The sequence below is a fragment of the Oryctolagus cuniculus genome, chromosome 9 (genome assembly GCF_051225735.1).
Source record: "Oryctolagus cuniculus isolate XC-2025 breed Fujian yellow rabbit chromosome 9, ASM5122573v1, whole genome shotgun sequence".
NCBI classification, from domain to species: Eukaryota; Metazoa; Chordata; class Mammalia; order Lagomorpha; family Leporidae; genus Oryctolagus; species Oryctolagus cuniculus.
In genome coordinates this window covers 63583929-63655770 of record NC_142875.1, presented here as the reverse complement: position 1 = coordinate 63655770, position 71842 = coordinate 63583929, and the positions used below count along the sequence as shown (strand labels likewise).

Here is a 71842-nt window from a genome sequence, read left to right as displayed (position 1 = left end):
CAGGAGCTTCTTCTGGATCGCCTACATGGGTGCAGGGGCCCAAGGACTTGGGCCATCTTCTACTGCTTTTCCAGGCCATAGCTGAAAGCTGGGTTGGAAGTGGAGCAGCCGGGACTAGAATCAGTGCCCATGTGAAATACTGGCACTGCAGGCTGCGGCTTTACCCACTATGCCACAGTGCTGGCCCCAAGGATTCTCTTGAGATGATTAGTCATGAATTTAAACTGAGGCAGATGAGCCTGGAAGAGCCTTTAGCCACAGCTGGATGCCTGCGTACATATACAGAGAGGGGTGTGTGTGTGTGTGTGTGTGTGTGTGCGTTCTCCAGAGTTTGACTTTTTAACGTCAGTAAAAGACATATAGGTGGCTGGTGCCGCGGCTCAGTAGGCTAATCCTCCGCCTTGTGGCGCCGGCACACCAGGTTCTAGTCCAGGTCAGGGCGCCGGATTCTGTCCCGGTTGCCCCTCTTCCAGGCCAGCTCTCTGCTGTGGTCCAGGAAGGCAGTGGAGGATGGCCCAAGTACTTGGGCCCTGCACCCCATGGGAGACCAGGATAAGTACCTGGCTCCTGCCATCGGATCAGCGCGGTGCGCTGGCTGCAGTGCGCCGGCCACGGCGGCCATTGGAGGGTGAACCAACGGCAAAAGGAAGACCTTTCTCTCTGTCTCTCTCTCTCACTGTCCACTCTGCCTGTCAAAAAAAAAAAAAAAAAAAAAGAGTTATGCTTATGGCTATTGGGACAAATGACCATGGATGTAGTGATTTGAATGACACGAATGCACGGTCTGACCTTTCTTTAGGACAGAAGAGCCGCACCGGTGTCACTGGGCTGAAATCAAGGTATCCACCAGGCTGTGCTTCTGGCCAGAGGCTCAGACCCTGCTTGCTGACCCTGTCCAGCTTGTCAAGGCCGCCTACCTTTTTGTGGCTGAATCCCTCCCTCCACGTTCAGAGCCTGTGAGAGCTGTTGAGTCCTTCTCTCACCCTATCACCTGTAAATCATCCTACCATCCTCCCCACCTCTTTCCCTCTTCTGAGGACCTCCGTGATTACAAGGGGTCCCCTGGGATAATCCAGGACATTCTCCCTATTTTAAAGCCAGTTCACTTACTTGCAACTTTAATTCTGTCTGCAACCTAAATTCTTTTTGTGTATGGGCTCGAGTCAGAGGGGATTAATGCCTAATTTTTTAAATTTAATCAATCGTTTAAAGGCCCCATCTCCAGACATAGTCACAGTCTGAGATACTAGGGTTTAGAGGCTTCAACATAGGAATTTGAGGCTATACAAATTACCCCATAACACCATATAACATATTCACAGTTCCCAGACATTTGGATGTGGACATCTTTGGGGATGATATTTCTATCACAGGTACAATTTCTTTTTAAAAGATTTATTTATTTAGAGAGGGAATCTTCCATGGCTGGTTCACTCTTCAAATGGCCACGATGGCCAGAGTTGGGCTGATCTGAAGCCAGGAGCCAGGAGTTTCTTCTAGGTCTTCCACATGGGTGCAGGGACCCAAGCATCTGGGCCATCTTCCACTGCTTTCCCAGGCCATAGCAGGGAGCTGGATTGGAAATGGAGCAGCCAGGACTCAAAGGGGTACTCATTCAGGATGGTGGCACCCCAGGCAGCACCTTTACCTGCTATGCCATGGCACCAGCCCCCACAGGTATAATATTGAAGAGTGTAACAATTATCCCAGTGTCAAAATCTTCAAGGAAAAGGGATGGCTTTATGTGTGTGCGTGACTACATGCACTAGAGTTGCTGAAGGTGTGGAAGGAGAGGCTCTGTGGGTAAAAGGACCACTGCTTAGGTGGATTGAAGATAAACAGGCTCCTTCGGGAGAGCTAAGTATCCTTAAGGCAAGTAGGTGACAAGGACTTGCAGATATGAGGTTTACAAGACTTCGGTTTCAGATATGAGATCAGAGGACAAAAGGAAGGGATTGGGAGATTAGAAAAATGGTGAGATTGGGTCGGTGTCAGGGTTAGAGCTTCAAAGGGGAGGGAGGTATGGCCTGGGAGGCTTGGGTTTCTCAGGGCAACCAATGTAAGCAGAGAAGTGAGGCATCTTACCACGCAAAGCCCTTCCGCAACTTCAACCTTCAACAAACTCTTCTCAAAGTCACATTCACCTCATTTCGCTCGTTCTTTCTCCACTGGAGCTCTTATTTGGTTTTGTCCTTAATGTCTCTTTGTGTATACAGTTTGACACTCGTGTGGTTTGTTGATAACTGTTAGATTGAGCCTCTTTAGGGGAGGGATCGTACTGATACCCCCAGTAGTGCCAAGGACAGTCCGAGCGTGTGGTTCAGATGGTCGGTGAATAATTCATTCTGCTCCCAAGGCATTCTTGGTAAGAGAGAGAGGTGGAGGCACGATAACTCTACCACCTCCCAATTTCTGTTTTATCATTGCCAACTTCCCAACGACTCGAGGTGTGGCGTGGTCTTGTTTCCCAACGGAACCAAGCTGATGGCTGATGCTCACCGAGCACATTCTTTGGCTTCTGTGCCACAAGCATCAGCTCACTGAAATTAATCCTGCCAGGAACCTGATGAGGAAGATACTTTTACTCTCCTCATTTTACAGATGAGGAAACTAAGTTCTGGACAGGTGGTGTAACCCCTCCTGGCTGGACAATGGCAGATCCAGTTTTTAAGCTTAGTTCTGTGTGAGCCCACAGTCCATTGCTTCTCCCTTTTGATCACTGGCCTCTCATCTGCCCACCTTTCTTCCTTTGCTGGTGTGAAATCACAAGAGATAATGTTTAAGGACGTGTTACTCGTGTGCAGTCATCACTTTTAGACTTCACTGTGAAGCTTTCTCTTCTTGTGTGCAGAAGTTCTACTACAAGAGTTTGGGTTCTGGCTTCGACTTCAGGATGGATTATTGGTCAACAAGCCTCTGGATGTGTGGACAGGATTTTCTCTGGACAGAATTGCTCGAAACCACAGCATTTCCTACAGAATTCTGTTTCCTGTGACTTGTGAAGATATCAATGAAGCCAAGAGATGCTTCTGCCTGAGGCAGTGAGCTTTGGAGCAAATGTCTGCTCCATGCATCTTTAACTGAAGGAAGAATGAGCAAGCTTTTCTTAGCGCTTTATTTAAAACAATAGTTTGGTACCTCCCTCCAACCTTGTATAGCAAAACCTCTTCTGTTTCTTGTCAGTGGAGAGAGTAAGATAGGAGCAGAAATTGTGTCAAGATCCAGGGTATCCTCAGCCTCCACAGCTTTTCTCTACATTTTCTACTTCTTTATGTGTGTATCTAAAGAAGTTGCACCTTACTTTATTGGTCTTAGTTGACCCAGGTCTATAGGATGGAAGAACAGTCTAAACCTTTCCAGGAAACGGTCAAATTCTCTCTGACAGATACAGAATTTTGAGTCAATATGTGCAGCCAGATCCCTTCTCTCAGAAGCAGGGCTTCCTGAACTCCTAAAATCTCCAGAGAAGGAAACGCCATAACAACTTTCATGACATGAACTTCAGCCTCTCACAGCCCTGGCATTGCAGTTAGTTTTTGTGGCTAAATGAAATCCCAGCGTGGGGGAAAGTGAGTTTGCACATCTTGTTTTCCCTTTGGAGTGGCTTGGATTGTTCTCCACTCTTCATCTTCTTGTAGGATGTGTCTCCAGGGAGCTACAACCCAAATATTATCTCCTGAGACCTCTGTGAACACGCCACACAGATAAATGAGCTGCTTGTGGGCTCTTGGGGAGCCTGTTTGTAGCTGGATCCATGGGGGCAGGGAACATTTGGATAATCCCCGTCACACTACTTGCAAAAAAAGGCATTGGTCTGAATTTGATTGGCATCAGCAAATGAACTCCTGAGAACTCTTAGAGTATGTTTACTCTGTAGCAACCAACTGAAGCTCTAGAAGTGGTCCTCCAACACTGGTGCATTGTAAAATACAAACACAGCCTCTCAGGTTCTTTGAATCAGGAGTCTGGCCTTTCTTCTTTTGTGAAATTCTGTTGTATCCCAGAGAATCATTGCTCCAAGCCCAACACTAATAGCTATACATCTTGTCACCTTACTGGCCCAAAGTTGTACTTAAAAATGAAGCTACACTTCTTGAAGGGAATCTTTTCCAAAATCATTTCCAGTTACTCCTGGAAGGGAAGTGATAGAAGGTACCAAAGATACTAGCTTCTGAGAAGACAACCAGAAGAAAACTTGAATTGATGGGAATGCGGGAACTAAGATGACCATGTGCTGACTGGCATGATAAACGTGCAGCAAGTTTAAACTCATTTGCCCTGGAGACTGAAGATTTTAGGCTCCACTTAAAAGTTTGATTTTTTTGCTTTATTTTTCTTCTATTATTCTTGGTAAATATGTCTTAAGACAGCATCTTCAAATACTTAAGGAAATCCTAAGTTGTATTTCAAATGAAAGTTAAGTGATTTATGCAGAAGGTGAAAATGGACTTGAGTCAATAGTTCTTGATGAAGAATCATTGAGCAAATCAGTTTGCACCTGTGCATAATATTTTCCTAACTGGCTATTTTCTCAAAGAAGTGGGTACCGCTATGGCTCCTTCAGGCAAGATAACTGAATTTTGCAAAGTGAATGTCTGTAGTCAAAAGAATGCCCAAGCAGCAAATCTTTCCAGTTCTTCTTACCCAAGCTGTGGGGGCGGACGTACAGTCAGCCCTGCTGGGATTTGAACATTTGAACCTCAGTTTTGCAGAGCAGAGAGAGGCTTCCATGCTGTTACTTGGTTCCTGAAACACCCTCGCTGCCTCTTCCTTATTCCTGTGACATGGCCCAGCAGGCTGCATACGAGTACTTAAAAAAAAAAAAAAAACACCTCAAAACCAAGAGAAAAACGGCCACGAAAGTCTGCAAAAGACTTACTCCTCTGTTGGAAACATTTTTTTTTTACAAAGTCAAGTAACTACTGACATCCCCATAAACAGAGTGTGCGTTCTTTGAAAAGTCGTAGGCCCAGAGCTCTGCCAAGAAAGCCATACTCTCCAAAGTGAGCGGTTAAAGCTGGCTTCCCGTGAGCGCCTGCCAGGCAGATGCATTGTGAGTCCCCACAAAGGTCTTTTTCAAGCCCAAGGATTCGATCCAAGACTGATGGGGACTCCAACCCTAATGGACCTATGTTTACCAAGCTGCGTGTTCTAAATTCAAATTTATAACCGGAGCAAATACTGGTACTTGTTTGTGTGGTGCACCTGCACAGAATATCTGAAACTAGGCTTGTTGGGAAAAACCACAGAAGTATAAATATTTCACTTAACTTTAGTGCTGGGGTTTGACTACCACAGTTCCAAATATGAAGCGAGTAGAGATGATACTGGGCAGTTTGTTCTCCAGACGTGTTCCACCTGGGAGGGACTTATTTGAACTTGTATTTGCTTGTGCTCCCTCCAACTTTCATCCTGTAAAGAACACGGTAAAAGGAATCACCTCTTTAGCAGCTCCTATTTCTTTCCTTTGGGAGGAGAATAAATTTTCTAAATGAATAAATGTAGGCATGTTGTGTTTGTTCTAAATGGTTATCAACACTAGGGGAAAAAAATCACCCATCCCTCCTTCTTTATTTTAAAAATTTGTCTCCATAAGGTCGATGTCAAATGAACTTGGATTAGAGTGCCCTCTGTCAGGGCTGCTGGGGTGGGCAGGGGTAGCAGGGCATATGCAGACCTGGACAATGTGCGTGCCAGACTGCCATGTCGTCTACCTGAGTACTATTTGGGTTCAAATCTAACATTCCAGCTCTCTCTTGCTGCCGAAATGCTGGTATAGGCTCAGTTTGCCTTCTTCCTTTCCACAAAGCTACTCCTGCCATCCTGGACACCCCAAGTTCACCATGCCCCAAGCCGGAGCTGAGGGGCCAGTGGTCACTCAGAGATCTAGAATGGCTGAAAGAGACATGAACTCATCAAATTCCTGCCCTGGATCAGCCTTGGACTTTGTTATTTCCTTAAGACCACTTTGGGAGATCCGATATTTCCCCCCATTTAATGGATGAAGAAACTGAGGCCCTGGCTGGTTATTTGCCGAAGGTCAAGCAGCTGATCCAGGACTTGAACTCAGGTCTGTCTGGTTCAAAGTCTAGGCCGCCTCCCCGGCCTTCCAGGGGAATGGGGAGGTTTAAATCCATCTGACCTGGTAGGAGCAAAGCACTCTTTCCATGAAACCTCTCCTGTCAATCACTGCTCAGGCACAGGCCTTGCCATTTGTAGAGGACATTTGTCACCAAGGGGGTGCCTGGCACACAAGAAGCTGCCACCTTTGGGGGCAATCTCCCCTGTACCAACCATGTATGGTTGGAGGCAGCAGGAGGGAAGGTGTATTTGGAGGCTTGAGAGCTGCCTATGACCACCAAGTTAGGCTCCTAAGTTGATAGTCCAGTAGCAGGATCTTGGCTGTCAACTTAGCTTGCTAGATGGACACTTCTCCAGTCTTCTTCCCAGTAGCCCCCCAGTCACCCCTTCTCTGCTTCGCTGGGCTGAGGGGGCTTTCTGTTGCTTGCAAAGCAAGCATCCTGACTGGCTCAGTCTCCTGGAGCTACCTGCAGACCCATGGCAAAAAAGGACGCAACCCAGCCAATGGGAGCCGCCTGGCTCCTCTTTCCTCTCCATGCTCCCGCCCCCGCCCCCACCGTCCAGTTCCCTTTCTATAGAGAGCTTGTGAGCTGCAGACTGCTCACCCTCCCATCAAAACCACCAGCGGCTCACTAGGCTAATCCTCCACCGGATTCTGTCCTCGTTGCCCCTCTTCCAGGCCAGCTCTCTGCTGTGGCATGGGAGTGCAGTGGAGGATGGCCCAAGTGCTTGGGCCCTGCACCCTGTGGGAGACCAGGAGAAGCACCTGGCTCCTGGCTTCGGATCAGCGAGATGCACCGGCTGCAGCGTGCCAGCCGCGGCGGCCATTGGAGGGTGAACCAATGGCAAAGGAAGACCTTTCTCTCTGTCTCTCTCTCTCTCTCACTGTCCACTCTGCCTGTAAAAAAAAAAAAAAAAAAAAAAAAAGCAAAGCACCTTAAAGTGAAAGGGCTCATAAGGGCGTTAAACAGGCGCTGCTCCCAGGTGAGCTTCCTGGTGAACAGGACAATGAAGAAATCCTAAAGGCAGGGAGCACGAACCGCACTTGAGGTAACAATGGCACCAGGAAGACTGAGGAGGGGTCTTCCTCCCAGAGCCCTGGGATAGGAAGACGCAGGCCCCCTATTGCACCCCCATCCACACCTCTGCAGAACAAATTTCAGCCGAGACATTTGCTCTAAGGGCTTACTTAGCTTCTGACAAAGGAAGTAGAAAGAAGAGCTTTGCCTGCTACGAAGGTTCTCAGTCCCCCCTGTCAGTGGGGTGTTCCCGAGGGGTGGGAATTGAGAGAGCCCCTCTTTTACCTCCAGCAAGCCTGACCTGCAGCAGTCTTTCTGTCTATCAGGGACTGCCACATATGTCCCAATTGCAAATCCTGTTTGCAAACTGCAAGAGAGTTCCTGAAATACACAGAAGGAACGCCCAGGTCAACTCTAGGTGAAGCTGGCTTTGCATAGCAAGTACTCCATTTGGCTTTCATTGGGTACCCATCTGTTTCTTTAGCAAGGTCACGGATGCAACCCCAGCCTGTGCAGGGAGCCAGCTGAGAGCACAGAGGGAGAGTTCTCTTGGGGGCGTAACCTATCCCCAGAGAATTTCCAGATCGCTAGGTTCCAATGGCCTCTACAGGCTGGCCCTGGAAAAGTGACTCAGCTGAACTCCAATCTCCTCTTCTGCAAAACAAAAAAAAGTATGACATCTACCCCAAAGAGCTGCTCCGAGGGCTCCAGGAAATAAGAGCACCAGAAAGGCATTTCGAGGATAATAAAGGATTATTCACGTACACTATTCTCTTGTCATATTTTAACAGGAGACAATCTTCATGATAAGGGAGCTGGTTCCACCACGTCTTTGCGTCTGTGTTTGCTTTGTTGCTTTGGTTTTGTTTGGGCTTTTTTTGTTTCTTCAGTTCTCCAGAGTGAAAATAGAACGTCTCATGTTATCCTACTTGGTGGTCTCCCTTTGATCTCGTTGGCCACCTGGTGGGAAGAAAGGGGCTGGGCTGCCCCGGGAATAAACAATTAGAGGAGAGTGCACAAGAGATACACCCATGGAACCCAGGGGGCTTCGCCGAGGGTGGAGAGGGCTGAGAGGAAGGACGCTACTTTCAGAGCTCATTTTTTTTTTTCAAACCTGGATTTTTTTAAAAGCAGTTTTTAAAAATTTATTTGTAAAGCAGAGAGAGAAAGAGAGATCTCCCATCTGCTGGTGCACTCCCCAAACGCCCTCAACAACCAGGACTGGACCACGCTGAGCCAAGAGATCAGAACTCAGTCTGGTCTCCCAGGTGGCTGGCAGGGGCCCAAGTACGTGAGCCATCATCTGTTGCCCCACCCCCACCCCCAGGGCATGCATTAGCAGGAAGCTGGGTGGGAAAGTGAAACCAGGACTTGAACCCAGGCACTTTGATATGGGATTCAGGTGTCCCAAGTGGCATCTTAACCACTGTACCCACCCCTTACCCCTACAACCTGCAGTTTCAATGAAAAAGATGATGATGGCACAGCTGAATCTACAGGCCTGGAGCAGAAGCCAAGGAGAGTCTCTATAGGGGCCTGAGATTTGAGTTTTCTGTTCTAGGGGTCAGGCACTGCCTTCAGTCTTCCAAAAGATCTACACTCCTGGCGCTCCCTCGGGGGGGGGGGGGTCTAGGGGATGAAGGGTAACTCAGATCCAATGGACCGGAAGATCCCGACACTGGATCCTTAACAGGGAAGGCTGTTTCGGTGGCTGCAAGCCCAGTATGTGCACGTCACAGAGCAGTGATTAAGCGGCTGGATCCTGGATTTCAATCATAACTGACACTCCCAAGTTGTGTGGACTTGGATTAGTTACATAACCTCCACCACCATCACTTTTCTCATCTGTTAAATAGTGACGATAATGGTCACTACCTAGCAGGTGGTGAGAATCTGTGATGATGAGCATAAAGGGCCTGGAACTGTGGACAATGTGTGTAAGAAGGGTGACCTGCTGTCCCAGTTTGCCCGAGACAGAAGAGCTCCAGCGATGTGGGATATGTAATTATAAAACTAGGACAAGTCGGTTGCCCTATGTGTGCAGTTGCTAACTATGTGGCAGGGATAGTCAGAGACCATAGAATGGCTTGTTTCTGACAGTAGTAGCAAGCCTTGACCCAGTGAACCAGTTGGGGACAACCCCCTCCCCCACAGTAGTTCATAGCCTGCAGGGGCGGGGGAGGTCGGCTGGAGCTGCTCTCTCTTTGGGCTGCCTGGAGGCAATTGGGCCGGCTGCTCCAGGACTCTCAGCACGGGGCTGCCCAGATCGCCCATCACTCTCCGGCGAGTAGAGCAAACAGGCTGCGGGCCACGGCAGGAGCAGGGCTGCCCTGTGGGAGGCCCTGGGAGCAGAGGCTGGCGTACGGGAAGTCAGCACGGGAGGAAGCCCTCCCCAAGAACATTCACAATCACTGGAGGACCAGCGCCTTAAAACCACCCAACGCACCCCACAAACTGACAGAGTGGAGTTGCATTATCTCGAAGTGTCTTCCAGCCTTAGCAGTCCCTTGCTCTGTAGGAGCCCAACTCTTACAGAGGGGGGCGGGGCCTGTTTTCTTTCACTCGTCACCATTGTGAAATATTCAAGTTCTGCCTTTAAAAAATATACGTTCTCAATGGGGGAGGAGAGGTACTGTGTAGCAAAGATTCCAGCCCCTTTTATCATAGACTCGCTCACCCCCAAATAACTCATGACTTCCATCTGTCTGTCAAAGGGCCCACAAGGGCCGGTCATCTGGTCATCTCCTTCCTTGCTGCTTAGCAGGGCTTTCATGTCTCCTGTTGGCTGGGGTCCTGCTCAGCACCACCACATTCCTCTGCTTATCTAATCTGGAATAGCAACAAAGCTAACAATAGGAGCTCTCCACAGCTTCTCCTTATCAGGAAGACTGAGCCTTCTCCCCCAGGTCCCCAGGCCATCTCCCTCCCCTGAGCCTTTGCTCAGGGCACTCAGATTCTCTATCCCAGCTCTGTCCCTGTGTCCTCTTTGAAGGTTCAGCACCTTGCCCCTGTTTCTAATTCTGCTCAGCAACTTCCTGGTTCCTCCTTCAGCCTCTGGGGGAAACAGTGTCTCAGGCACCGGCCAGATCTACTACAGCAGAGTCCACATCCTAACGAGATCCAGGTGCTTCCTAAGCACGTTAATGTTCAAAGTATTACCTTAGGCCAAGTTTCACTTTTCTGCCCTGGCTTCTTTGGAGCGTCCTCAAGGGCTTAATGTTTCTCCAGAGCACTTAACACAATGTCTTAGGGATAGAGCTGAGTCCATCCCGCTTTATCAGTGGGCAGTAGACACTTGCGAACTGGAGTGGCGCAGACTTCCAAGCATGTGAAAGAGAAATATTTGAGAAAATGGATTCCTTTTTGGCATTCCTTCCCTCCTGCCCCCCAAATATAGGCTCATAGTACCTGTAGCTACATCTCTGCAGGAACCCTACTGCCTATACGGCACGCAGAACCGGCCAGCAGACATCCACAAAGGTGCTGTGGATCATCACCCCGGGACTTAATAACCATTTTGGCATTACAAGGTGCCAAGGGCACTGTCTGAGCACATTTCACATTCTAACTCATCTCCCTCCCTCTCTCTTAAAGAAACGCATCCAGGGCTGGTGTTGTGGTGCAGTGACACCCCAAATTGGAGTACCTTCCTGCTAATGTGCCTGGAAAAGCAATGGATGATGGCGTAAGTATCTGGGTCCCTGCTACATATGTGGGAGATCTGGTTGGAGTTCCAGGTTCCTGGGTTCAGCCTGGCCCAGCCCAAGCTGTATTGTTGTCCTGTGTTAAGTAAATATCGGAAAGGCAGAATTACAGACTTTTTAAGAAGATTTATTTATTTATTGGAAAGCCAGAGAGAGAGAGAGAGAGAGAGAGAGAGAGAGAGAGAGAGATCTTCCATGGTGTTTCATTCCCCAGATGGCCACAATGGCCAGAACTGGGTCAGGCCAAAGCCAGGAGCCAGGAGCTTCTTCCAGGTCTCCCACATGGATGGCAGGGGCCCAAGCACTTGAACCATCTTCCACTGCTTTCCCAGGCCATAGCAGGGAGCTGGATGGGAAGTGGAGCAGCAGGGACTGGAACCAGTGCCCATATAGGGATGCTGTTGTTGCAGGTGGTAGCTTTACCCACTATGCCACAATGCCTGCCCCGATAAATAAATCTTAAAAAAAAGTAACTTATGCACCCTTTGTTTAAATTCTAAAAAGATCATCTTGGCAGGACTCTATAAATCCAACTTTAAGGAGGAGGATGGGGTAGGTAAATTCCTTTGTTTCAAGGTTGCAAATGCTTTACAGATGTGACATTAATTATCATGCCTTCTTGCAAAGTATGGAGCAGAGAGGACTCTGACAACACCTTTTACATGCAGATCCCAAATAAATGCCATGGATGGAGAACAGCCTGTGTAATTCCTATGCATTTAGCCACTAAATGTAAACTTGTGGAGGATCTCTTATCTTCTCTATTTGTCAGATGTTTGTCATTACAACAAAATACCTCAGGCAGCTAACTTTACAAAGATAAAGGGTTTATTTAAATTACAGTTTTGGTACCCCCCCCCCCATTTGTGGTATGGTAAGAGTAGCAAATGACGATGGCAGAGTATGTACAAGAGATCATATGGTGAGTTGGGAAGCAGAGAGAGAGAGATTGGGTCCAAACCTAGGCTTTTATGATACTCCTCCTATGAGAACTACCTTCCTTGGACACATCGCCAGTGACCTAAGGACCTCAGACTAGGCCCAACTGCTTAAAAGCTCAAGCATGTCTTAATAGCACCATCCTGGGAACTAAGCCTTTAACACATGGACCTTTGGGTGACATTTAGCATCCAAACTAATACCCAAACCATCATACCATCAGTTCTCAGGGAGGAAAAATCGCAACCTTGGTTTACAGGTGCATCAATTTGGGATGTGGATGCCAACTGGAAATGGATGGCACTGGGACTTCAGTCTCACTTGGAAATGACATTTGGTAACTAAAGAAATGGGTAGACCTTCAGAAGATGCACCTAGTCACCCACAACATGTGGAAAGAGAAATGGGTGACAGCTATGGCTGTCAACTGGACATTTTGGTCACCTTGTATCTAAGGATTAGCAGAAGATAAGTCATCTTCTTGGCAGGGGTAATTGATCTTGACCAATCAGAAATGGTAGTGATTTTACTACACATTGTAAGCAAAGAGGGATATGCGTGATCCTTGGGTGTTATGTTTTGGGTGCCTCTTGGTATTCCTCTGCTCAGTTTGACAGTAAAATGAAAAAAAAAAAAAAAGGTACAATCCTGGCTTGTGACAATCATGGTGGCCAGGGACTGAAACTGCCCAGGAAAGAGAGTCTGGATTATGGTAGCAGGTGAGCCACTGGACCCCTGAAGACATGGTGACTGAAGATTTGAGGAATTGAGAAGGGATGGCACACGAGGGAGATGCAGTGTATAGGCTGTGTCCTTGATGCAGTGTTAGGGGCCATAATTCTTCTCATTAAGCCTCCTAGGAAGAGCTGTCCTGTAGAATCCTACAGGGATTGTTCCCCAAGTGGACATGAAGAAGCGGCTATGAGCAATGCAAGAGTAGATTTAAAGATGGACCTCCCAGATAGCCCATGCTATGATTGGAATGTGACCCCCCACAGTTCATGTGCTGGAAACTTAATTCCCAAGGCAACAGTGTTGAGGATGGGCTTTAAAAGGTCATTAAGGCATGAGGCTTCTACCTCTGAGAATGGAGGTGGAGACTTATAAAAGTGAATTTGGCTCTCTGTCTCTCTCTCTTTCTCGGGCTCTCTCACCATAGGATGCCTTCTGCCATTCTACAGTGCAGCGGGAAACCTGTTACCAAATGCAGCTCCTGGATCTTGGACATCCTAGCCTCCTGAACCTGAACTCCTATACTTATGACTTACCCAGTCCGTGGTATTATGTTACAGCTGTGCAAAACAGACCAAGGCATCCCCTCAAGAAACAACTTGTTGCTACAGTTGTCAGCATATAGAGGAGTATTTTTAAAATCCATGGAAAAATTGAATTAAAAAATTTAAATTTGAATCTATCAGTTTTTTTTTTCATATGGGCATTTTCAAGACCTGTTGTATAGATGATTTCAACTTTTTTTTGTACTAAAGTTATCTATTTTAATTTTATGTTCCACCAATGTTTTGAAGTGCCCTCCTATCTTTAGGCTATCAGCTACTCCAGGATTTGCCTCTTTGTTGATAGCTGTCTGGGTAGACAGGCCTCAGGCATGCACCCTGCTGAGGTCTCTGTGGGGAGCTGCAGTTTTGTTTGACTTCTCCCTCAGTTCTCCCCTCCCCCACAGTATTGGTCCCTGACACAAACGCTGTATGAAAAAGTCCACTTCAAAAGCAGCTTCTGGAGAATTCAGAACCACCGCTAACCTGGAAGACCGGCAGCAGCAAGCTGGGCCGGGACACAGGATCGCCGGCCACCCCGTGGGTAAGGAGTAAGAGGCAGAGATGCCTTCTTTGGTTGTCTAGTTGCCTAAACCCTCACCAGAGGTGAACTAGGAGGATGTGGTGACTGGAGAGGGTGAACTAACTAGGACCATTTAGCACACAATTGTGAAGAACAAGGAAATAAATAGCAATGAGAAGGACTGACTTTGCTCAGTGAGTTTTCAGCGAAGTCCTTAGCATGATGGTTCAGAGGGTATCTGTTTCAAATTAAACATCATAACTCAGCCTTGTGAAATTCGGAAAAAATTCTTGGTGGCTTTAAGAACTTTTATCAGCCAGGAAAATTTCACTGTCATTGACACAGGCAACTGAAAGTCAAGGGCTTCAGCTCTCACCATATTCTGAATATCCAAGAAACACGAATATTGAATATTAAATTATTTTGAATAATGAATTGCAAAACGGGTGTAGAAATCAAATCTAAAATGTCTGCAATTTCTAGGCAATGCTTAGCTTATCCTAATTTTACTTTAATTTGTGGCGGTGACCCGCTTTCTCTTTAGTGAAGACCAGTGGCTGGGTATTAAGGAGCAGCTTCATGCAGAAATTCTGAGTCCCCAGCAGTGTCCCCCACCCTTTGCGTCTGCAGCAGCCTCTCTGAGTTCTGGGCTCTGGTGCTTTATGAAATGCACACCGTTTGGACTCCTTGATGTTAAAGAACTGCTCTAGAAAATCTTGCCCACCTTGCCTTTGTCTAAAACCTCTGCAGCCTAGGTTTCAAGGTGTGTTCTGTCATCGGCTGCTTGCAAACAGTTCTGGGAAGCTTCAACTTTATGCGTTGGTAGCTGCATTTACCATGGGCTGGGCTTGTTCCAAATAGCCCAGAGGAGTCCTAAGTAAACTTTGAGTGTTTATGTATTCAGTAGAGTCAGTGATGCAATGAGGCAGGTTGAATTCTGCTGTGTGGCTAGGAATCCCCAAGGAACACAGGTAGGTTGTGAGTCACTCTTTACCTGCCAAGTACAGTTCTGCCCAGAGCCCTGAGCATGTAGGCTGAGAGGTAGACATTGGGAAGCTGTTTTGTTTTACTTGTGACTGGTTTATGATAAATAGTGTTTTACCTCCGTGACTTTATGTAATATTTTATGTTTTCCAGACCGGTTTCAGCTGTTATCTCATTTCATCCTCTTAATAGCCCTGTGAAATAAACAATTATCATCTCCACTTGATAAATGAGGAAATAAACTTCAAGTGCATTTAATGAGATGTTTGGAAAACTTGAATAATGAATACCTTAAAATTTTTTACAGATGCAACGTATTGCTTTAATTTTTTTTATTATGGTCTTATATAAAATTCATAAATGTGAATGTAGCCATATACCCAATTGCTTATATTCATTTTACAACCATGAAAAAGTTTACTGATTAAACACAAATCAGAACAATATCAAGAACATTCGATTTGGCAGCATTCATCTCATAGGTGATGTTTTGATGAAACTAAATTGCCAACATTAGGCTCAGTGGTAGGCTGATGTATCTAATTTAATATTTTACATGTCAATGTGATTTCTTTGATTAGTTTGTAACATGGTGCTTATTATAGTCAGTATTCTCCCATTTTAACCTGACCTCACTTTAAGTCGTGAATTCATGATGGGCCCAGTCAGTTGAAAGGTATAAGCCAAATGTCATGCTGAAAGTTAAAAAGTTAAAAAAAAGGTATTCAATGAAAAAAGCCCTTGTACATTTGCTTTCATACTTACTAGGGATGAATCACTGGAGATTGGTACAAACAAAAACAGGGTCCCATCAAAACACCCACTCACAAGGTAGTATTACCCTCAACTGTGACTATGGGTTGATAATTAATTTTAGGTGTCAACTTGACTGGGCTGAGGAATGGCCAATAGCTGGTGAAACATTTTTCTGGGTGTGTACATGAGTTTCCGGAAGAGATTAGCAATTGAATTGGTGAATGGATTAAAGCAGCTGGCCCTCCCCATGGTAGAGAGGCCTCTTCTCATCCACTGAGGGCCAGAATACAACAAAAGGGCAAAAGAAGGGCCAATTTGCTCTCTTAGCTTGCGCGGAGACATCCATCCTTCAGACTCAGGAACTTACACTGTCACCCCCCGCCCTTATGCCCTCACCCCATTTCTCAGGCCTTCTTACTGAATTACATCACCGGCTTTCCTGGTTCTTCAGCTGGGCATGGAGATGATGAGACTTGACCTCCACAACTGTGTAAGCTGACTCCCATAATTAATCTCCTCCTGTATTTATACATATTGCATTGATTCTGTATTTTTCTAGGAACTCTAATACCCCCTTTATATTTTTCTGTAGGGACTACCCTCTGTTAGCAAAGTCTTCTAACAACCCCACCCTCCTATGTGTATGAAAATCCGTCCCTGGGGCCCAATTCAAATGCTTCCTCTTCTAGCCAGGCTTCCTCCCTCCTCTCCCCACACACCCACAGCACATTGCTTTTCCTTCTGTTCTTCTTCCTTGGGTGGATTGCAGTTAGCAGTTGCACACTGAATTCTCGTACTGGATGGAAAGCTTTGAAGCGAGGAATTTTTTCATAATTAACTATGATTATTCCTCTTATTCATTTTTAAATAATTATTTATTTGAAGGGAGGAGTTACGGGGTTGTGGAGAGGGAGCTAGGGTGGGAGGGAGAGAGAGAGAGGAGAGAGAGAGAGAGAGAGAGATCTTCCATCCATCCACCGATTCACTCCTCAAATGGCCCAACAGCCAGTTCTGTGCCAAGCAGAAGCCAGGAGCCAGGAACTCCATCCTGGTCTCCCCCATGGGTGGCAGGGGCTTAATTACTTGGGCCACCTTCCACTGCCTTACCAGGCAATTCTCAGGGAGCTGTATCAGAAGGGGAGTAGCTTGCACTCAAACTGGACCTCTGATACAAGAGGCTGGCATTGCAAGTGACAGCTTAATGTGTTGTGCCACTACACTGACCCCAATCACTGTGGTTCCTAAGATGAATGAAATACCATAGTTTTAGAGAAAACCAGAGTGAGAGACCTTCCTATGACAGACATTTGAGCCCCATCAGAGACTGGACTCTCTAAATCACTTGCTTTCTGACATGATAGAAGGCTTTCAGCACAGATTGCTTGACAACATTTTGAAGCTTCAAACTTTAGAAGATTTAGGATTCTCGTTCAAGTCCCTTACTTTACAGAAAGGGAAACTGAGTCCCAGAGAAATTAAGCAACTTGCTTAAAGAAAGGCCCCTCAGCTAAGCACTGCGACTCCCATAATGAGCTCTGGGTCTAGCACGTTCACTGCTCTGTCAGACAGCTCCCTACCTTCTGCTCTTCACTGATCCCTGGAGAAGCCACTCAAAGCCCAGGGGGCTCAGCTCTCCAGAAAGAGGCAGATGCAGTGGCTCATTAGACATTCCTGAAAATTGATTTGTAGTGCCTGCTTCTGTAAAATTTTTAATAGTCTTAACCTATTTCATCTACAACACCAAAAAAAAAAAAAATTCGTTCACCGAGACGGGGCTAATTAAGAACAGAACAGTAGACATCAAAATGTCTCAGAGACTTATTGAGTGACTTCAGTGTTTGGATGACTGATTGAACATCCATATCCTGAATCCCATGGCAGATAGAGACAGGCATCAATGGTTGGTACACAAACTTGCAAGCACCAACTGCAGATCGGAGGAACACAGAGAGGATAGTTAGGAGGCCTTCCCATTTTATGACTTGCACAGTGGTGGTGGTGGTGTAGGGAGTGTGGAGAGAGTCCCCTGCTAGACTTAGTACTAAATTCTTGCCTCCACACATGGAAGAATTCAAGAAAGAGACATCAGAGGGGCAGGAATGTAGGATGTATTTGAAGACAAAGGGGAAGTGTTCATGTAGACAGGAGTGGGCAACCACAGAAGAAAATGAGTAGCATTTACAAGTTTTGGGGTCACCTTTTTATAAGCTGGGGGTGGTGTCCTGCTTTGTGCATAGTTGAGTAGTCAGGTAGGGTGCATGTGGTGATCTCTAGGAATTTCGTGGCATCCTGTGACACATGGCTGCAGAGCATACATTGGGATCTGGGAAGCATCATGGAATCTGGAGCAGGATGGGAAGTGAGGTTCAGGTGCATGATGGGGAGTGGGTGTATTGAGCCTGCTGCCATGATGGATGCCCACAGAACAGGGTAGGGTTTGGACAATGCAGTCCTCAGCTCCTCCTTGCTATCTCTCTGCCTACCTTAGTAGAGCAGAGGGTGGCTAACTATGGCCCTTGGGCCAAAGCTGGTGCTTGGTTTTGCTAATAAAGTTTTTTTTTTTTTTTTTTTTTTATAGGCAGAGTGGACAGTGAGAGAGAGAGACAGAGAGAAAGGTCTTCCTTTGCCGTTGGTTCACCCTCCAATGGCCGCTGCGGCTGGTGCACCGTGCTGATCCGATGGCAGGAGCCAGGTACTTCTCCTGGTCTCCCATGGGGTGCAGGGCCCAAGTACTTGGGCCATCCTCCAATAAAGTTTTATTGGAACACGGTTCTACCAATCTGTTTACAGATATTGTACAGTGGCTTTCATGTTTGTAGAGTCAAATGGTTGAGACAAAGACCACATAGCCCATAGAGACTAGCGTATTTATTAATTGGATTTTTGCACAAAAAGGTTCTGGACCCTAAAATTTGATGTATTTGAAGTGGAGTTTGTAACTCCGTTAGGGACTTGAGATATAAACTTTGGGGAATTCTATTAAAACCTTCAAGTGTTGTTTTACAGCTATGATAATCTGGAGAAAAACATGAGCAGAAGCATGCCCATACCCTCTGAGCAACTGCCCCAGAACCGAGTCACTGTGCCCCGAGTTGTAGAACCTGCATGTAGACTTGGGCTTGTGGTTACATCAGAAACATAAGAGGGCAAAAAGAGCTCACAACGGGCCAGGCACAGTCTCTCTGGGTCTGTGTTCACTGCCTTATCTATAACTTGGGGGCATCTGTCCCTGAGTCAGGTTGATTAGCCCCAGAAAAATATCCAGGTTTTCCCTACTCCTGGGAAACTCATCTGGAATAACCGAACCCACTTTCCCTGCTCCAGGCGGAAAGGGGGGTAGTGGGAGAGCAAGGATAGGGTGCACATTAAACAGTGCTTAGGGTGTGTGTTTCCCTTAGTTACTTCACCAAGCAATGTCCATGGAATTCATGAGGTTGTCGGTGGGTTTCCACCAGAAGACACCAGGGTTCCCCGACCCGGGTAGAGCGCTGTTGCTCAGAGCGCTCCCATCCTAAGGAGGGGCCTCTCACTGAGAAGTTCAGAGCTGGGCTTGATCCTTCATTTTAAATGGTGTTCCGGAGCCATTTGCACATCCTTGGGGGGTCTAGATCAATCCTATCAGATTCATGAGGAGAGAGAGGAAGATAAAACCAGATGGGCTTTTAAAAGTTCATGGCCTATGGAAAATACGACGGATTAGTTTTAAGGGGAACTTTTACAGCAAGAAAGCAGAACTTATAAAGCTTGAAACCCACAGCAAGGCAATCAAAATACTGATTTCCCCAAAGTACAAAGGCTGGAGTGATATTTCAGACCAAGTCGCTACTGAGAGGAACTCAATTTCGGTCTTGAGTAGTAAAAATAAAGTTTACAATTGCAAACTGGGTCACTCCTTTGGGAGAGAATTACGTGGCAGGCGGCAGAAAACAGTTTCTACTCCCAGATCCAGGGATTCTGTTCACAGGAGTTCTTTCTTAAGGAAATAGTGCACAGGCCAAAGATAAACAAAAATGCTCACTTTGCTGCTGCCTCATCTTTAAAACGAAAATTAAAAAAACAACTTATGTCAAAAATATCAATCCTAGGGGAATATTTAGAAAGTTATGCTATACTGATCTTATGAAATAATAGTAATAAACTCACGGAGAAATATGGAGAGATGTACTGTAAAGCAAGTAAAAGCCATAAACGAAAGAGATTATTCTAATTGTACGTATATGATTATTACGTGTTAGAGGGAATAACAAAAAATGAGGGGAGGACATCCTGTTTGGTAGTGCCTGGGTTCAAGTCCTGACTGTGCTGTTAATGCTAGCTCCCTGATGATATGCACGCTGGGGAGGGGGAGAAGCAGGTAATGGCTCCAGTACTTAGGTCCCTGACACTCACCTGGGACACCTGGATTGAGTTCCTGGCTTCCAGTGTTAGCCAGCCCCAGTTCTGGCCATTGCACACTTTTGGAGAGCGAATCAGCAGATGAAAGTGTTTCTTTCTCTCTCTCTCTCTCTCTCTCTCTCTCTCTTTCTGTCTCTCTCTGCTTCTCAAATAAATTTTTAAAATTAAAAAAAAAAGTTTAATTAGGTAGTATGGTGCTTCGGGTGATATTTAAAATATTTTCTTAGATGATGTTTTTCGATGAAGAATGGGGCAGGCACTACTCTCAAGGCTCACATTAGGCATCGCATTTTCACTTTGGTAGAGATTGGATACATGAGGAGAAAATGGAAATCACTCTATTCAAAACAGCCTATGGATTTTGATGAAAAGAATCCACGCACCATGTGTGGGTCTCTTATTCTCAAGAGCTAATAGCTGCTGAACACCTACTTGGTGCCACTGTCCTCTGCTCTTAGAGCAGCCTTTTGTGGCAGGTGCTATTATTATCCCATTTTCCAGATGAGGTAACAGGTGCAAGGAGAGATAATGTGCCCGCAATAACGCAGCTAATTAGCAGCAGAGCTGGGATTTAGTCCAAGTCTGGCTGTCTCCAGGGCCATGTAGCTGTTGACTTGAAAACTCTTCGGGACCTTATTTCTCCCAGAGATCGCTTCTCTGACTAGAGAACCCTTGACCCCAGCTTTTTGTATCAATGGGGCTGCGTTTGATGACAAGGAAATAGAATCTGACTCGTAGGAGCACAGGCAAAGCGAAGGTGGTTATTCAGGAAACACGAAGGCCAGAGGTCCCACTGCCTGTGGCGCTGATGGGGTAGCAGCTCAGCAAAGCCATCGAGGGCCCTTGTCACCCTGCCGTCTTGCCCTTCTGCCATCTCTGTTGGGAGCGGGAGGGGTCGTACTGCTGCTGGAGGAGGAAGAGAGCGCTGTGCCTGGGATGCCGTCTCAGCAGAGACAACATCTCCCCAAGAGCCTTCCTACAGAAGCGTCCCAGGAACATCCCTGAACTAGGTTTTGGCTGGGGAGCCTGGCTGCCCGATTGCTTTACACTAGCCCGAGGTACACGGCTAGCAGGAGTCAACCAAGATGTTCGTTGCTCGCTTCTCATGGTTCCCTGATTCATTCGCATTTCTGTTTCTTCATCTGGAGTATCTGGGAAGTCAGAGGGATAAGGATTGCGCGTATCTCGTGGATCAGGATTTATGAGTTTGTCAGTTAGTGGGGGAGGTGGTGGCGTCGTCTTTTCTCCTTTGAAACCACGCCAGACCCCCACAGCAACGGAGTAACAGCTGGATGAAGAATGAGGAGCTGAAGCAGGTGTCTGGCCTAGTGAGTCAGACACCTGCAGCCCGTATCAGAGTGCCTAGGATCAATGCCTCCAGCTCCTGATTCCTGCTAGCGGAGACCCTGTGTGAAGTTCCTGCCACCCACATAGGAGACCTGGATTGGTGTATAAAAGTATTACTTATTTTGCTGTGTTGATTTTGTATCTCGCAACTTTGTTGAATTCTTTTATCAGTTCTGATAGTCTTTTGGCTTCCCTATGTACAGAATCGTGTCATCTGCAAGCAGGAATAAACTGACTTCCTTCTTTCTGATTTGTGTATCTTTTATTTCATTCTCTTGACTTATGGCTGTAGCAGAAATTCCCAGAACTATACGGAGTAAGAATGGTGAGAGCGGACATCCTTGTCTGGTTCCAGGTCTTAGTGGAAATGCTTCCAGCTTTACCCCATTCACTATGATGTTGGCTGAGGGCTTGTCAAACAGACTTTACTATGTTGAGATGTTCCTCCTATAACTAATTTAAGTTTTTTTTTTATCATGTAAGGATGTTGTATTTTATCAAGTGCTTTCTCTGAATTAATAGAGGTAATAATATGAATTTTATCTTTCATTATCTTGATGTGATGTATCGTGTTTATTGTTTTGTATATGTTGAACCACCCTGCATCCTGGGGATAAATCCCACTTGGTTAGAGTGTATGATTTTTTGAAGTGCTGTTTGATTCAATTTGCTAGTATTTTCTTGAGGGTTTTTGCATCTATGTTAATCAGGGTTATTGGCCTTTGGTTTTCTTTTTTGTTGTATCCTTGTCTGGTTTTAGAATTAAGGTATTGTTGGTTTCATAAAGTGGATTTGGAAAGGTAATCTCCCTTTGAATGCTCTGAAATATTTGAGTATTCTACTTCAGAGTTTTGTAGAATTCAGCAGTGAAGACAACTGGTCCTGGGCTTTTCTTTTTTTGGGAAATTATTTATTATTTACTCAATTTCATTCTTGGTTAATCTTAATGATTCAGTTTTGCTAAGTTATATTTCCAGAAATGTATTCATTTTCTTCCAGGTTTCTAAATTGTTGTCATATAGTTGTTCCTATTAGTTCCTAATGATACTTTATATTTCTGGGGTATCAGTTGTAATATCTCCTTTTTACCTTTGAGTTTATGGATTTGAATCTCCTCTCTTTTAGTCCTGGTGAGTCTGCTGGTTCACTTCCCAAATGGCCACAAGGCCAGGTCTGAGCCAAACTGAAGCCAGGATCCAGGAGCCAGGAGGTTCACCTCAGTCTCCCATGCGGGTGCAGGGGCCCAAGGACTTGGGCCATCTTTTGCTGCTTTCCCAGGCCACAGCAGAGAGCCGGATCAGAAGAGGAACAGCTGGGACTCAAACCAGTTGCCCATATGGGATGCTGGTGCTACAGGCTGGGGTTTTAACCCACTACACCACAGTGCTGGCACCCCTTTTTTCATTAGTTTTAAGAAATTTTCAAATTTCCCTTGTTTCTTTAGTGACCCAACGTTCAGTCAAGAGCATGCTGTTCAATCTCCATGTAGTTGTATAATTTCTTGAGTTTCTTTTGTTGCTAATTTCCAGAGATATAATTTAATTTTGTCTGAATTTGTTGAGAGGTATTTCATGGTCTATTACATAGTCTATCTAGAGAATACTCCATGTGTTTATGAAAAGACTGTGTATTCTACAACCATGAGATGGGATGTCCGGCAAATGCCTAGTAGGTCCATTTGCTCTGTAGTGTAGATTGACTCTGATGATTCTTTGTTCAATTTTTTCTCTGGTTTATTGGTCAGCCTATGGAAGCGGTGTGTTGAAATACTCTGATATTACCCTATTGGAGATTATGTCTCCCTTTAGATCTATTAACTTTTATTCACAGACATGATTTTTATTTAAGTGAATGAGCAACAGTCCCACATTGAAGACAAAGTGCTGGTATATTTTACTATTGTGTTTGGATATATACACACTACTGTTTTTTGGCATCTTTGGTTAAAAACATAGAAAGTACAATGTGACTAAGTTCTGTAGGCAGTTCTTGTTTAATCCTCTGGCTGTTACCCAGTTATTACAAACCCAAAACCCAAAGCTATAAAATATCTATGGGTTAAATGAATTCAACCTACAGGAATGTTGCTAGAGTGATAAATCATTTGTGTGAAACAATATAATAAGCTGTTTTAAAATGAAATTATTACTTAAAATTCTTCCACTTACATGCATTATCTTTATTTTCTGTTTCTAAGAGGCTTTGGTCATATGTCGACATTTTCAAAGAGTTGTATCATAATGCATATGTAGTACACTGTTGGCATTCATGAATTTGACATTCTCGATTGCAATTATTTGCCATGGGACTTTAGAGATGGTAATAATCTGTAATTTTCCAGAGGTTTGATTTTGAAATGGCCAGATTTCAGAGCTGGTATGCAGGGAAGTAAGAAATGCACAGTGAATGAACAAACCCAGGCCACGATTGCTGGGACTAGCATTTCAATAGAGCTTTTGTGCTTTCCTAGGGAGCTCGCCAGGAGCTTTCATGAGGTGATAAAGATGCTGTTTCTTTGCAGATTTGGGTGCATTTAGGTAAGTTCCCGGATGATGTAATATAATGCAATTCAGAACGTATTTTATTGGCAGAGTTTTGTTAAATTGATTTTATAAGCAAATCCTAAGTTCATAGATCGGTTAAGAGCCTTGAGGGGTTATTTAACATTTTCAGTTGCTGCCTCTAAAGGGGAGATTGTATGCTACCGTGGTTTCTGCTTATCTGGGAATTTGCAAAGGTATTGGGCCATATTCCTACAGTGTGTCAATAGTGTGCTGTATTCTACCATTTCACGTGACAATTTACCTTTCAGAACTATTTCCCCAAGGTGTTACATAATCCTTGTAAAGATCATGTTCAATAACCAGACAATATTCCATTGAGTTGTTGCATGGTCATTTGCCAAATCATTGCCCTAGTACCCTACATCTAGGCTGCTTTCAGTTTTTCACTATGAAGGATAATGTCACAGTGATAAACTTTGTGTCTTCTTTTGAAATATTTTCTTGGGCTGCACTCCTAGTGGCAGGTAAAAGACAATGTAATGTGTATTTTTATCTCTTTATATCATATATTGTTATATTGTTTTCCAAAAGATGTATGCAAATTTACAATGGGACCATCAGTACATTAATGCCATTTGAGTAAGTAGGGCAAAGTAGATGCCATGGTACATGATTTTTTTTTGTTTTTGGTGTTTCTTTCTTTCTTTATTTATTATTTAGTAAATATAAATTTCCAAAGTACAGTTAATGGATTACAATGGCTCCCCCCCATAATTTCCCTCCCACTATGTTTTGATAATATGATAACATGATAATTGATGTTTTCTTCTAGTTTAATGGACACAACACGGTTCATCATTTTTGCTTTATTTTCCAAATAGTTTGATCTGTGCCGCAGATGAACACGGTAAATTTTATTTAGAATTCAAAGCTCCCTTTGAAATAATGTATCTGTTCTTACTCTTGAATAGATTTCTTTGGCAGAGTCATCTTGGGATCTGGAGTTGAGTGTTTGAACCCCAACTCTGCTACTTATTTGCTGTGTGATCTTGAGCACGTTACTCAAGCTGCCTGGTCTTTGTAAAGTGAAGGCAGCCATGCATCCTCACGGAGTTGTCAGGAGGATTGATCAGTGCAGCACATGTGCAGAAGTGCTGAGCGCACTCTGAGAAATGATTCCATTCGACTTTCTTCACAACTCTATGGTTCTGGTTTGCTGTGGGGTTTGTAGCCCACCTGACCCTTGAGGGGCTTTCCATGGCTCTCAAGATAAGCCCTCAGCAGTGACCACCTCCTGGGTCTTTCTTTGCTCATTCCACTAATCTGACCTTCGCAGGGAGAGTCTTAAATGTGTTGTGCTGTTTCCACGTTCTATCTATGCCTTCCTACCAGCAATTCTCCCCCCAGTGCCACCACCAGCCTTCCTCATCTAGCAAAGTCCTAGTCATGCTTCCAAACATTGCTTCCAGAAGTCTCCCTGCCCCTCCAGTCTAACACTTCTCCCTTACTCCCATAGATCTCTACATGGATCTCTATTGTAGCATTTATCACACCATCCTAACACTGTCAACTTATAATTTTCCTCCCATAGCTCCAAACTCCATGTGGGGAAAAATAGTGTTTTATTTTCATTTCATTGTCACATTTGAAGCACAGTGCTTAGCCTGTGGAAAGTGTTCAATAAATATTGTTGAATGAATGAATCAATGCCTACATTACTCATGGTCCAAAGGTCTCAAAAAGAAAAAAAAATCACATCCACAGGGCACAGAGTTGTCATCACTGGGTGGGGCAGAATTGTAGAGAAAATGTCCATTCCCACAAGGACCATCAGGAAGGTGCGTGAGTTGCTCAGTTTCAGAATGTATTAGCACTTTGGCTAAGCCGCACCCAGCAGTCATGGTGCACAGTGGATTTGAGAGCTTCTCAGGACAGGGCATTGCTGTAGGGCATCCTGTTCAGTAGTGCATGATACACACTCTGAAGGCAAACCCTAAAGAGGAATCCCCAAATTACCAAGGGCAGTGGCTGTATTGGAGGAAGTGATTAATCCTTCAGGATGAGTATTTTGAAAGTGACAACGTCTATTTAGATGATGAAGCTGTGATGTAGTTGTCTGGGAAAATAAAGAGGCGTCTGTTTTGGCACATCTCTGGAGTGACGAAAAACCACATATGTAAGGACTATGGCTAGAGCGTGGTCTGGAGACCTGGGAATAAGTAAACCACTTGACTTAGACCTTCAAAGAAATAGGTGGAGAGCAAGCATTTCGAGCAGGGGAGGAATGAAAGTGAGCCCTGAGCTAGGGACCCAGGGAGGGGCGGTTGGGATGAGCAGAGGAAGTTAGGGAGCAGGGGGTGGAGCAGGTGGCTTATGGAAGGCTGGAAGGGTATCCCGAGAATGGCTATTGTTACTCCAGCTGGGCTACTGCACGACAGAAAGCCAGGGGCTGAGCCTAGAATTCTGCATAGCCCGAGAGAGGGCTTTGGATGCCTATGATTTACTGAAGGGGTTTTCTCCAAAAACAAACAAAGAGCAGAAGTGGGAGAGGGGAAGGCAAGGCATCTTGAAGGATCAGTCTCAGGTGGAGACTGGCCTGGCCTGACCCACTGCAGACATGGGGTGGTCTCTCCCTAACCACACAACAGCACCATTCTCATCTGGAGGCACAGGGGCTGGCCCTTTGTGCCAGTCATTGGCAAGTGGCTTTCCCTAGGGGCAGGATGTGGTTAACCTCCCTGGTGAGACAGTCTGCTCAGCCCAGGGCAAGCTTCCAGACCAGGGGAGAATCTGGGAGCTGGGAACCACCCATGTGCTAGCAGCGGGGCGATGAGAACCCCACATGACAAACAGGGTCTGCTCCCAACATGTCTACTACGTTTGTGGCTACAGCTGATGAGTTATCCCCTTCCCCAACTCCATGTGCCTGAATCCTTGCTCCCCACAGATGCTCCTCCTCCAAAAGCCGTCTGTGGTCTCAGACACCTGAAAATGCTCCATCCGTACCATCCATGTCTAGACAGTCCTCTGCCCAGTGTCAGGAATCACATCACATTCAGCTTTGTAGCGAATGTACTCCCGTATGGTGGCGGGTGCATGGGTGTTCATTGTAATTGTGCAGAGAACAATTGTCAACCGATGACACCGCAAACCCAGAGTGGCAAAGACTTTAGCTATAAATCCATTTTTTTTTTCTGGCTTAGCTGCTCAATGTGCTTGCTTTATTATCAGATCATAACACTGCAGAGTGTTTGTTGAGCTCTCTTTCCCCTGTGAGCAGTAACATAATCTTTTTATATCCATTTGCCTGTGTGCTATGAGAACCACTTACATAGGAGTGAAATTGCGATAACCCTGGAATTGCGATTTTGGGTGTTGTGGAGGAAGCTTTCAGAAAGACTTGCCTGGGAGTTACCCAGTGTCCAATCTCAGGTCAATGTTGGGTCTATGCGTTTAGCATTGAAGTGATGAATTTGACATGCCCACGAGTCCATGCATCTGCCACAATGTGGCCTGCAGCCAGGCTGTAATTCTGAGCTTGCCTTCTGGGCACTTTTGAGAAATCCCTGGAGAAAAGCCTGCCAATTGCTCACCAACAGTGCAGAGTAGCAGAATGCCAAGGGAGTTGTGCCAGGGAGCCCTCTTTTGTCCCTCAAAGTGCCCTGGCATTGCCTCCGCACTGCACATATAGGAGGAGGACACGGACAAGGTCACGCAGGGCTGCTAAAGGCGGCACCCGAGCCAGTCCCTGCGCAAGCTTCAGCTTGCTGAGTGTGTGGTAGAAGGGTGGGAAGCAGTGGGGGCTGGGAAGGAGTGTTTCTTTTGGCAGAGGACAGAGTTTTCTGTACATGTTCTTTTGGGAGCGCTTCCAGGATGATATGCATTTCATCACACCGTGGAATTTGATATATCCTGGGCAGGTTGGATTCGTGACTTAGCGGGCATATTTTAATCAAACCAATCTGTATAAAAATGTCATTGGCAGAGATGGGGAACAGGTACTCAACGAAGCCGCAGTTGCTAATTGTGATAGCGCTGAACTTTTCATAATCCACACCGTTGGAAAATGAAATATGTCACATACGCAATTTAGAGAAAATTTAATGATTCAGAAAAAAAAAACCCACAAGGAATTCTGATTGGCTTTCTAGACTTAAAGACCTGCATACAGTCAGGTGTTTTCCTTGAACTCGCCTGAGAGAGACAAACAAAGAAGTCATTTAACCGTAGGTGGCCAGGGTGCCCATTTGGGACCAGGTGCTGTTTGTGACGACAGGAATAATTAACTCTAGAAACGCTGAGCAGGTCATGGTTAAGGCCCATTTAAGTTATTGGCACCTGGCTCTTCCAAGACCCCTCATTCCAGCAATCGACTAACAGATGCAATCAACCCACGGCCCGAGAAGCTCAATGGGTACCGCCCTGACACGCCGGAAGCCAGCAACAATGCATCGCTCTCTTTTGCGTTGGTCTCTCTTTCTGTCTTTACCAGATGCCATCGGCCTCCGTTCCAGCCCCAGGCTGGTTAAACTAAGAACATGTTTCAAATGACTCCATGTACTGAGCATTTCAGCGTTGGCTCTATCTATGTTTCTTGATTTACATTTGTTAATTTTGTCTGACTTGGCTCACTTGGATTCCCTTGGACATATGATCCTTATGAATAAAACATTCAAGGGCCAAATGTTTGAGTGTGACAACTTGATGTGCATATTACTGGAGGGTGAGTGGCATAGAGCATACATGGGGCAGGTGCTGCTGTCACAGAGAAAGACCTGGGAACAGATGTGGAGTGGAAGGGACCTTCAAACCTGGGGTCCCAAGACTTTGTCCCACCACCAAGCCTGCTGTGAACAAGGTACTGGGTTAGCCATATTACCTCCCCTCAGGTTCACTGTAAAACCGTGTGCCTTGTGGTACCAGCACTCATGATTTTGCTGTCTCTCCCGGGGGAGGATTATGCATCCCTGCTGTACAGTGCCAGGTGTGGCCATGTGAATTTTGGCACCTTCCCTGTTGTCGAAAGCTCTCCATTCCTGCCCTATTGGCTTGGCTGGGAGAATTGCTTTGGCTGGCGAAAGGGAGTATAAGGAATTGTGCCACTATTGTGTGGACGCTTTCAGAGGCATTGTTGTTTCTGCTGTCTTTTCTCTCTGTTACTGGGAGGCGTGGGACGAACAAAACACAGAGAAAGTTGTAGCCGACTGATTGTGCGTGTGGGACAGGAATGAGAAACAGCCTTTTGTTGATGTCAACACCGAGGCGTGCAGGTTGTGTGTTACTGCAGCATCACTTGGCCTCATCTGCTGAATTCAGTTGGGATAGGGTGATCTGCCTGATGGGATTTTTTGTGAAAATTATTTAAAAGAATATGACAAGTGCATTGTATACCTATGATGTGCCAGGGAATGAGTTGTTGTTGTTTTAAGACTTATTTATTTATTTGAGAGGCAGAGTTATAGACAGAGAGAGGGAGAGACAGAGAGAAAGATCTTTCATCTGCTGGTTCACTCCCCAAATGGCCGCAACGGCTGGAGCTGGGCCGGTCAGAAACCAGGAGCCAGGAGCTTCTTCTGGGTCTCCCACAAGGGTGCAGGGGCCCAAGGACTTGGGCCATCTTCTGCTGCTTTCCCAGGCTATAGCAGAGGACCAGATCAGAAGTGGAGCAGCCAGGGCTTGAACCTGGCTCTAGTTTTTTTTTTTTTTTAATTTTTTATTTAGTAAATATAAATTTTCAAAGTACAGTTAATGGATTACAATGGCTTCCCCCCCACCATAATTTCCCTCCCACTCACACCCCTCCCATCTCCCGCTCCCTCTCCCATTCCATTCACATCAAGATTCATTTTCAATTATCTTTATATACAGAAGATCGATTCAGTATATATTAAGTAAAGATTTCATCAGTTTGCACCCACACAGAAACACAAAGTGTAAAATACTGTTTCAGTACTAGTTATAGCATTACTTCACATTGGACAACACACTAAGGACAGATCCCACATGAGAAGTAAGTACACAGTGACTCCTGTTGTTGACTTAACGATTTGACACTCTTGTTTATGGCATTAGTAATCTCCCTAGGCTCTAGTCATGAGTTGCCAAGGCTATGGAAGCCTTTTGGGTTCGCCGACTTCGATCTTATTCCGACAGGGTCATAGTCAAAGTGGAAGTTCTCTCCTCCCTTCAGAGAAAGGTACCTCCTTCTTTGATGCTGGCTCTAGGTTTGAACCAAAGCTCCAGCCTTTGCAGCCAACTGGGGAATGAACCATCGGATGGACGATCTCTCTCTCTCCTTTTATATGTAACTCTGACTTTCAAATAAATCTAAAAAAAAGTTTGCCAGAGTTTTGATAGCAAGTGTCGGGGGGGGGGGTCCAGGATGGAGAAAAGGGGGAACTCGAGGACCCTTCCTGCCCATGCAACATATGTCTCCTACACTGTGTGTTTATAATTCTGACTCACAGAGAGCAGCGGGTTAAGCCACCGCTTGCAACACCCACATCCCATATGGGAGTACCTATGGAATAGTCCAGGCTATTCCACTTCCAATCCAGCTCCCAGCTAATGCACCTGGGAAAGCAGTGGAGGAGGGCCCCAGTGCTTGCACCCCTGCACCCACGTGGGAAATCTGGATGGGGTTCCTGGCTCCTGGCTTGAGCACGGCCCAGATCTGGCTGTTGCAGCCACTTGGGGGAGTGAATCGGCAGATAGGAGATTCCTCCCTTCTCTCTCTTTCTCTCTCTCTCCCTCTTTCTCCCTTTCTCTATCCCTCCTTCTCTCCCTCTGCCTCTTTCTATCCTTCCTCCCCTACCACCTCTTCCTGCCCCTCCCCCTCCTATGCCTTTGAAATAAATAAATCTTTTTTTAAAAAAGATTTATTTTATTTTTATTTGAAAGACAGAATTACAGAGAGAGTAATTACAGAGACAGAGAGAGAGGTCTTCCATCCGCTCGTTCACTCCCCAGACGGCCGCAATGGTGGGAGCTGTGCTGACTCGAAGCCAGGAGCCAGGAGCTTCTTCCAGGTTTCCCACGTGGGTGCAGGGACCCAAGGCCTTGGGCCACCTTCTACTTCTTTCCCAGACCATAGCAGAGAGTTGGATCGGAAGTGGAGCAGCCAGGACTAAAGCCGGCGCCCATATGGGATGCCAGTGCTTCAGGCCAGGGCTTTAATTTGCTGTGCCACAGTGTCGGCCTCCAAAATAAATAAATCTTTTAAAAAAACCCAAAACACTGACGTGGATGGGGTTGTTGCATCTCCCCCGGGCTTGCTGCTGGTCCGGCCCCTCTGAGTGTGGTGTTGCAGGACAAGCTCTCCAGGAACATCCTCGGGACAACAAGCTCTGATGTGGAAACTGAGTCAGATTCTCCGCCCCGGTCGCTGCACCTGTCTTCCTAAACCCTACGTTCTTGGTTACGTATGGAGACTGTCTTCCAAAGAGCTAATTAGAGAGGAGAGGAAGATTTCCAAAGATTATGTTAATAACAATGTGTAATAGACCTATGACACTTGCAAGGGATTCTGCCTGGGCTGTCACACATTGCTACATTTGGGGAAAGACCTCTTAACCTTTGACATCCCCCCCAGAAAATGCTGAAACAACAGGGAGTAGAAAACCACAAATCCATCACGATACAGATGCTGGGCAGCCTTATAGACTGAACCATATCGTCCAAACACTCATGACGATGTTTTATTACAACTGCACGTGGTTGCTCGCAAGGAGTCAAACCCATCATCGTCAATGCTCCTAGAACAAAGGCCATCTGGCCTTTGACAGTTTACCACTTGATAAATGGCTGCTTTGACGTTAATGCAATTCAAAGAGCTGCACGGTGTTCCTCTCACTGGGGGCGGTGCAATTATGAGGAAGACAAACCGGCTCAGAGCCCTTCAGGAAGGCTGCAGGGGGATCTCTGGAGCTGGGACGGCTGCAGGGATCCCTGCCCCATCTCATCTCTATGCCTCATCCGGAAGGTTCCGCCTTCTTTTCTTGAAGCTCTCCCAGCTAGTCTGCAGCTTCCTCTCTCCGTCTTGCCTAACTGCGTGCCGCTGTACTGATGGGACCCTATCTGTGTGACCGTGCTGGTTCCTGGTGTGTGTCAGCTTGACTGGGCCAGGGGAGGCCCAGAAAGCTGCCACATTATTCTGGGTGTTCCTGTGAAGGTGTTTCTGAAGGCAATGGACATTTGAAACGGTAGACTGAGTGACGCTGGGAACTGTTCTCACCCGACCAGTTGAAACCTTACGTAGAACCAAAAGACCGAGCCTCTCCCAAATGAGACTTTGGATGCAGACATCAACTTTTTCCCTGCTTTTGACCTCAAACTAAACCATTGACTTCTCCAGATCTTCAGCTTGCTGACTTTGGATCTTGGGATTTGTCAGCCTCTGTAAACGCATGAACCAATTCTCTCTAATGTTGTCATTATCATCTATTAGCTATCACCTATCCATCATATATGTAATCTATGCATCACTCCATCTGTCCACCAGCCACCCTATTGCTCTGTTTCTCTGGTGGTATAGCTTCAGCTTCATGGGACTTCACCTGCACTTTCTAGGCCCCAGGAGCAGTCCTATGGCAGAGAGCACCTGCGTGTGTTCTCAGCCCAGTGACACTGGTCCAATCAGCTCTGCCCAGGGATCGTGTGGCTCTTGGGCCCGCCTCCCTCAGAGTAAGGCCAGAGCCAGCTCTGAGGTGCTGAGGGCGAGGAACAAAAGTAGCATTGGCACGGTTTTCCTCTGGAAGGAACACACCTAACTTCTGCTCTGTAGACTCAAAAAGAGGTTTTGATATTGTTGTGAGACCACCATGGGGTTTCCATCTCTGAGTGTTCTGGCACACCACATGGCATGACGTCACTTTCAGTGTGTTCTTGCAAGTGTACTTTGTCCCAACACTGCACCCCTGGAGCTCTGGGCAGGGTCCTTGAGAATTCAGGCTTATTACCAGCTCTGCTATTTATCAGATTTGTGGCAAGCCTCTTCGTCTTATGCAGCCTCAGTCTTCTCCTCCATAAAATGGGGTTAACATCCACTGCAGGAGACACCATGAGATGGTGTTGGGCAAACCTCCTTAAGGATTTCCTTGGATGTAAGTATTAAGATCATCCAGGACATTCTAACTAGAAGGTGTTACGGAAAATAGAGTTGCAACCCTTCATTGCACAGATAATGAAGCTGGGGTCAGAGATATCATTACTGCCATGGACATCCACGATGAGTTTCACAATCCTATGGTGTGTTCTGCTCTGACCTTCCCACCCTCCCCAAGGCGGCTTGTTTTCTTAGCTGGAAGAGTCAGGATCCCCAGGCTCCCTCACCTCCCACTCCTTTTAAGGACCTTCTTTGCTTCCCCTGGGGCCACTTGTTGGACCCCAGCTGAGGTCAGATACAGGATCTTCTTCCCTTATAAGGAAGCCAGAGCAGTCAGCTGCCCTAGGAGGGCAGACTTGCCAAGGGCAGGCACTGGAACGCCTATGGCAACCGTCAAAGGCTACAGCTCGGACAGAGGACTAACTCAGGCAGCAGGAAGAATGCCGACCGCCCAGGCGCGCTGGCTCTGTGGCCAGGTCGTGTCTTGTTTTTTCGAATGTGCAGTTGGGCAGAGGCGAGCCTGGGATGCCCAGCAAACAGCTTTTGATCTAAGGCCATGGTGGTTTCTGAACTCCGCCCGCAGCGCTTTTAATCGCTCCTGGCTCCGATTTCCCAGGTTAATTTCCTGACATCTAAGGAGCTTTGTTTAGCGCCTGTAACTTCCTGCCTTTTATGTCAGAGCCTGTGAACTGAATCATGGAAGGAGCCAAGATAACCCAGGCTAGGGGCAAGCCTTGGAGACTTCTTATTTTTATTTTCCTTACTCACACCCTCGCCCTCTGTTGCTGTTTCCCCCTGATAGGAACACAATAGCAGGCTCTTATGTCAGACGCCAGCGAGGTCCGGGAACAGGTTGAGTCTGGGTTCGTGCCTTGGCAGTGGGGAGGTCGGGGTGAGGATGAGGATGGGGGTCTAGGAGGGGGAGGGGAGCCAGGGTCTGCATCTCTCTCACCTCTCCCCACCATTCAAAGCCAGAGTGCTCCTGCTCAGAGTTGGCTCAGCTGTTTGTCCTTGATGTGGGCGAGTTCTAGGGGCTTCTAGAAGCTTCTGGACAGCTGGACTTTGGCTCTTTGACTTCGTATCCAGGATGCCCCGAGCAATCAGACACCTAAATGAGTGTTTTTGAGTGTGGCAGGTGTTGCAACACTTGCCTCTCTCCAGGGACTGTGGGGAGGCCAATTAACATTGCAGACACCCACACAGTGCAGAAGTGTGAAGCAGTGAAGTTTGGGAAGTCGAATGTAAGGGAAGCAAACAGGTCCTTTTCACACAACAGAGGCTGGATTCATTCACCACCGAGGACTTGCAGGGAAGCCCTCTACCACTTAGGAGTCGTTTAGAGAATATTACATGGGAAGGGACCTCAGAAAGCATCCGCAACAGGGGCTGGCGCTGTGGCATAGCGGGTAAAGCCACCACCTGCAGTGCCAGCATCCCATATGGACGCCAGTTCAAGTCCAGGCTGCTCCACTTCCCATCCAGCTCTCTGCTGTGGCCTGAGAAAGCAGTAGAAGATGGCCCAAGTGCTTGGGCCCCTGCACCCGCATAGGAGATCTGGAAGAAGCTCCTGGCTTCTGGTTGGGCTAGCTCCTGCCATTGCTTCATTTGGGGAGTGAACCAGCAGATTGAAGATCTCTCTCTCTCTCTCTCTCTCTAACTCTGTCTTTCAAATAAAAATAAATAAATCTTAGAAAAAATAAATAAATCTTAGAAAAAAGAAAGCACCTGAAATTGAGGCAGGAGCCCTGTCGGCTGTATCGTGCTTTGTTTTCATAGCCACAGAATCCCCCGTGCCCAGGGCAGCCAGGCCACCAATCAGGGCTCAGCCTGTGACTGGGACTCCCCACCTCCTGGTCTGTCACCCTCCTGTCCCCCCTGCCTGCCTCAAAGACACTCCAGCCGGGTGGGCTGCCCTGGAGACATGCCTCAGAACGCCCCATGAGGTGATGGGGGAGCCCAGGTGAACACCAGTAGCACCCCTGCGGCCATCCTGGGTGACTGGGAAGCCAGGCGGGGAGGGCCCTCCAGACACAGCTGGGTGGAGGCCATCTGAACACCCAGTGACCGCAGGCCAGCACCAGATGCTCTTGGCCGTGCCCCACCCCCTACCTTGTGGGGCTGCCTCCAGAGGACGCTATTAAGAGGATGAGATGGAGCCCCGGGTTAACCATCTGGAAGTTGTACCTTAAAATCTACTGACCCAGGGGTTAAAATAAACAGGGAAATCCTAGTCAGAAACAAAATTGATTTTCAGTTCAGGAGTCCCCACTGATCTCTTTCTCCCTTCTCCTTGTCCCCGTTTTTTTTTTTTTTTTTCTTTTTTTTTTTCTCAGTTTATTTCTGTTTCTGGCACACACATGCACACGCACATGTCCAGGCTGCTCCCCAATCCCCCAACTTAGATCCATCTCACTGCATTCTTTCCCATCACCAGCAGGCTCGTAGCTCCTGCCCTGCAGCGCAGGTAACTCCTGGGTAAAAGGGGAAGACACGGCCGAAGAGAGAAACTGATCTATATTGAAATGATTGACTTGAGATTGTCCAGAGCCTCAAAGGAAAGTGTAGAGGAAGTGCAAAGAGGCCATTTGGATTCCCAGGGGGACAATGCGGTAGGTGCCGAGGGGACAGTGGTGTCATTGGCCAGGAGCCCAGGAACAATCATTTGACAAAGCAGAATCGTGTGGAAACAGCTGCTATTACAGGTGCCTGCTGCTCCCACCTAGGCCCACCCCTTTTCCTGTCGAGGGCCCCTTGGTGAACTCCCTGAGGGTCCTGGAGCCAGGTGGGCGTGGACAACTCCAGCCAAGCTCAAGTTAGGTGCTGGGGTCAAAATAGCAGGCAAGGACGAAGAGAGAAGGGAGTGGGACATTTCCTCTCCCTTGAGGCCATGGTGGTGGAGACCTGCCAGTGATGAGAGTCCAATTCTAGAACCTTCTTAAGCAAGACACTTTATAGTCTTGAAGTCAGGACTTTCCGCGCTGGGAGAAAAAAAGGTTGCTGAGGTTAGGTAATGCCATGATTCCTAAATTAATGCTTATTTTTCACTACTTTCCTATTTCCTCTACCACCTAGCTACCTCCCAGGGCTTTCACAAGAATAAAGAGAACACGGGTAATTGCTGTGAGTTCCTTAAAAGGAAAGTGCTATATAAACAGAGTATTTTTATGTGTGCATATAAACTAGGTCTTCTCTGATGAGCGGTGTCTTATTCACAGAGCTAAATAAAACAGGTCTGCTTGGAATAGTAGCAATCCCGGGAGACCCGAGTAGGGCAAAACACTTGTGTTTGGGGAAATATTAGTCGAAGGGAAAACTGTTTCTAGTGGCAATGTTTTTTTTCCTCAACTGTGGAATCTGGTTTTCTACCTTATTCTACTTTAATGAGGTTCCCCAAGTGGAGTTGTCCACTGTCTACTCAGAATAGCCCATCATAGTGTGTAGGTAAATGTTTAACAACTGGCTGTTGGGGCGGCGGCAGGGTTAACTTGTAGTTTGCGCCCATTTTCATGATGCAAATACTTACCATGGCTGTTGTCAAGCTGTTGTGTCCAGTGTGACTGGTGTAGAGTTGGGAAGAGGTGCATGCTGGGCCACCATTGTGTGATTTTCTTACCAGCAGCTAAGATGGACCTGAGCAAGCTCAGGAGCACAGATGAAAAAAAAGTGCAGAAAAGTAATTAGGAAGTGATGGGTTTTGAGAACTTGTAAAAATATATTTAGTGGAAAGTTCCTATAATTTGGTTTCCTAACAATGGTTGCATTAACTGTGGGCTTGCAAAATTTCATGAGACTGAGCAGTTGGCTCTCGGGCTGGTACAAGTTGGCCCAGCCTGCCCTGGCTGAGCCGTTGACCTTGGTACTGCCTGTAGGCTCTGAAGCTTCTGGCCTACTTTGCCAAGCATCTGTTGGGCATTTTCACCTGGATGTCACACTGTGACAGCGAAATAAATGACAAAGAAAATAAATTCCTCTTGTCCCCTCTAGCATTCTTTTCTGACTTTATCCCAGTTGGAAGTCTTTTTTTTTTTTAATTTATTTATTTTTTTTGACAGGCAGAGTGGACAGTGAGAGAGAGAGACAGAGAGAAAGGTCTTCCTTTACTGTTGGTTCACCCTCCAATGGCTGCCGCGGCTGGTGCGCTGAGGCCGGCGCACCGCGCTGATCCAATGGCAGGAGCCAGGTGCTTCTCCTGGTCTCCCATGGGGTGCAGGGCCCAAGTACTTGGGCCATCCTCTACTGCACTCCCTGGCCACAGCAGAGAGCTGGCCTAGAAGAGGGGCAACCGGGACAGAATCCGGTGCCCCGACCGGGACTAGAACCCGGTGTGCTGGCGCTGCAAGGTGGAGGATTAGCCTAGTGAGCCACGGTGCCGGCCCCAGTTGGAAGTCTTCAAGTCACCTTCATCCCTCCTTCTCTCTCGATCCTCCCACTTGCTGGCCAGAGACACTCGTCTTCCTCTGCAACATCTCACAGGCGTGGTTCTCGAATTCAGCTGCGTAGGTATGGTTTCACCCCTGGGTTTCCTGTTTCAGGTGGTCGGGGGGTACTGCCTGGGCCTCAGTGCTTTGGAAGTTCCCCAATTGGATCCGCTGTGCACTGGGGCTGACAGTCATCACCTTTCCATTCTGGAGAGTCCCGTAGAGTGAAGCACCACCTAGGAGTCCAAGACCTGGGTGTGAACCCTGGCTTTGGCACCGCTAGAACTCTCTGAGCTTCTCTTTGGGAAACTTCCACATAAAGTTATGTAAAAATAACTTAGCTGGGTGCTTGACTACCTAAAAGTCAGATTCCTACTTCATCTCTCAGCAGCCTATGAATCGATCTTGTCTCTCGTTGCTCCCCAGTCTCTCTCTATCTCAGACACCACTGCTAAAATGATCATTTTCCAAAGTCAAATCTCCCCTTCAGCTGCATCAAAACCTGTCCCACTTGGCTTTTCCTTATGGCTCTCAAGGATTTCACCCAATGGACTTTCCCAGCTTCACCATCTACCAACAAGAAGGCTCCTGTCCACCAGCCTAGAGCCTCGGTGTCGCACCTGCAAATCCATCTTAGGCTTTCACTCCCTTGTCTTTCCTCCCTCTGTGACCCTGAGACATGCCCTGAGATCCTGAGCCCTCTTGGTTCCTCTCTGAGCAAAACCCCTGCCTGTCCATACTCACTCCTTTCTCAGCTGCCAGGGAGTCTCTCCTCCACCACCACCCTGAGGGATGTCTTCTTTGTCCAGGTTGCCTGCATCCTTGCTCTCTGCCCCTGGGGTTCGAGCCCCTTGTGCTTCCCTCATTGAATGTAGAAGTCTGTAGCCCTCCGGGTGACAGACAAGGACTTCTCTGTACGCACAGCCGGCTCTTCCTGGGATGCGGCCAATGAGGGTGGCTAATTACGCAGAATGACAGTCAGTCTTACAACTTGGAACTGTCATTTTCTCAAACTGCACAGATTAGAGGGAGAAGGATTTGACCAACAAACTCTGAGGTCCCACGGCCACTCTTTTAGGCTGGACAGGGCTTTCTTATGGCACCTCCTTCCCCCTTCTGCTACTCTAATCTGCCCCGGTGGGGAGTGTGCCCAGTTGGACCTCAGTTCCTCCTGGGCAATCAGACTGAAGATCCTGGCCCTGACCACCCAGTGCACCAGTTCTCACTCTTACCCTGTGTGCCCCAGGCTCTCAACAATCTGGAAATGCTGAGACAGACAAAGGTCCTTGATGGTCAGTCTGTGGTCTTTCCTGCCAGTTATTCCTGGGAGAACAGCAAAGGACAGGGCAAGGCCTAGTACTAGCATTGGTCCCACTTGTATTCCAAAGGAACCTGTAACTGATACCATCAACCATAACAGGAAGTTGTTAAACTTTATAGCAATTGATTTTAAAATTGCTTTAAAATGAAAGCAACCACCTTTACCTAGGCTATGTGATATCCTGTTTCCATACAAGAAATATTTTGGGTTGAATAGGGTCTAATTTCTCAGACTCCTGTGTTTAGGCCTCTTGCATTCCATTTCTTAGCCCAATTATTCCTCGTGTCATTGTCAGTTGCCCTCATTGGAGATCATCCAATCACTCTTGACTCCCTTCTTGCCTCACCCTCTGAATCTAAGCAGCCTCCTGTTGACTCCATTTTCTGAAGACCAAAAGCCTCCATTTCCACCACAATTAACAACTAATTCCAGGTTTTCACTATTTCATTTCACTATTTTATCCATGGTACAAGCTTTTGACCTTCCCTCGCCATTTCAAGGTTTGCTTGCTGCCAGATAAGTCTCTCTAAAATGCGGTAAGTCATAGCCATGCCTAAATTCTCTCTTATTTTCCCATCCCCCAAAGAATTAAGTCCAGACCCTTTAACGTGACTCACATCCCTTCTTAACTGACCCCAACCCACCATATCAGCTCATAGCTACCCCATTTCCTCCTGCTTACCCTGCACCCTAGACGCAGCCGACATCGAGGGCTCGCTGCCTTTGGATCTTTGCATCTGCTCTCCCCTTGCCTGACCGCCTCCCCTCTCCTTTCGCTTCTGAGCCTTCCAGCACATCTGCTGAGGTGCAGCTCCGAGGTCATTCTCTACAGACAGGGACTTCCTCCTGGGATGCCTCTGACAACATTAATGATCTTCTTTGTGTTCCCACGGCCCTTCGTGCAAACCCGCTTCAGCACTTGACAGCCTTCTTTTAATTATTTGTTTTCATTTCTGCCCTCATTCAACTGGAGTAGTCATCTTGGTATTCCCCACAGGCCCCAGAGAGAGGAAGGCATTCACAGATGTTTCTGGAGTAAACAGGTGTGTTTCCTGTCTCATGCTGTCCATCTCTTGCTTGTCCTCATGTGTGAGATATGGGCCGGCAGACTAAGCAGAACGCACCCAGATCGGACAAAAACATTCATGAGCATTTTAGAGGCCTGCTGTGTGCTCAGGAGAAAGCTCCTCTGAGATCCCACGTGACAAAGCGAACCAGAGCAAGCCGTGGCAGGCAGGTGACAAGTCCAGCCTTCACCCTCAGAGAGTCTGTGTCTGGAAAACCCTTGTTGATTTTAACTCAAATATTAGTCACCCGTAAAATGCTGCCAGGAATCTCTCTGGGGCTGGGCCAAGTCCCAGAACATGTGCAGATTGTTTTCTGAGCCGTGCTGTGTTAAAATAGCAATTCCCCGTTTGCCTCAGGTGTAGAGTTAGGTTCACGGTTCATTGGATAGTTTCGGAAAATACAAACGAGCATTCCAATCCCTCCTTTCCCCACTCACATGGGAAGTTGTTTGTCCACACGACTCAGACCGAAAGAGAACGGACTGCTGGTCATGGCCATTCTGTCTTCTCCTGGCCCTCTCCCCAAAGACTCTTGTTTAAACTCTCGTTGTGTTTGAGTGTCCATAAAGCATCACTTTTCAGGGCAAACCCACGCTAGTGTTGGGGAACTTGGGAGCCCCTGATAGGAGTACAGTCCTGGGCTCCCCTTGGAGATGAGGCCAGATGAGGCTGTTTCCCAAGAGGCCATTGGTCTAACCAGATTGTAATAATGAATAAATGAGTGAGCAAAGGAATCTCTCCTCGTAACTTAGAAAAAGAACTTGAAACCCAGCTCTAGGGTTAACACTATTCTTGCCTCTTATCAACCTCCCCCCTCCTTCCCTCCAGAGGGTCATCCACCCGCCTTTGGGCACTGACCTGTTGAGGGCTCTCTATTGTAGTCTACTTTACCAAATTAACCTTCTGTGTTGGACTATGAAAAAAGCCCCAATGACTGTGTGCAAGATTGAAGAAGACTGGATGGCTCTCTGATGGATTCAGTCCGACACAGGAGAAAGAGCATGAGAGCAGGTGAAAGTCCAGGAGGGATGACAGAGTAGAAGACGCCTTCATTCCCCACATTCAAGGACGTGGCATCCAGGCAGGGAGTCACTCGGCAGCCAGGGGGCCTTCATGCTGTAGGTGGCGTTGACAGGGTGGAAGTTGGGGGGAGACCGTGGCAGGTGCTGACAGGGAGGCGAATCTGGCGGAGTTTTGCCAGATTCTTGTAGAACTCCAGCAAGGGCGAAGCAAACAGATCCCAGTCATGGGAAGTTGCTATTCCAACTCCATGTCATCAAGTAAATGGCCAAGGGAGACTCCACACATAAAGGCAATGCTGGCCTCGTATCTGCCTGGCAGCTATTGGTAATCTTTCCTTGTCAGAAGCTTCAGGAACAAGAGTGCACGTTCATGAAAACAGTTGTGTTTGGAAACTGAAAGGCAAGTGGTTTGCATAAACCAATAACTATTCTGTGGAATGGTGAAAAGTTGTAGGTATGAGGAGTTGTGTGTGTGTGTGTGTGTGTGTGTGTGTGTTTTATTTGACAGGTAGAGTAACAGATAGTGAGAGAGAGAGAGAGAGAGAGAGAGAGAGAGAGAGAGAGAAAGGTCTTCCTTCTGTTGGTTCACCCCCAAAATGGCCACCACGGCTGGCGCTGTGCCAATCTGAAGCCAGGAGCCAGGTGCTTCCTCCTGGTCTCCCATGCGGGTGCAGGGCCCAATACTTGGGCCATCCTCCACTGCCCTCCCAGGCCACAGCAGAGAGCTGGACTGGAAGAGGAGCAACTGGGACTAGAACCCGGCGCCCAAATGGGATGTGGGCACCGCAGGTGGAGGATTAACCAAGTGAGCCACGGCACCGGCCCAAGGAGTTGTGGTTTGAAGTATGCTACACACAGAGAGGGTGCAGCCACTACCTACCAACTAAGCGGCTCAGCTGGGCCAAGCTTCCTTTGCTCGCCTCTTGAGGCACTCAGGATCTCATGGGAGGTTTGTTATCCTGATTCCTAGATAGGAAGTGCTAAGATTCTCTTTGCTGGCCGCACCCTGATATGGAGTTAGAGGTTCACGCAGGGCATAGTCTTGGCCACATAACCACATTATTGTGCCAAATCAAACACCCAAATTATAGAGTGCAGAGTCACACTGCTTGTCTCACCTGATCCTTACTGCAGCCTTCCTAGGGTAGACCAGATGCTCATTCATTCACCCATTCATTCACCCATTCAACATTTACTAAGCAACATGGGCCAAGTTTGGTGCTAGATACTAGAAACATTGCAAGATAGGCCCTGGCTTCAAGATTCTCAGAGCCCAGTAAGGAGACAAAAGAATACTGACTCTGAGGTCACAGCATGGAAACATGAGACTGGCAGTGTCCAGCGGATGCTAGAACACATCAGAGGTACTGGATCCAAACTTGAAGGAGAGGCCAGGCAGGCTCAAGTTGATCTCAAAGGACAGGTGGGGCTGAGTCAAGCTACAAGGAGGCTGGGGGTGGGTTCGGGTTCCAGATGTGGGAATAGTATTTGTAAAGATATAGGAACATGACAAAATGTGGTAACTGGGAAGCAGTACGTATCTGGGGTGACTAGTACAAAATAGGTGGGATTCTGGCGAGAACAACAGAGAGGATTTTAGCTTCAAAGACCTCGGCTAATGCACAACTTTTTTTTTTTTTTTTTTTACTTTATTCTGCAGTAATAGGAGCAGTTCGTTTGTTTAGAATATTGAGCTGTGTTTGACATACAACAAGTGCGTCCATTTTGAGTGTGCAATTTGATGAGCATTGACAGACATATTTATCTGCGTAAACATACCTCAAATAAGATGTGGATCATTTCATCTCCTCCAAAAGTTCCCTGTGCCCCTTTCCAGTCAACGCCCTCCCTAACTCCCAACCCCAAACAGGATCTGTTCCCCGTCACAACAGATTAGTTCTGCTGCACTAGGACTTCATACAACAGAATCCTGCAGGATCTTCTTTTACGTCTGCTTTCTTTTACCCAGTGTAAAGTCACTGAAGCTGACTCAGGTAGCTGGGCATATCCGAAGGCCATTCCTTTTTATTGCTGAGTAGCATTTGAGTGTACCCATTCATCTGTTGATGGATATTTTGGTTTCCAGCTTTGACTATTTTAAATAAAGTTGCTAGGACAATTTTACAAATAACTTTGTAAATTAATGTAAAATTTTTTTGACATAGTTTTTTATTTCCTTTTGGTAAATAACCATACAAAAGTCTGATAAGCACAACACCATTTGACATCAGGAAACGTGAATTCACACTACAGTACAAATACCAGTACCTTCCTATTCACACAACTAAACTCCAAAGACTGAGCATTACAGCGCTGGTGTGAGCAGGGAGGGCGCCTCCTACACGGCTGGTGGGAAGGTGAGGTGGTACCTTCCCCCCACTTTGGAAAGCACGCTGGTAGTGTCTTATGCACACATATTCTTACCATGTGACCCAACTATCTTACTCCTCAATTTTTTTAAAAGATTATTTATTTATTTATTTATTTTGACAGGCAGAGTGGACAGTGAGAGAGAGAGAGAGAACGGTTTTCCTTTGCCGTTGGTTCACCCTCCAATGGCTGTCGCAGCTGGTGTACTGCGGCCGGCGCACCGCGCTGATCCGATGGCAGGAGCCAAGTGCTTCTCCTGGTCTCCCATGGGGTGCAGGGCCCAAGCACTTGGACCATCCTCTACTGCACTCCCTGGCCACAGCAGAGAACTGGCCTGGAAGAGGGGCCACTGGGACAGAATCCGGCGCCCTGACCGGGACTAGAACCCAGTGTGCCGGCGCCACTAGGCAGAGGATTAGCCTAGTGAGCCGCGGTGCCGGCCCCTTACTCCTCAATTTTTAACCATTGAATAATTGTCAGCAGAGTGGCAATCAGAAGAGACTTGATTTTTTAAAAGATTTATTTATTTATTTATTTGAAAATCAGAGTTACACAGAGAGAGGAGAGGCAGAGAAAGAGAGAGGTCTTCCAGCCACTGGTTCACTCCCCAGTTGGCTGCAAATGGCCGGAGCCAGGAGCCAGAAGCTTCTTCCAGGTCTCCCACATGGGTGCAGGGGCCCAAGGACTTGGGCCATCTTTCACTGCTTTCCCAGGTCATAGCAGAGAGCTGGATCAGAAGTGGAGCAGCTGGGACTCCAACCAGCAACCATATGGGATGCTGGTGCTTCAGGCCAGGATGTTAACCTGCCGTGCCACAGCACTGGCCCCAAGACTTGATTTTTAAAAGAACACTCTGGCAGCATTGAGGAAGGCAGATTCTGTATGTTTGGTCTTCTTAAATATTAATTTTTATTGTTGAAAAATGATCCATTGTATATATGTATTACGCATGAGTAATTACTTCCCTATTGTGGATAGTTAAGTAATGTGAGGTATTTTGTTGTTGAATGGAATTCCAGGGTCAGCATTCAGCCTAGGAGTTAAGGCACCAATGAAGATACCTACATCGCACCTTGGAGTACTTGGGTTAGATACCTAGCTCTGGCCCCGTCTCCTGCTTCCTGCTCATGCGGATCCTAGTTGGTAGTGGTGATGGTCAACCAGTTGGGTTTTTGCCAACCACATGGAACCTGGACTGAGTTCCGAGCTCCTGGCTTTGACTCTGACTCAGGGCTCTTGTGGGCATTTGGAGGATGAACCGCGGAAGGGAGCTCTCTCTGTGTCTATCTGTCCCTCTATCTTTCTGTGTTTCAAAACAATTTTTTCTTTAGTTAACTACAGATGAACTTCATGCATGTAACCATTTTATTTCTGCTGAATTAGCTTCTTAAAATGATCTCCAAAGATCAGAATCACCAAGTCAATTTTCTTAACTATCTTTCTGGTTTTTGCTGCCAAGTGCCATTACGACCGCCTAAGGGTTGTACCAATCAACAACAGGGTGTGTATTAACTACATTTCACAGGAGAGAGCGAAGCCCTGACTAGGGTGTTAACTAACATAGGCAGGAAACATACAGCAATGCTTTGACAAGTCCAGTGCTTCCTCCTCTCTTCCCTCCTTTGTTGACCAAATTACTTCTCCTTCCATCCACATTTGTGTTTACTGGGAACATTATCTTGAGAGTCCTTTCTCTGTGCCAAACACTCTGCTGGTGTCTAAGTATACACACATGAAAATGCCTACTGGCTCTGCAAAGAGGTTATAGGCGAACCACCTTCCCTGATTCCTTCCTGTTGGTCCCACTGACAAAGGGAAGACAGAATGCTAACGCCTTATGCTGAATTCTATGTTGGAGGCTATTTCCAGGACCAAGCCGAAAGCCTGCGAGGGATTTACATCCCACGTTGCGCTGGCATTTGGCTGGGTCAGCTCTGTGGGTGGAAGGCCTGGAATTAGCAACCCATCTCAGTGGCGACTGACGACAGAGGCTCAGCGGGAGCTTAAGAAGCAGGAGGAGTGCTCAGCGGGGAGAATGGCAGGTTGCAGCAGTCCCTGGGGGAGTCTGGTGGCAGCCTGCAAAATTGAGTGCATTGAATTGTGAACGCCTCGCACTTCTTGAGTTCTTTCTGTGTCACTGGCATTGTTCTAGGTGTCGGAAGAAGGCAGAAGAAAAAGATTTTGGGGGCTGGCGATCAAAACATTCCAAGAAACGTCTGGCATTTATGGAAGCACGTGAGGGAGGAGGTAGGGGGTGGAGTGCACTCTGGTGTGTTCCAGCTCTCTCCCAGCATCCCTCACTCCCTCTCGGCACCCCTTTTCTGCACTCTCTCCCCCATCCTACCAACTGGGCTTCCAGATGCCACGCAGGTGCTGTGTTGTTAATCTCAGCGTCTGCCAGAGGCACCTTGCCCAGGCCTGCACTCCCGCTTTGGCATCACAACAAACACCTGCATGGGCCACTCAGGTCAGCCACGGGAGCTAAGGAGATGGCGTAGGCAACCGACGCTGGGGGCTGTGGGGACCTGGACCTGCAGCTTCAGCAGGGCTGTGGCTGCTGCTCCGTGGGGCTGATGCTGTAGACGTTTGAGAAACTGGGCCTTGAAAGGATGGCCCAAAGGTCCAGGAGCAGTGGGGAAGCCCATGTTGATTTGGGATCCCACTATGTTGAAATATTGGAGAACCAGAGGATTTAACCTTTCTTTTACAGTTTGTATTGACCAAATAAAGTACAATTTTGGATTGGAACCCAGTGAGGGGATGTTATCTGGGCTTCCGTCATAGCCAACACCACCTTCCTTTTTCTATCTCATTTCTTGGATCTATTTCCTAGGGACCCAGGGAGGTGCCTGGTTAGCTAATTGAGCCTCCAGGATGATAATGGCTTAATAGACAAGATTGCCTTTGCCTTCAAAGCCAACAGTACTGAGAGGTACCGGGCTGATGGGAAAATTGAGGCTCCGTGGGAGGTACAATTGCTTGTTGGGTGGGTTCACCTTTTTGGTCCCTGTCCTCATCAAGCCATATGGGCCACCTGTGGGCTTAGACCATGTCTAGGGTCAGCCCCCTCTAAATGTTCAGGAGACAGTGATTAAGGAATGGCTCCACATGGGCCAGGAGCTTGGCGTGGAGAAGACATAGTTCCAGGAGGTGGTATCTACCAAAAGACAGGGACCCAAAGCCCTCTCTGTACAGTTCAGGTTTGGTAGCCAGGCCCTATCTGTACTGTCCAATACAACAGCCACCTGTCCCACGTGGCTATTTACATTTGAATTCGGTAAAATGAATTCTTCTCGGTCCTCAGTTGCACTAGCCGCATGTCGAGTGCTCGGTTATCACGTTGTGTGGGTGGCTACGGTGTTGGACTGTGCAGACCTGCACCACTTCCACCATCATGGGGAGTTCTCCTGCACAGCGCGGCTGCACCACCAGTGTCATGGGCAGACGGGCCTGGGAGCCACGTGTACTGAGCATGGGTCCTAGTCTAGGAATGGCTCTGTGACCTCAGGAAATGACTTAGTTCCTTGGTGTCTTGTTTCTTCATTGGCAAAACAGAGATAACATTTAACACACGATTCCCTTGAGAATTAAAGGTCGCCATCGACTTTATAGTGATCAACAGTTAGGGAAGCCCGTGACTGCCAGTCCTGCAGGAGCTGGACCTCATGGTCCAAAGGAAACTTGGCATCTTTCACTGGGGCCCCAGTCTGGTTCTTAGGTGTGCTGTTTTTAACTGTTTATTAGCACAACCTCAGAAACCTTCCCCAGGTACATACAGGCAGGGAAGACAAAGCAAGAAGGAAAAACTGTGATGTGAATGGTGCTCCAGGAGCGAGGCAGTGCACAGTCTGCACAGCTGTCCAAGGCAGACTCTGAGAGGCTCAGGGTTTCTTCCCTGGGAACAGGGAAGAAGAGAGAACCTGAGAGGTCAGGCAAGTCTTGTCAGAAGTGGATGCTGGCAACTCTGGGAGGCAACAGATGCCCAGATTTGAGGTCTGGTGTGTGGTAGGAGTGCAAGAAATGCCTGCCAGATGAACAGATGAATGGAGCACACCGAGGGTAAAGGCCATGGGCAGTTTCTAGTCTCCCTGGTTGCTCTGCTGACTTCTCCACCAGCAGAAAGTCTTTTTTTTTTTTAAAGATTTATTTATTTGAAAGTCAGAGTTACACACAGAGAGAAGTAGAGGCAGAGAAAGAGGGAGAGAGAGAGAGAGAGAGAGGGAGAGAGAGAGGTCTTCCATCCACTGGTTCACTCCCCAATTGGCCACAACAGCTGGAGCTGTGCTGATTCGAAGCCAGGAGCCAGGAGATTCCTCCAGGTCTCCCACGTTATGGGTGCGCAGGCCCAAGGACTTGGGCCATCTTCTACTGCTTTCCCAGGCCACAGCAGAGAGCTGGGTCAGACGTGGAGCAGCCAGGACTCGAACCGGTGCTCAATGGGATGCTAGCTCTGCAGGCGGTGGCTTTACCTGCTACACCACAGCGCCAGCGCCATCAATAGAAAGTCTTGCATTGGTGGAAGATGGAGGGTGGAATTAGCCTGCAAACAGGATCCAGTAAGTACATGGCAGGTACATGGCTTCTGTTTTGAGAGCATCCACTCTGTTATAAGGATTCTGCCCATTTTTCGCTACTCCTTACATACACTCTGCGAGGTCAGTGTCTTCACCCCCATCTTACATGGGTTTTTTGGAAGAGTGATTTAACCTAAATCACAGAGCTTTGTGCAACCATCATTTTCGGATCCAATATTTAAACCTAAAATTCCTCTTTCTCCTGCTATACCAAACCACCCAGAAATGGACAGAGCCCTTTCTCGGAGGAGGCCAGTGTTACCCAGGTTCTCAATGCAAGAAGTTAACAATGCTCTCTCATCTGACTTGGCGGGTGCCCCTCTTGGCTTAGCTTTGTGGTTAGGCTTGCCCGTGCCTGCGCGGTATCATTTATCCAAGGATTTCACAGCACTTTATGATCAGGTGCCTTCAACATACAACAGCACAGAAGTTGTTTTTCTCCCATTTGAAAATGGAGACACTGCAGAGCAAGGGAGTTGTGTGACTTGTCAGAGTGTAAAAGTGAGTCATTGGTGGGGTGCGCATGGAGATGAGGATGTTTAAGAGGCTGTTTGGGAAACTGAAATGAATCCGCGACATATAATAGTCTGTGTCTTAGTTGGGTTTATACCGCTGTTACCGAATACCACAGACCGGGAAATTTATAACGAACAGAAGGTTATTGAGCTCATGGTTTTGGAGGGGAAGTGCAAGGCTGAGGGTCTAGGAAGGGCCTGATCGCTGTGTTATCCCACCATGGGAGGCAGAAGGGCAAGGGGCTATGTGCAGGTATACGCACGGGGTGGGGGGGGGTGGAGACTGAAAGGGAGATATCCAAAGAGACAGAACATGTATGAGGGGGCCAAAGTTACTTTCTTTTCTTTTCTTTCTTCTTCTTCTTCTTCTTTTTTTTTTTTTTTTTTTTTTTTTTTTTTTTTTTTTTTTTGACAGGCAGAGTGGACAGTGAGAGAGAGAGAGATAGAAAGGTCTTCCTTTGCCGTTGGTTCACCCTCCAATGGCCGCCACGGCCGGCGTACTGCGGCACTTGGGCCATCCTCCACTGCACTCCCAGGCCAGAGCAGAGAGCTGGCCTGGAAGAGGGGCAACCGGGACAGAATCCGGCGCCCTGACCGGGACTAGAACCCGGGGTGCCGGCACCACAGGTGGAGGACTAGCCTATTGAGCTGCGGTGCCAGCCCAAAGTTACTTCATAACAAACCTCCTCCTGTGATAATGACATTGATCCATGCCACATGACCTGATCACCTCCTAGAGGTGCTCCTTCTGTCACTCTGGGGTGTAAGGTTCCCACAAAAGAACTTTGGGCGACCCATTCAAGCCCCAGCGGCATGCATCAATTGCTACAGTTATGGAATCATTTAAACTTTTTTTTTGCTTCTTCAACTTCAAAGCTTATAATTATATATTCCAGACAGAAACAAAACAATGCCGAGAGACTTTAGCTAACATAGAACCCAGGCATCTGTCTCAGGCCATCCTGTCTGGAGATCAGTTTGTCTTACGTGAAATGAGTGTTGAGTCACGTCAGATCCTTTCCATTACTCATGTTTCTATGAAGGGCTTTGCGAACCCTCTACTTGCAAATGTCTCTGCGTGCCCAAGGTCGTGTGAACAAAGATTACAAAGTGAAGGGGGACTCCCTCTGCCACCATTCTTCCTGACAATTCCTTTGCTGTTTATCACTTAGATGATATCTTTCATTTGCAGATGGGACCATGGCCCTTCTTGCTCCAGTGAAGACCAACCCTGGAGTCCAGTTGTCCTGGGACAAGATCTGTTGGGGATGGGATGTCCATCTCTGTTCTGGTATTGTTGGGAAGGCACCCTGGAGGCAAGAGAATGGGAGGACATTTTAATTCTATCACATGTCCAACTCCTTGGTTGCTCTGATGCAGGGTTCCTCAAAATGTGTTTCACAAACATGCTATTTCCATGATAAAAAGGATTCCAGGTCCAAAGATTTGCTGGACATTGTATATCACATCGCCCATGCGGAGCTGTACAGTGCAAATAAGTGTATCCAAGGTTACAGGACTCCTGACAGAAAAGAAACCCACCACCCTTTGATTAAGACACTTTACCTCAAATGTAATTTAGCCTGGAATCCTACCCCCGCCCCCCATTCCTATATCTTAGTGTTCCAGGCAAGCACTTTGCACAGAGGGAAGATGAAGATGTAGGAGGCGATGGAGTAGACTGGCTGAAAGCAAGAATGAGCGCTCTTTCCAGTCTGTTACTTTAATCAGGGAATCTCAAACTCTGTTCATAAATCATCAAGGCACCAGGAAGCTTCAAGCATTATTTAATGCATGTCAATGTGTATTCATTTTGACCAAAAAGGTACCCAGGAAGCAAAGGGCCCTGGATCGCTCCCCTGGAAAGCCTCGCATTCCTAGGGGCTCCTTCAGGAGCTCATGCTGTCTGCTCCCTCTCAGGCACGCATTCTCTCACAGTCGTGCAGCCTGGAAACCCACGATCAGAGCGCACCACGGCTGGCTCCTCCAGGGTGCTGTGAGGGAGAACGTGCCCGCGCACCTCTCTCCTGGCTTCTGGGGGCTCCCAGCCATCCTTGGCATTCCTTGTAGTGACAGCCTCCCGACCTCTGCCTCCATCTTCACGTGGCCTTCTTTGCTCTGTGTGTCTGCTTTGAGGCGTCTGCATGAAAACTCAGATTCTCTCTCCTACTTGACAAAGCCTGGATGAAGTTTCTTCCTTCCGTTGGTTCACCCCTCAAATGGATGCTACAGCTGGCGCGCTGCACCCATCCGAAGCCAGGAGCCAGGTGCTTCCTCTTGGTCTCCCATGCAGGTGCAGGGGCCCAAGCACTTGGGCCACAGCAGAGAGCTGGACTGGAAGAGGAGCAACCAGGACAGAACCGGTGCCCCAGCCGGGACTAGAACCCCAGGGTGCCAGCACCGCAGGCGGAGGATTAGCCAAGTGAGCCGCAGTGCCGCGCCACAAATAATCTTTTTTAAAAAGAAGCAGAATTTAGTCCAGTTGAGGGCCAGACAATCTTCCCCTTCCTCCTCCCCCAGTTTTGCAACAAGCCGCAGAATTCACAAACTTCCCATTCACACACCTTGTCCTTAGCTACAGCAGTGGCAGATTGGTTTAGTGGGAGCCGTAGAAAAGAGATTTGCCATGGAAGAGGTAACTAGACAGTGAGTGGAAAATCTGTGAAGTTACCAAGAGGAGGATTAAGATGTCTCCCTCCCCTCTGGGCAGTAGCCTCTTGGATGAACTATAGATGGACTGTGGAATCTTGGATAGCTGTTGGCCCTGAAAGAAGTCAGAGGAACAAGTTCAAGACACTAGACCATCTGGAGCTTGGGTTCCGCTTTTAGACCCCACTTCCTCAGAGAGTGGGATGACAACTGAAGAGATCATTGGAAAACCTGAACTGGAAAAAGGCCCTGCCCTACACTCAACAAGCTATGGGGTCCATGGCTCATGTTACGAACGAACATGCTGAGTGCTTCCACAGGTGGGACACGGAGGGTACCCAGCTTTGAGTACTGAAGGAGAGGACTCTGCAGCTCTGCTTCCCTGCTGAGCTGGGCTTGCCCACCCTGGGGAAGCCCTCCTTCATGCTCCACCCGTCCCTCTGCACATCCCCAGTCCACTCCATGATAGAGTACCAGCTCTGGGAGGAGTCATTCCTGGCAGGTCTTACTCTTATTTTTCCAAATAACTTGAGATGAGGTATTGATGGCAGACTTTTCCATCAGCATATGGTCACATGCCACATAACAACATTTCCAGCAGTGACAGACCACGGGTACAGTTGTGGTGCCATCAGGTTGTCTCGCCTAGTGACACTGTGGCCATCTTGGTCGGTGTGAGTATGCTCTATGGCATTTCTCAGAAAGTCCTCCTGTCATCAAGCAGTGCAAGACTGTACCAAGAAGAAGAAGGGGACAGGCAGAGTTTAGTGCTTTCCTGGGCATCCGAAGGGGAGAAGAGTGTTATGTGTGAAATAATCCACTTGGATCTTTTCTTTTACAGCCAGTGAAAAAAGTAAAATGCAAACCCACCAAGGAGAAAAAGCTTAAGGAAAATAAATGAAACACGGAGGAATTATCTCAATGAATGCCAAACACATGCTCTGCCCAGAGAAGAAATGTTTCCAAGAATTTTGTGGGAAAAGAGGGAGGAATAATGTGGTAACATCAATATCTGTGTGTGCAGATGCAGGAAATGCTTTCTGAAAATCAAATTTCAAATAGAGTTTGACCATTTTGATATTGAGATGTTTAGACAAGGAAAACCTCGTATGGGCCTGAAACTTTTGCTTTCTAATATTCTTCTCTTTTCCTTCCAGAAAGAAAAATACAAAAACTTCAGAATTAAGTCTCAAGTCTGAAATACGTGTATACTGGAAATATTCACAAGCAAACATGTCAGACCCTAATAAAGATGGGTCTCACATACTTACATGGGAGAGTAAAGGTGTCTTTTTTTTTATTCTGTCAGATCAGACATATAACTTCATAACCTTGATGCATTAGGGGTCCCTCAGCTCTCATTTATTTTGCCAGAGGGGAAAAAATGTACCTTTCTCTCCTAATGTCTGCTGGCTTTGAAAAATCTTTTTGCTCTTCACACACACATAAGAAGCATATAGGCAAGGCACATACATTTTTTTTTTTGACAGGCAGAGTGGACAGTGAGAGAGAGAGACAGAGAGAAAGGTCTTCCTTTACCGTTGGTTCACCCTCCAATGGCTGCCACGGCTGGTGGGCTGCGGCCGACGCATCGCGCTGATCCGATGGCAGGAGCCAGGTACTTATCCTGGTCTCCCATGGGGTGCAGGGCCCAAGCACTTCGGCCATCCTCCACTGCACTCCCTGGCCACAGCAGAGAGCTGGCCTGGAAGAGGAGCAACCGGGACAGAATCCGGCGCCCCGACAGGAACTAGAACCCGGTGTGTCGGCGCCGTAAGGCGGAGGATTAGCCTAGGGAGCCGCCGCGCAGGCCAGTACATACATTTTTAAAGTATGTCTCTGACCAGGTGAATTGCAAATTGGATCATTCAGTTCTCCCAACCAAGAAGAGATTTGCTATCTGAAGCTTCGCTACCCAGGGCTGGGGTGTGGAGTGGAGGCCTGCAGAAGGGAGGTGGGCTTTTGTTGGGACAAGTGATGGAAGCCCCAGGAGTCTTCCACTCCGTGGCTGAGGCAACACTCACTCAAAATGATACTCCTTAGACCAGGCGTGCCCTCTGAATTCTAGGATGGCGTATACAGTGCTAACGCAAGTCAAGTCAGAGGAAGCTGTCAAGGGGGGTTGAGAGAGGAGGAAGAGATTTCTGGACCAGAAATGCGTTGATGAGGCGAAGACGTACAGGATGTCTGTTCCAGACAACAGGAGCTGCAGAAAACATCACTGCATGTTTGTCTTTAATAAGAGAGAGAAGCTTAAAGGAATAGGATGACCCAATATGAAAAGCACTACATACAGGGTGGGTGTTTAGCATAGTGGATATGGCCATGCTTGGGTCACTGGCATTCCATCTGCGAGTGCCTGGCTTTGAGTCCCAGCTGCACTCCCAGTTCCAGCTTCCTGTTCATACACACGCCGGGAGGCAGCAGGTGATGGCTAAAGGAGCTGGGTCTCTGCCACCCCTGTGAAAGACCCACCTTGTGCTCCTGGATCCTGGCTTCAGCTACACCCAGCCCAATGGTTATAGACACTTGGGGAAGTGAACCAAAAGATGGGAGCTCTCTGTCTGTTTCACTGTGTGTCTGTCTTCCTGTATCTCTGTCTCTAACTCTCTCTCCCTGTCTCTCTGCCTTTCAAATAACACATAATTTTTTAAAAAGTACTACATACAGCACAAAACATTGTTTTCAAAGCTGGAAATGTTACAAGAATTTAATTTCAAATGGTTTTGCTGACTATGACTTTCAGAAGCCCAGGAGTCATTTTACAGGGTCTGATGGTGTGGTGAATGAATTGTCCCTTTTAATATAATACACCTGTGCTCTACTGCCTCAACCTGCAAACGCAGCCTTACTTGGGAAAAGTATCCTTGGACATGTAACTATGCTAAGGCTTTTAGATGAGAATATCCTGAATAACTCGTGGGCCCTAAATCCAATAACGAGTGTCCTCAAAGGGATGAAAGAGAACGTGCAGACCCCCAGAGAAGACTGTGTGATTAAGGAGGCAGAGATCAAAGTGATGCAGCCAAAAGCCAGCGCACACCTGGAGCCCCCCAGTGCTGAAGAGGCAAGGTAAAAGCCCCTTCCAGAGAACTGAGGGAGCATGGCCCCACCACACCTTGGTTTTGGACTCTGGCCTCCAGAACTGTGAGTCAATGAAGTTTTGTTGTTGTAAGCTATTCTGTTTGTGATATGATTTTCTTTTTTCAATTTTTCTTTGTTTTCATTTCATTTGAAAGGTAGAGAGTAGAAAGACAGAGAGAGAGAGAGAGAGAGAGATTGAGAGAAATACAGAAAACTCCCATCTTCCCATCCACTATTCCAAATGCCTGGAACAGCCAGGCTGGGCCAGGACAAAGCCAGGAGCCCAGAAGTCGATCTGGGTCTTCCACCTGGGTGGCAGGCACCTGCTGCCTCCCAGGGTGTGTACTTACAGGAAGCTAGAATTCAAAGTGGAGCAGGATTCAAACCCAGACACTCTGCTCTGAGCTGCAGGCATCCCAAGCCGTATCTTAACCACTACACTAAACGCCCACCCCAGCTTGTGGCAATTTTCCGTCAGCCAGGAAAACCATTACAGGTGGTGGTAGCTGGGTCTTAGCACCCAGCCAGACCTGGCTTTGACTCCTGTCTCGTCCTTTTTCCTAACCTTCTCCCAGTGGTTCAGTGTCTCTGAATGCTGGCTTTTGCATTTGTAAAACTGGCAGGACTACAGAACCTACTCACGGTGTGTGAGGAGCCCAGGCAATGTTGCATAATCAGTGCCCAGTGATGGCACCTGAAACTACTACAGTGACGACTGTCTCCCTCACCCCAACCCCTGCGCGCCGCCGCTGACACATCCCCCTGTTGTACTGGGAGGGAGCTGTTCTCTCTCAGCCAAACCCACCTTCCTACAATCTGCCCTGTTGGGCTGCGGCTGAGACTGTTAATTACAGATATCCTTTGTCAGTTTGGGACCCTGAGCAGGGGGTGGGGAATTGGATGGCACAAGGTGAAGAAAAGAAACTTCTTGCCTTTTCTGTCTGTTGTTATTTTTTCTCTCAGCATTGGCACAGCAGTGACCTTTCACCCTGGAAGCAGCTTTGGTACAAACAGCGCAATTTCTAGGTTTTTTTTCTTTAGTACTCCAGGAATCAACCCCATCGTGCACACACTATCAGCCAGGAAGTGCCCCTCCCAAGAAGGCTGTGTCTCTGCTCTAAGGTCCCCATTCTTCAATCTAGGATGTGACGTCCCCAGCCTCTTCCTGAGTTCCTCCAGCCATAGAGGGTATAACCTCCTGTAGTTACTGTCTTCTGTTACTCAGGGTTTCTCATTGGCCCTTCACTGCCCCCCCCCCACCCCATCCCCACCTGCTTAACCAATTCCCTCTATTAGATTCTCTCTGTTAAAAATCACAGGTGATGTTTCTGTTTCCTGTCTGTATCCTGGCAGGTATGGCACCCTGGATGGGATGGCAGGTTTTCCTCTGTGTGTGGGAAGTGGTTAGGACAACGAAACAACCACTGAATTGAAACCAGAAAGACTTACATTTGTATCCTGAATCCTTTATTTCCCGGCTAAGAAATCCTGGCCAAAATACTTAGCTTCATTAAGACTCCAAATCCTCTTGTGAAATGGGATTAATATGTTTATCTTGTAGAATTACGTGTAGTTAAGTGAGAAGATGTCTAAAAAGTGCCTGGCACCTAACAAATGTTTGAGAGATGTCGGCTGTCAATTTACGTGCATCTTAACCATATCACTGCATCTCTCTCTCTCTCTCTCTCTCTCTCGTGGGTTCATTTGCTTTTTACTCTTGAGCTGATGATGAATTCTTAGCAGGCTTGGACTCTCATTTCAGCTTCCTTGGTTCATCTAGGGTATGTGTTTAAGATAAGAAGACTGCAGTTCTGCTGCATTCATTAGCGTGACCTCAGCTGACTTAAGAATGAGGAAGTAATGGTCATGAGCACAGAGAGAGTTGGTTTTCAATTACACAATGAATCAGGGTGGAAAACAAACCCCCAACTGCGGAGTAACCCTGGACACTTGGCAGCCTGGGGCTCACCGCTGCTCGCTCAGCACCACTTCTCACATGGGTACACGCCTGACTTTTAGAAGCTCTCTCAATAAGAGGCTATAACATCCCTGGGGGTGGTGGAATGTGAATTAGAAATTAAACAAATATACCTGGACTGGGACTGTTTACTCAAGACATAGTCAAAACTCATTAACAGCCACTCCCATGTTTAAAGACATTTTCAATGTCAAAGGACATGATCTGTTAGCAACCAGACATTCTCTAGGTACTTGCTGTAGGCAAGGAGGCATTTGGTAGGGGCTGCCAGAATCAGAGGCAAACAAACAGTGTGGTCTTAGTACTTGTGAAATTTCCAGTATAATGGGAGACCAAACTTACAGACCCAAACAACTATAATACCTGCACAAGTGATATCTCTAAGTACTGGAATTTTCTGGAACTCCCAGAAAGATTCCTGATGCAGAGCCTGGGGCATGGGAACAATTGAAAACTTTGTTGTACCCTACTGAGACTTACATTTCCCGTTCTCTCATCCCACTTCTCCTCCTCTGACCCTGGTGCCCTGGCCTTGCTATGGAGCATCAGCATATACACTCACGGGAGGCCTGATCATCCACATGACTTCCAGGGGCTTGCTCCTGTCTACCATCAAAGTGTGAACATCCTACTGTCTGTGCACCTGGCTTGCTTTATGTGAGAGTATTCCATCAGTCACTTGCATAAATCTTGTATAGCACTAGACACTAGGCAGGGTCTACTGACCCAAAAGTAAAGGAGCCATAGATCCTGGCATCAGGGAGTTTTCAGTCTCAGTAGGAGAAACTGACAGGTGACTAGTGTGTGTATTACATGAACAGTATGCTTTGGATTCTAGGATGATGTAACCCGAACAGAGAATCAATCAGCAGTCTTACAAAGACCTGATGAACAAGGATTGCATAGACATTTTAAGATAGATCAGAGAGTACAAATTTAGAGAACGAGGGGAGAAAAACTGCAGGCAGAACAGAGCAAACAAACAGAATGCCGAGGTGTCAAAATGTACAAACTTGATGGGTTCTAACCTCAGGAGACCAGGAGAAGGAGAGGACCAGGCAGCAGTGAAGGACTGGTCTGAGAGAAAGCACAGGAAAGGGGGTTCCTGCTTTCAGTGTGTCTCATGCTACAATTAAAGAAAGTGTGCAGGGAAAGCAGCCAGGTCCCAGACCTCTCTCATCAGCTGGGCTCCTGGCAAGAGCTCTAGGAGAACAATATCTGTATTATTCCAAAGGTGTCCTTTGGGAATTTTTTTAAGATTATTTATTTATTTGAAAGTCAGAGTTAGAGAGAGAAGAGGCAGAGAGAGAGAGAGAGAGAGAGAGAGGTCTTCCATCCGATGGTTCACTCCCCAATTGGCTGCAACGGCTGGAGCTGCGCTGATCTGAAGCCAGGAGCCAGGAGCTTCTTCCAGGTCTCCCACGCAGGTGCAGAGGCCCAAGGACTTGGGCCATCTTCTACTGCTTTCCCAGGCCATAGCAGAGAGCTGGATCGGAAGTGGAGCAGCCAGGTCTTGAACTGGTGCTCAAATGGGATGTCAGCGCTTCAGGCCAGGGCGTTAACCTGCTGCACCATAACGCTGGCCCCGGGAATTTTTTCAACCTTGCTCTGTGCTGGTCACAAGGGGAGATAACGAGTGATTTTGGACAAATATTTATGAAATATCTATTATTTTCCATGCACCATGCTAACTGCTTTGAAGGCAAATGAAAATTCAGAGAACCTGTGATTAAGAGCCTGTAATTTTCACTGGGAGGCCATATTTACACCAGATTTCCAAATAATACAATCATGACCGAGGGAGACGAATGTAGAGGATACAGCCCAGTCAGGAGGTTTGGGGAAGACTTCCAAAGATGATGGAGGCTAAGCTGAGCGTTGAAAGGTAAGAGGTCCCCCTGTCAAAAAGATATGGGCAGAAATGCTCGGCTGAGCAACGCACAGAAACTCGAAATCACCTGCTGCAGGTGAGGAGGCGCGAGGGCTCTGGCACACCGAGAGCACAGAGTGCAGAACACCCCAAAAAGCATGTGTGCAATGTGATGAAAAACACTAACATGCTTGTTTTGATGCCAACAACTGAAATCCACATCATTTTAAAAATAATTCTCATTTTCCGTGAACTTTTGGAAGAGCATTCCTATTCATGAATTTCAACCTTTTTTTTTTTTTTTGCACTATGATAAACATCTTTTAAATCCATTTTCCATGAGCTTTTTGTCTTCTATAAGACAATGGGGGACAGTGGAGAAAATTATGTCTGTAAACTTCAGTTCACACAGGACTTAGCATACGCAGCAGGGAGTGTCAATTCTATTCTAAGTTTAGGAAGCCATAGAATGGTTTTGTGTTGAGAGTGGTGTGCTTAGATGTCATTTAACTGCAAGATAGAAGATGGATCTAAGTATGTCAGAACTGGGAACAGGGAGTTCGTTGGGAATTTTGTTCAATAGTCCCAGCAAAAGTCAATGAGCTTCTGAGCTAGGAAAAGAAAGTAGCAGGGAGAAGGGGGTAGAGCTAAAGATAAAAGAAGATTTAGTGACAGACTGAAGACTGGAGATAAGATAAAGGGGAAGGCACAGATGTTAACAGGCTGTGGCTTGCGTGAATGGGTATATGGAGATCTGATTAAAGAAAGGGAATATGACAGAGAGAGCATTTGGAGGAAGTAGAGGACCGTGAGGACTTCTTCAGCTTAGGGTGGTTTTTTGAAGTATCTAGAAAGCACGAGAAAAGGTTTGTCCAATAGGGAGTTGGACGTATAACCTACAGCTCCTAGGAGAGCAGGGGTGACCAGTGAGCACATTAGCATATGGGTGACATAAAATAAAAACCGTGGCAGATGCTGGACTCATTTGCCCATAAAGAACAAAACAGGAGATAGAAGAGAAACAACACATCCTTTTCCTTGAAGGAACTTAAGAGTGTAGCCTACTAGGTGGAAAAGTATGTATACAAATGGCTGTAATGCAAGAAGCCGTGGCAATAATTCCTGTGATTACAAAAACTGCAATTTTTCAGATCAAATATTGGATCATCTATTTTTTAAACATAGGTTTATTTATTTATTTATTTTTGAAACAGAGTTACAAAGAGAGAGGGAAAGAGACATCTTCCATCCACTGATTCACTCCCTAAACTACCGCAATGGCCAGGGCTGGGCTTGACCAAAGCCAGGAGTGTCGCTCCCCCTCTTCGTGGAGGAACGACACAGGACCCTGCGCTGTTCTTTTGTCTGCTCGGCCCTCCCCGGGTTTGCTGCTGGTTCTTCCCGGGTTGGCTACCGACCCTTCCACCTCCGTGGAAGGGCGGTTCCCCCTGCCACATTCCCCACTTCCGCGGGGGAGCGGCACACCGCCGGCCGGCTCTCTCGGGGGCTGCACAGGTGTTCCTTCAGATAGATGTTCCCCTTAGATGTTCCTGGTGCATGTTGTCTCTCTCCTCCTTTATAGTCCTCCTCCACCAATCCCAACTCTGCTACCCACACGCCGAGTACGCTGCTCTCCTCCAATCAGGAGTAGGTCCTACAGTTTATTGGTTGAACTGGAGGCAGCTGTGTAGAAGCTGTTTCTCCCTTCTCAGCGCCATATTGTGGGAGAGCAGATGCATAGAATAAGTCTTAATTCCAGTAACTTAGTCTAGTCCGGGTTGCTCCCCACACAGGAGCCAGAGCTTCATCCCCATCTCTCAGGTGGGTGCAGAGGCTCAAGGATTTGGGCCATCCTCTGCTGTCTTCCTAGGCAGATTAGCAGGGAGAAGCAATAGAGCTGAGACACAAACCAGCACCCAGATAAGGTGCTGGCAACGCAGGCGGTGGCATAACCCATTAGGCCACAACGCCAGCCCTAGCTTATATATTCTCAGGAAGGTTTGACCATTGACAAATTTCTTAAAGAGCTGTTTTAGAAATCCTGTTTCCTGAACTCTAATAATAGGAGCACAAATAAATGTTTTTAAAACACAGAATAAGAAGAAATTTATGTAGGAAAACTTTGCGTTGATCCTTGAAAGTGGACTTGGAAAGTTTCAGTTCTATCTGATAGTTAATACTGTCTTGGCTGAATATTGGGTCATCCTAGAACCACCAAGGGTAGGGCTGGCTCTAATGAAAAAAAAAAATTGTATGTCATGCAGTAAGCTCCGACTGGCTGTCTTCAGAAAACGTATGCTTTTGAGTCCACATTTTCTTTTGTGCATCTGGATTCCAGATACTTGTATTGGGGTCATCTCTCTCCACCCTGTGTCAACCAATGGACACACACCTAAATGAGTGCTGTATAGGGAATGAATCGCACGCTATGTAATGTACCGCACACTGTGTATGGTGCAATGAATGAATTCTATATTTGCAAGAGTAATGGGGTCTCTGTCACATACAAATTGGAATTCAGAGTGTATTTGTCTGAAGAGTGAAAGGGCTATTGGTTTCATGAATTTCTCTGTTTGAGTTTTTTTTTTTTTTTTCCCTGAAGGATGGTGGGGGAAATTTAGTGCATGGGCATCTTGGAGAGAGATGACAGAAATATGGATGATAGGAATTGCAATAGTGTCTGTCTCCTCTGCTTGATGTTATGAACCTCAATTTTTTATTTTGAAAAATTTAATATCCTCAAAGAGTTGCAAGAATAGTGCATTCATATATCTCATTTGGATTCACCTATATTAACACTTTAAAATAGTTGCTTCCTTGTTCTCTTCCCCCTTCTCACATGTGTATACAAATGCACGTAGAGTTCATTTTTTGCTGAACCACTTGAGAGTTTAGATACCATAAGGCTTCATCTCAAAATACTTCATCATTTATGTGTTAAGAAAAGGGGTAGTCTGTAGAACTACAATGTAACTTTTACATTAAAAATTTAACATTCACAAACATGATATAATAGGCAGCTCACATTCAAATTTATTCAGTGTTCTCATTAATACCTTCCATGGTCCTTAAAAAAAAAGGTCGGGGTCTAAGCAGGCCCATTCACTATCCTTGCCTGACATCTCTTTAGTGCCCTGGAGTCTGGACAACAGGTCCCCAGATCTTATCATTCCCCATGACGTTACGATTTTTGAGGCCGGTGCCATGGCTCACAGGCTAATCCTCCGCCTGCAGCGCCGGCACCCCGGGTTCTAGTCCCAGTTGGGGTGCCGGATTCTGTCCCGGTTGCCCCTCTTCCAGGCCAGCTCTCTGCTGTGGCCAGGGAGTGCAGTGAAGGATGGCCCAAGTACTTGGGCCCTGCACCCCATGGGAGACCAGGAGAAGCACCTGGCTCCTGGCTTTGGATCAATGCGATGCACTGGCCGCAGCATGCTGGGCGCTGCGGCCATTGGAGGGTGAACCAATGGTAAAGGAAGACCTTTCTCTGTCTCTCTCTCTCACTGTCCACTCTGCCTGTCAAAAAAAAAAAAAGATTTTTGAGGGGTCCAGGTTGACTGTTTTATAAATCCATAATTTAGATTTTCTTAATTGCTTCCTCGCAGCTAGATTTAGGCTAATAGTTGAGTAAGGCTGCTTTCCGGGCCCTCTAGGTGAAGGCTCAGGGCGGCCGCCTGGCTCCAGCATGCTAAGGAACAAGTAGGGTTGGTAGGGTCAGCAAGCTCCGGAGCTTTGCAGCTGGGAGGTGAGCAGGGTGAGAGGCAGAGCCGGGGCCGTGGTCTGCAGCGACTGTCAGGGATTTACAAGAGCCCTGCAAGGAAGCAGGAAGGATGACAGGGGCCTGGCCAGCAAGCAGCAGCGCTGTTGAAGTGGACATTCCTCTAAGATGCGTGCAACTTCCCAGGGCCTCCAGAAACACATGGGAAGGACTTTGTCAGGTGCAGTTGGGAGATTCCTTCAGTTCTTCCAGTAGAGCCAAGGAGCTCTCCCCTGTCTCCACATGTGTGTGTGTGTGTGTGTGTGTGTGTGTGTATGTGCATGTGTGTGTGGTTATTGGGAGGCTGGTGGCCTCTAGGGAGGAGGATCCTGTGGTGCTGATCTTCCCTGAGTGTACCCTTCCAGCGGAAGATAATCCTAACCAATAGGTGAAGGTTGGGATTATAATCTGGAGAGGAGGAAAAGGTACTACTTAGCAGATGGAAAATGAATAAATAATTGGAAGGAAATATGTGAACACTTCAAAAATGCACAGAAAAGTGGAATTAAAAAGCTAAGTTGATTGGGACCAGCGCTATGGAATAGTAGGCTAAGCCTCCGCCGGCAACGGCAGCATCCCATATGGGCACAGGTTTGTGTCCCGGTTGCTCCATTTTCCATCTGGCTCTCTGCTATGGCCTGGGAAAGCAGTGGAAGATGGCCCAAGTGTTTGGACTCCTGCACCTACGTGGGAGACCCAGAAGAAACTCCTGGCTTTGGATCAGCCCAGCTGCGGCCTTTGTGGCCAATTTGGGAGTGAACCAATGGATGGAAGACATTTCTCTCTGTCTCTCCCCTGTATGTCTGTAACTCTATCATTCAAATGAATAAAACACAATCTTTTTTTAAAAAAAATTGATTTATTTTACTTGAAAGTCACAGTTACACAGAGAGAGAAAGAGAGGCAGAGAGAGAGAGAGAGAGAAAGAGAGAGAGGTCTTCCATCTGCTGGTTCACTCCCTAGATGGCCGCAATGGCTGGAGCTGTGCCAATCCCAAGCTAGGAGCCAGGAGCTTCTTCTGGGTCTCCCACATGGGTGCAGGGGCCCAAGGACTTGAGCCATCTTCTACTGCTTTCCCAGGCCATAGCAGAGAGCTGGATCGGAAGTGGAGTAGCCAGGACTCGAACCGGCGTCCATATGGGATGCCAGCACTGCAGGCGGTGGCTTTAACACAAATTTTTTTTTTTAAAGCTAACTTTATTATGGTACTGAAGAAGTTTTTGAAATTCATGCAGTTTTTTCTTAAGATGCATTTTCTGTGAACTTTATGAAAGCCCCCCTGGACTATGATTTAATTTTCCTGATTGAAGTAGAGGCCATGGTGTGGGGAGGATGCAAAGGAGAAAGCTGGAATTCGCTCTAGCTGGGAGGGAGAGAGTAAGAAAGCCCGCAGTCAGGGATCTTAGACAGACTTGATTTCGGTACAATGTTTACCGTGAGAGCTTCCTGATAAAACAGGAAAGGCAAGCACTTGTATTTCCTTCTGCAGGACAGAGTTCCTTTTGCTGAAATGTCCACTGATCATTCTGAGAAGTTGTGCAGAGGCCCAGTGGCTCTCCCATCCGTCTGTGTCCTCAAGTAAGGCACCAGCTCAGCTCGTCCCTGTCCTCCTCTCTCCTGAATGCTCCCAGCGCTTGGAGCACCCACCACTTCCCAGGTATGGAAAGAAATAAAAGCAGAACTTGCCGGGGGAACAAAGAGGAGGGACTGTTTACTGTCTGTGGAAGCAGCCCCCTCTGGGAGTGCCGGGCCAGCCACATGCAGGCTTGGTTTCTGGACTGCAGCGCCTTTTGATCTTAAAGCAGCTCTTTGATCCTGGACATGATTCAGGCCAGGCAGAATGTAGCTCGCGGTTTGGTTTAATCATTTGCTCACTCCCCAGAGACCAAATCCTACCTGGCGGGCATGAAAATTGTGAACAAAATGTTTTGAAGCAGGAAATTATTATTAATTAATTTTTTTTCTTCAAATCAAGCCACAATGGTTTTCCCTAGTAAAGCATTTCATCGTTTACAAAAACACCCCTGGGACTCATGTTTGGCCTTTGCATAAGGGCAGAAGGTAGGAAAAAGGCAGGAGTAGCTCCCCCAGACTCCTGGACTTCAGTGAGGGCTGTCAGTCCTGTGCCCATTCCTCTGCCCCTTGCTTCGTCCTGCCAGCAGAGAACTCCTATCTAAGGTGCTCCCGAAGAAGGCTGACCGGCCACTGCCCTGGCTGCGGCTTCCTCCGAGTTCTCCCGCCTGGTCCTGGTCTGATGGAGTGGACACCCGTGTGCGCTTGGCAAAGCCTGGGGCTTCTTAAGGCAGCTGTGGACATGGACAGAAGACGCCTCCTTAGTCTCTCCCTCTGGTGAAAACACGACTTACTGTGTGCTGTGAAGATGGTCACTCTCATTCAGGAGGAACAAATACGTCCTGGGGAGGTTTCTTTTCGGTGGGAGGTGTTTCAGCTTGTCCTAGAGTCTGGGGGGATGAATTTCCCAGGGTCAGTAGGCTGTAGACACTACCTGCCAGTTTTCTGTGAGCTTGTGCGTGCGTGCGTGCGTGCGTGCGTGCATGTGCGTGTCGGGTAGCTCTGAGCATTGGTTCTTCCGAGGTCCTGCCAGACCGCCCACCTTGACGGGGAGCCCGGGGCTGGTGACTTACAATGGCCCTCTGGGACTCCCTTGGTTCTCCACCCCTGGCAGCTGGATCAGACATCGCTGTTTGCCCATCGTATACACAGGCTGCTGCAGGAGGTCCTGGCGTCCAGCCCATGGCAGTCTGTCAGACATGCGCTTCGCACCCAGGTCTGGGAGGCAGAAAGTATATGGGATTATACAGTGGAGAAAAAACCACCCCATCCTGAAGGGATGCTCTTGCTAGGCCTAAGTGGAGATTGAATTAGAAAATTCCAAGGTTAAAATGGTAGAGCCCAAAGAACCACCCAATTCAGTTACAGATAAAGTACACTTGTGTTCACAGTAGCTTTAGTCACAATAGCCGAAAGGTGGAAACAGTACAAATGTTCATCAACGGGTGAGTGGATAAACAAAATATGCCATATTCATACAACTGGAGATTCAGCTTTCAAAGGGAAGAAAATCCTGACGCATGCTATAATATGAGTTATGGAGACATTTTGCTAAGTGACAGAAGCCAGTCACAAAAGGATAAATACTGTCTGTTTCCACTTACATGAAGTACATAACGTATGCAAATACTTAAATAGAGGTGGTTGCCAGGCACTGAGAGAAGGGAAATGCAGAGTTTGTGTCTCATGTGAATAGAGTTTAGGTTTTACAAGGTGAAGAAGTCCTGGAGTTTGGTCACGCAATTATGTGAATATACTTAACACTCCTCCACTGCACACTTAAAAACTGATCAAGATGCTCTATCTTTTTTTTTTTTTTTTTTTTTTTGACAGGCAGAGTTAGAGAGAGACAGAGAGAAAGGTCTTCCTTTTATCCGTTGGTTCACCCCCCAAGTGGCTGCTACGGCCGGCACGTTGCACCAATCCGAAGCCAGGAGCCAGGTGCTTCCTCCTGGTCTCCCATGAGGGTGCAGGGCCCAAGCACTTGGGCCATCCTCCACTGCCTTCCCGGGCCACAGCAGAAAGCTGGACTGGAAGAAGGGCAACTGGGACAGAAGCCGGCGCCCCAACCGGGACTAGAACCCGGAGTGCCGGTGCCGCAGGCGGAGGATTAGCTCGGTGAGCCACGGTGCCGGTCAAGATGCTCTATCTTATGTTGTACGTATTGTATCACAATTGAAAAATGAAGAACAAAGGGTGAGGCAAGCCCATTGAAAAACAATTCACTGATTGACAGAGCTCTGTTAACTGGTAGCTTGGGTTTCCCAGGGACACAGCCCTGAGTGGCCAGCCGGAGCTGTGGTAATTTTGGATTTTATTGGCCTTTGAGGTTGTGTTTCTATTTAATTTGTGAATATGTGTTGCTTTTCCAGAGATGTAAGCAGGAAGTGTGTGTACCTGCATTTATATTTGTATGTTTTTAAGCAGCAGTAGGGTGATGGTAATTCATGTTAGTGCTGCTGGCCCAGGGTGTCTTTTTCTCTGTAGGAGCTCCCTTGGCTCTCCGTTTAAGAAGCCCTGAGTCACAGGAATCAATAGGCTCTATGGGTATTTGATCAGATGTAGAGGGGATCAACTCAGGCCTTCATGAGGCCAATAAAATGACCTATGAAGAATGACTGAACCCACATTCAGGAATTCTATCCATTATCTTCAACCCAAATTCATAAACATCTACAAATGTAACTGATCATAAGAACTGGTTGTGTTCTTCGTCCCTCCTCCCAGGCTTGGCTGATTCTCCTCCAGGTTTCACACCCTTCTTAGCCCCTTTGGTCAGTGTTGGGGTGGCAAACTGCTTGCTTTATGTACAGGATTCTTGTTTTATGTTCAGAAATGTCTAGATTGGACATCAGCAAATGTTCAGATTCCACTTCAAATGAGATTCTGATCAAGCAGTTTCCGTGGAGTTTGGAGTTCCTAGAAAACATTCTGCAAACCATCACTTTTTGATTTTGCTTGTGACTTTAGAACTTGCTTTGCACATCAGCTTGGTTCATCACTCTCTTTGTCTCCCTCTCACCCATATGTCCCGCCTTTCGTGTTGCACTCTCTGCCATAATGTGGATCCTGCTCAAGCGGTAGATGCAGTCTTTGGAGTTCTCTGGGTGGGAAATCACTTCCTGAGCAGGAGCCAAGTTGAAAACAGATTCCCACTTGGGATGGACACTTGGGCACCCAGGGACCTTCTTTGTGAAACCACTGATGTTTCTGCAGACAGCGGGGAGTTGGGGCTGTTGTTGGTTAACTCTCCATGACCTGTGTCATGGAGGCACCGTACCTCCCTGCTGTCTGTTCACTTGGCAAATATTTACTAGATAATTTATATAGGGCAACCACTGCTCTGGGTTTCATCAATTCAACATGAATGAAATGTAGCATTTGTCCTTGAGCTTGAGGTCGCACTGGAGATGACATGCCCCTTTAAATAGGCTGCTGTGCCTTGTGACACATGCTTTGCCTCATCAGACAAATGCCACCTTCTCAAGAAAGCCCTATGCAGGTGGAGTGGGAGGAGCCAGGAGAGACATCTTGCAGGGGTGATAACTACTGGGTCTCAGATTGAGCTCCCAGTAGAATGGGAGCTCTCTTGGTGGGAAGTGGAGGAAGGTAGGCACTCAAGTTAGAAGAGTTTGTGCCAAAGTTCAGAAGAAGGGAACTGCAAGGGGTTCGGGTGGAAATGCAAACTGTGTGTGAGACAGCTGTAGCACAGGTCGTGCATCGTGTGTGTGTGTGTGTGTGTGTGTGTGTACTGTAGGGGGGGAGGGGCAGTGGCAGTGGCATGCAGATCCCAAAAGGCTTGCACTTCACAATTGTTGCTTCCACGTTTGCACTGCACTGTGTCTTCTTTTTTCTCTTTCCTTCTCTCCCTTGTTTGCTTCCTTCTATCCTCTATAATTTGTATACCATAGTTTACCTATGCAAAGTGTACAATTCAGTGATTTTTAGTACAGTCACACAGCTGTGGAACTGTCACCACAATCGACTTGAATATATTTTCATCCCCTTAAAAAACCCCATACTCTTTAGCTATCACCCCTTTACCCTATCTGTCCAGCTAAGCAAACACTGATCTACTTTTTGTCTCTATTTACTTTCCTTTTCTAGACAATTCATAGAGGAGGAAGCAGGACTTTGGCTTTCTGATCAGGCACATGCAAGAATTTGGAAGTCATCGCTCCATTCCAACAACAAGGAAAACCTGAGCAAACTGAAAAACCACCAGCTCACTTTAGCCTGATCAGAAAAGTGAGACAACAGGGAAAACTACTGTCCTCACAACTGGAGAGTCAGATGGGTGGGTGTGAAGAACCACAGTTTGTAGGGGCAGAGACCTAGAAGAAATCTCCATGGCAAACAGTGCTGAGGTAGGGGAATCCTAACTACAACCAATGAATTACAGGAGTCTCGGTGTGGAAAAGTCTGGAGAGTGAAAATCTCCAAGGGGACCCAGGGATAGGAGCAGCCTTTTGCTTTTGCACTTTTTAACTCCAGGGGCTCAAATAGGTTCTCAGTGAACACCTGAGAAAAATCTCCTACTTGCAGGAAGAGGAGGGAAAATGGAATCATTTTATAATAGCCAGAACATTCTGTTCTGCTTAATGAAGTGTGCCCTCTGCAGAAACTATTTCACTAGAGCATGAGCTGTGTAAGCTATTGCGGTTTTATCAGTTTCCTGACCCGAGGGAGGGAAGATACCCAGCTTCAGCCCATCTTGCCACCTTGTCCCACCCAAGGAGGCATGGGGGCTGAAAAGCTTGTGTGGAAGTTTCCAGTAAGGAAGAAGGGCTCACTCAGAGTGTCTCTCTGCCTTGAAAGTAAAACGACAACAAATAAATAAATACTTTTTTTAAAAGAGTTAAGAAGTAATCTTAGGACCTTGGAATGCTTCCCTTCCCACTACACCTCCCACTACTTACTGAAGACATATTTATAGTGACTGATTTTGCCCAATACATCATTCCCAGCTACCAAGAAAACTGAGTTTAAAAGCGTTATGGGGAATACTAAAAGTCAAAGAACATCATCTGGTAAGCATCACAAATGGCAGGGGTGTTGGAATTACCAGAGCAGGAATTTCAAACAACTGTGATTAAGATACTGAGGGATCTAATGGATAAAGTAAACGGCACGAAAAAACAGGTAGGGAGCTGGTGACGTGGTATAGTGGGTTAAGCTGCCACTATCCCATATGGGTGCCAGTTTAATTCTTGGCTGATCCACTTCTGATCCAGTTCCCTGATTATGCTCCTGGGAAAGCAGTGGAAGATGGCCCAAGTGCTTGGGCCCCTGCACCCACATGGGAGACCTGGAAGAAGCTTCTGTCTCCTGGCTTTAGCCTGACCCAACCCTGGCCACTGTGCCAATTGAGGAGTGAACCAATGGATGGAAGATTTCTCTCTCTCTCTCTCTGTGTCTCTCCCTCTTTCTCTCTAATTTTTTGAGATAAATACATCTTAAAAAAAAAAAACAACAGGAGGACCAATTTAAGTTGAGAGATGGAGAGTCTAAGAAAGAATCAAATAGAAAGCTAGAGGTGAAAAACACTGTAACAGAAATTAAGAATGCTTTAGAAGGTCTCCTAGGATCTGACTGAGAAAGGAATTGTTGAACTTAAGCCTACCTCAACAGGAACTTCCACGAAAAAAGAGCAGAGAAAAAAGACTGGGAAAAAAAAAGCTACCCACAATAGAACAAAATATCTATTGGGACAACTATAAAGGTGTAACATACAGATTTAACATGCAGGTGTCATCCAAGAAGCGTCCTCTGGGGATTGGCTTCTTCCACTTACAGGGTGGATTTTCTTTAGCAGCTACAGGATGAACAGAAATTCTATTGCTCCTAAATTTGCAAAGGGATAGTGGACTCATGTGAGAGGAAAAGAGGAATAAAAAACAGTAATGGAGTATTAGAGGACTCTCAAAAGGCAAGCCTGAAAGAACGTACACTTTTATTTTAAGAACTTTTTCACTCTGTGAGCATGACTTGCTACCCAGCTGTAAATATTTCTCTGATCAAAAGACTCACATCTGTGTTGAGAAATGGGTAATTTATCTGGAACCCGAGAGCCTACAGCTGATGCCTTTGTGCTTTGTGCATGGTTGGTAGAAAAAAATCCCTGCCTTTCCCACTGTGGCACTGACACTGCCTCCAGTAACACACCAGTGGAGTTGGTGTCTGTGTTGCCTGCTTCTTTATGTGCCTGCCGTCTGATGTTGGGTGGTCGTAAAACTGCTTTTCCTCCAGGACAGACTTGCTGAGCTGGTGTGTGACATGGCCATCCCAGGACTGTTTTCATGCTCACGGTTAAATTCACATTTACAAATGCAGTAGGGCAGCCCTTGTCGCTTTCACTGTGTCAGTGTGCACAGGAACCGAGTTCTGAAGAGGTCTGGTTTCTTTCCCTGTGAGCCTTGCTGGCACACTTGCAAAGCCTGCATCAGTCCGGGTGCACAGCCCTGGATCCTTTCCATGCAGCTGTCTCGGGACTTTTGGCTGCCATTTTGAGTTGCAGTCTAGTGATTCCCCTCTTTTTCTACATGAAGATTTGATTTTAGATCTGTTTGGAAAAGGATATTGGTAGGCTGAATCACCTTATACTTCACTGTTAAAATAGAATGGAATATGTAGGCATTGACTCACACTATTGTAGTTAAACTCCTTGTCACTTAATATTACATGACTTTAAAGCTTGGTTTAATCAATAACTTTATAAGGTACATAGACGCCAGAGAGCTTTTTCCGACTTGTTCTTGTCTCTAGGGAAGTGCGTCATTATTACACCTCTTGTGTATTTTAAGAGCCTATTGTGTATATAACTCCTCTCTGTCTCTCTCTTCCTTCCTGTCTCCCTGTCTTTTTGTCACTCTCACTCATTTATATTTATATTTACCAAAATATGATTACAAACATTCCCCTTTAGAATGCAGCTTGGTGTTGTCCTGTAATGGTTTCCAAAATGTGCTACTCAGAATGGAGGCTGGTCTAGACAGCAGGTGAAGGGGATGGTCAATGCCCAAATAGACCGGAAATGAGGTTCTCTCTGGGGTTAAGGGCCACCTTCCCAACAAAACCAACTGTGACCTCAGGTCTGCTCTGGAGGTGACCTCTCCTAAAAGCTGGTTGGGCAGAGTGAGCCTGGAAGCCCAAGGCCAATGGCAGTGGTAGCAATGGTAGCAGGAGGATCTGTATCATCATATGTCAAGGACCTCCCAACCTCTGACCAGCCTGCTGTGGTTGGAGAGCATGGGTTTTACAATCAGGGCAACTGAGATGGAGTTTGGGGCTTAGCCAGTTACTTGCTATGTAGTACTGGGCAACTTAAGATCCATAAGTTTTGATATATTTTGTTTCTTGGTAAAAATGATCCTACCTGTCTTATGAAAGTTATTGCAAAGATGGGATGTGCAGATATGAGGAGTTTCTGATTCAAGATTGATCTCTGTCCTTTAAGGGGATAGTGTGCTATGTGACCCATTTGTGAATACTTGGTCAGTGATTCAGCTGCTATATCCACCCACTCATTTACTCTCCCATTGATCCATTTGCTCTTTCATTTAATACTGACCATTAAGTGTGTGGCATCAGGCAGGGGATAAGAAGGATATAACTCTGATAAATCAGACTCTAGCCTGCTCCTGCTAGTCTGACCAAGATGCCAACCATGAATGAGGACAATCCAGTGTGGATAAGGACTACATAGAAGGTGGTACCTGATGCTGTGATCACAAGATGTAATATGGCACACAAATGGGCAAAGAGACAGGACAGTGCTCCGTCTGTAGATATTCTGATGGACCAGATGTCAAATACAAGGGGTAATATGGAGAGAAATATGGAGATATGGACAGATCACAAGCCACCTGTGCCAAGGGGTTTTCTAGTACTGTCTAATGGCGTTCTCTTCCTCAGATATTGATCCCACAGGCACCATTATCACCAAAGACAGGATGCTGGGGATAATTCTCACAAAGTTAGAACTTGCAATACATTTTCCATTGAAACAACAGAATAAATGGCAGTTCAGTGTAGTTAGGATAGTATCATAAATAACACCTTTTAGTATACTTCATTTAAATGTGTAAACTATAGAAAAATGGAAGCTGGCTTTGTGGTACAATGGGTTAAGATGTCTTGTGGCACCAGCATCCCATATTGGAATGCTAGTTCAAGTCCTGGATGCTCTACTTCCATAGCCCCCTGGCAATGCACCTGGGAAAGCAGCTGAAGATGGCCCAATCATTTGCGCCCTAGCCACCCTTGAGGGAGACCCAGATGGAGCTGCAGTCTTGTGGCTTTGGCCTGGCCCACCCCCTGATGTTTTGGCCATTTGGGATCTTCCAATGGATGAAAGATCTCTCTATCTTTGTCTCTATGCCTTTCAAATAAATAAATAAGTAAATAGATAGTTTAAAAATATATAGAGAATAAAGAGAAGGGCAGATCTTGTTCCCAACCAGGGCTCCTTTTTATGAGACAGGGCACCCTGTGTCTATATCTGGCCATCTGAGGCTGAATTAGACCCTCAGGATGGCTTTGCCTGTGTTTGAACTTGAATTTGAATGTTTTGCTCTGATGAGACTCTCTGCACAGTGTTTCCATGGTTCCATCACTCCCTGCTGTTTAATATCTGGCTGATTTCCTCACATTTATGTTACCTACTTGGCCCCTGGAGACACTGGACTTGGAGACCCTTTCTATAAGCAGCAGCTGAGACTGGAGACAGTGCCATTGTTTCCCATGGATTCATAGCCTGTTTGGTGTTAGTGTGCACACAAAGTCAAGCAGGATCATTGTGGTAGTGTTGGAGGTAACTTCTTGCTTTCTACTGAATGCATTTTTTCCTTTTCTCTTTGTCTAATCTTCCTCCCTTTCTTTTATCTTGATATCTTTCTTACATCTTGCTCTCTGAGCACTTTTCTTTTCTAGTGCAATTTCAATTCAATTCAAGAGCACATGAAACATCAGCTGTGTGTCTGGTACGTAGGATGTGAGGGCTAACAAAACACAGAGGTTA

At 46.9% G+C, this 71842-nt stretch overlaps 1 long non-coding RNA gene across 1 annotated transcript; it reads left to right on the top strand.

Annotated features, from left to right (window-relative positions):
- The first annotated feature begins 23311 nt into the window (after positions 1 to 23311).
- LOC138843695 (uncharacterized) lies at positions 23312 to 51833 on the top strand. Its single transcript, XR_016213744.1, has 3 exons — positions 23312 to 23559; positions 49109 to 49207; positions 51723 to 51833. It is a non-coding gene; the product is annotated as an uncharacterized LOC138843695 (long non-coding RNA).
- Positions 51834 to 71842: the final 20009 nt, after the last annotated feature.